Source organism: Balaenoptera acutorostrata, chromosome 21 (genome assembly GCF_949987535.1).
Source record: "Balaenoptera acutorostrata chromosome 21, mBalAcu1.1, whole genome shotgun sequence".
Lineage (NCBI taxonomy): Eukaryota > Metazoa > Chordata > Mammalia > Artiodactyla > Balaenopteridae > Balaenoptera > Balaenoptera acutorostrata.
The window spans coordinates 3,245,359-3,317,447 of NC_080084.1; the positions used below are offsets into that span (position 1 = coordinate 3,245,359).

At 41.0% G+C, this 72,089-nt stretch overlaps 1 protein-coding gene across 9 annotated transcripts; it reads left to right on the forward strand.

Moving 5' to 3' along the window:
* The first annotated feature begins 32,468 nt into the window (after positions 1-32,468).
* Positions 32,469-46,703, forward strand: LOC102999256 (arylamine N-acetyltransferase 1). 9 transcript variants are annotated; one of them, XM_057537239.1, is made up of 5 exons: positions 32,493-32,543; positions 35,918-36,103; positions 42,181-42,304; positions 42,747-42,822; positions 45,741-46,703. In XM_057537239.1, the coding sequence occupies exon 5, from the start codon at positions 45,746-45,748 to the stop codon at positions 46,616-46,618; it is 873 nt and encodes a 290-aa protein (XP_057393222.1). In that variant the 5' UTR covers positions 32,493-32,543; positions 35,918-36,103; positions 42,181-42,304; positions 42,747-42,822; positions 45,741-45,745; the 3' UTR covers positions 46,619-46,703. The 9 variants fall into 9 exon arrangements, 5 of the variants coding, with proteins under 5 accessions (XP_057393224.1, XP_057393220.1, XP_057393222.1 ...); XR_009006499.1 differs by lacking the exons at positions 42,181-42,304; positions 45,741-46,703 and adding an exon at positions 44,691-45,194; XM_057537240.1 differs by lacking the exon at positions 42,181-42,304.
* Positions 46,704-72,089: the final 25,386 nt, after the last annotated feature.

Here is a 72,089-nt window from a genome sequence, read left to right on the forward strand (position 1 = left end):
GAAGCGAAAGCGTGTAGCAGTTTCCATTAGGTCGTGTTCGCTGTTCTGCTTTACTTTAACGTTTCTTCACTTTTCCAGGCACTAGGCACCCGCTTGTAGGCACCTTTTTCCTACAAATACAGTGAGAACCAGCAGTCTCCTTTGCCTTTCTAAGAAACATCCAGACCTAGAAGCCTTTCCCAGTCACTCTATGTATTCAGAGTGTAGGGCAACTCGCTGCACCCTCCCTTAGGAAACTAGGTGGACTCAGCTGTTCAACAGCTCCAGGGATTCTGTTCTCTCACGTCCTACATGCCATGGAAGTCTGCCTCATTGCCCTCATTGGAGCTACACTAAGAAACACAATCTGCTTCGCCTTCCTTCTAGGAACTCTTACCCAAGGACCCCATACCTAGAGGAGAAAGGAAGCTTGCATTCCTACTGGAACCAAAGCAACGTTTTTCCTGTTACACTGCAGGACTTTAGAATAGGCTTAGGCCCGAAAGGATACATAGAGCGTTTCAGGGATGAGGGAGTTCGCTCCATGCAGAACACCCTGTGAAGATAAGTGATTCAGCAAGGGACTTGGGTGCAGCTAGAGTCATTTGTGACTTGGTAGAAATCAGAAGGCTTTCGGCTGCATGTTCACCGGAAAAGAAGACCTGATGGCACAAGCCTTGCTTTCCCATTTTAAATCTCTATCCATGCTGCCCTGAAGATACATAAATAACACATTTTTCGATTGGCCATATTCACTGTAGGCAGCCCTCTGGAAAGAAAAGGAGTTTTCTCTACGGAAACACGGTGCTTCCATGGCATGTGTGGGAGCTCCTCCTGTCATGCTCTAGAGCTACAGGGAAACTTGGCGGGAGTGCTTGCCTCAAGCTAAGGCCTGAAAAACCCTGCTGAAGGGAAAGCGCTTAGCAGTTTCCATTAGGTCGTATTCGCAGTTCTCCTTTACTTTAACGTTTCTTCACTTTTGTAGACAGGTAACACCCTCGTGTAGGCACACTTATGCCTACAAATATAGTGAGAACCAGGAGGCTCCTCTGCCTTTCTAAGAAACATCCAGGCTCAGTAGCCTTTCCCAGTCACTCTATGTATTCAGAGTGTAGGGCAACACGCTGCACCCTTCCTTGGGAAAGCTAGATGTCCTCAGCGCTCCAACAGCTCCAGGGATTCTCTTTTTCACGTCCTACATGCCATGGAAGTCTGCCTCATTGCCCTCATTGGAGCTACACTAAGAAACACAAGCTGCTTCGCCTTCCTCTAGGAACTCTTACCCAAGGACCCCATACCTACAGGAGAAAGGTGGCATGCATTCCTACTGGAACCAAAGCCCAGTTTTTCCTGTTACACTGCAGGAGTTTAGAATAGGCTTAGGCCCAAAGGCATACATAGAACGTTCCAAGGATGGGGGAGTTCGATACATGCAGAACACCCTGAAGAGAAAAGTTGATTCAGCAAGGACCAGGGCGTAGCTAGAGTCTCTTTTGACTTGTTTGATATCAGAAGGTATTCGGCTGCATGTTCACCGGAAAAGAACACCTGATGGCACAAACTCTGCTTTCCTGTTTTAAAAGCTCTATCCATGCCGCACTGAAGATACCTAAATAACATTGTTTTTGACTGGCCTCTAGTCACTGTAGGCAGCCCTCTGGAAAGAAAAGGAGTTTTCTCTAAAGAAACACGGTGCTTCCATAGCATGGGTGGGAGCTCCTCCTGTCATGCTCTAGAGCTACAGGGAAACGACGTGAGTACTTGCCTCAAGCTAAGGCCTGAAAAGCCCTGCTGAAGCGAAAGCGTGTAGCAGTTTCCATTAGGTCGTGTTCGCTGTTCTGCTTTACTTTAACGTTTCTTCACTTTTCCAGGCACTAGCTACCCCCTTGTAGGCACCCTTTTTCCTCAAATACAGTGAGTATCATCAGGCTCCTCTGCCCTCTAAGAACATCCAGGCTCAGTAGCCTTTCCCAGTCACTGTATGTATTCAGAGTGTAAGGCAACTCGCTGCACCCTTCCTTGGGAAAGCTAGATATCCTCAGCGCTCCAACAGCTCCAGGGTTTCTGTTCTCTCATGTCCTACATGCCATGGAAGTCTGCCTCATTGCCCTCATTGGAGCTACACTAAGAAAAACAAGCTGCTTCGCCTTCCTCTAGGAACTCCTACCCAAGGACCCCAAACCTACAGGAGAAAGGTGGCTTGCATTCCTCCTGGAACCAAAGCCCAGTTTTTCCTGTTACACTGCAGGAGTTTAGAATAGGCTTAGGCCCGATAGCATACCTAGAACGTTCCAAGGATGAGGGAGTTCGCTGCATGCAGAACACCCTGTGAAGAAAAGTTAATTCACCAAGGGACCAAGGTGTAGCTAGAGCCTCTTTTGACTTGTGAGAAATCAGAAGGTATTCGGCTGCATGTTCACCGGAAAAGAACACCTGAGGGCACATACCTTGCTCTCCCATTTTAAAAGCTCTTTCCATGCCGCACTGAAGATACCTAAATAACACTGTTTTTGACTGGCCTCTAGTCACTGTAGGCAGCCCTCTGGAAAGAAAAGGCGTTTTCTCTAAGGAAACACGGTGCTTCCATGGCATGTGTGGGAGCTCCTCCTGTCATGCTCTAGAGCTACAGGGAAACTTGACGTGAGTACTTGCCTCAAGCTAAGGCCTGAAAAGCCCTGCTGAAGCGAAAGCGTGTAGCAGTTACTATTAGGTCGTATTCGCAGTTCTGATTTTTTTTAATCATTTCTTCACTTTTACAAACACTTAGCACCCTCGTGTAGGCACCCTTTTGCCTACAAGTACAGTGTGAACCAGCAGGCTCCTCTGCCCTCTAAGAACATCCAGGCTCAGTAGCCTTTTCCAGTCAACCTATGTATTCAGAGGGTAGGGCAACACACTGCACCCTTCTTTGGGAAAGCTAGAGTCCTCAGCACTCCAACAGATACAGGCATTCAGTTCTCTCACGTCCTTCATGCCATGGAAGTCTGCCTCATTGCCCTCATTGGAGCTACACTAAGAAATACAAGCTGCTTCGCCTTCCTCTAGGAACTCCTACCCAAGGACCCCATACCTACAGGACAAAGGAGGCTTGCATTCCTACTGGAACCAAAGCACAGTTTTTCCTGTTACATTGCAGGAGTTTAGAATAGGCTTAGGCCCGATAGCATACATAGAACCTTCCAAGGATGAGGGAGTTCGATACATGCAGAATACCCTGTGAAGAAAAGTTAATTCAGCAAGGGACCAAGGTGTAGCTAGAGTCTTTTTTGACTTGTGAGAAATCAGAAGGTATTCGGCTACATGTTCACCGGAAAAGAACACCTGAGGGCACATACCTTGCTCTCCCATTTTAAAAGCTCTTTCCATGCCGCACTGAAGATACCTAAATAACACTGTTTTTGACTGGCCTCTAGTCACTGTAGGCAGCCCTCTGGAAAGAAAAGGCGTTTTCTCTAAGGAAACACGGTGCTTCCATGGCATGTGTGGGAGCTCCTCCTGTCATGCTCTAGAGCTACAGGGAAACTTGACTTGAGTACTTGCCTCAAGCTAAGGCCTGAAAAGCCCTGCTGAAGCGAAAGCGTGTAGCAGTTTCCATTAGGTCGTGTTCGCTGTTCTGCTTTACTTTAACGTTTCTTCACTTTTCCAGGCACTAGGCACCCGCTTGTAGGCACCTTTTTCCTACAAATACAGTGAGAACCAGCAGTCTCCTTTGCCTTTCTAAGAAACATCCAGACCTAGAAGCCTTTCCCAGTCACTCTATGTATTCAGAGTGTAGGGCAACTCGCTGCACCCTCCCTTAGGAAACTAGGTGGACTCAGCTGTTCAACAGCTCCAGGGATTCTGTTCTCTCACGTCCTACATGCCATGGAAGTCTGCCCCATTGCCCTCATTGGAGCTACACTAAGAAACACAATCTGCTTCGCCTTCCTTCTAGGAACTCTTACCCAAGGACCCCATACCTAGAGGAGAAAGGAAGCTTGCATTCCTACTGGAACCAAAGCAACGTTTTTCCTGTTACACTGCAGGACTTTAGAATAGGCTTAGGCCCGAAAGGATACATAGAGCGTTTCAGGGATGAGGGAGTTCGCTCCATGCAGAACACCCTGTGAAGATAAGTGATTCAGCAAGGGACTTGGGTGCAGCTAGAGTCTCTTGTGACTTGGTAGAAATCAGAAGGCTTTCGGCTGCATGTTCACCGGAAAAGAAGACCTGATGGCACAAGCCTTGCTTTCCCATTTTAAATCTCTATCCATGCTGCCCTGAAGATACATAAATAACACATTTTTCGATTGGCCATATTCACTGTAGGCAGCCCTCTGGAAAGAAAAGGAGTTTTCTCTAAGGAAACACGGTGCTTCCATGGCATGTGTGGGAGCTCCTCCTGTCATGCTCTAGAGCTACAGGGAAACTTGGCGGGAGTGCTTGCCTCAAGCTAAGGCCTGAAAAACCCTGCTGAAGGGAAAGCGCTTAGCAGTTTCCATTAGGTCGTATTCGCAGTTCTCCTTTACTTTAACGTTTCTTCACTTTTCTAGACAGGTAACACCCTCGTGTAGGCACACTTATGCCTACAAATATAGTGAGAACCAGGAGGCTCCTCTGCCTTTCTAAGAAACATCCAGGCTCAGTAGCCTTTCCCAGTCACTCTATGTATTCAGAGTGTAGGGCAACACGCTGCACCCTTCCTTGGGAAAGCTAGATGTCCTCAGCGCTCCAACAGCTCCAGGGATTCTCTTTTTCACGTCCTACATGCCATGGAAGTCTGCCTCATTGCCCTCATTGGAGCTACACTAAGAAACACAAGCTGCTTCGCCTTCCTCTAGGAACTCCTACCCAAGGACCCCATACTTACAGGAGAAAGGTGGCATGCATTCCTACTGGAACCAAAGCCCAGTTTTTCCTGTTACACTGCAGGAGTTTAGAATAGGCTTAGGCCCAAAGGCATACATAGAACGTTCCAAGGATGGGGGAGTTCGATACATGCAGAACACCCTGAAGAGAAAAGTTGATTCAGCAAGGACCAGGGCGTAGCTAGAGTCTCTTTTGACTTGTTTGATATCAGAAGGTATTCGGCTGCATGTTCACCGGAAAAGAACACCTGATGGCACAAACTCTGCTTTCCCGTTTTAAAAGCTCTATCCATGCCGCACTGAAGATACCTAAATAACATTGTTTTGGACTGGCCTCTAGTCACTGTAGGCAGCCCTCTGGAAAGAAAAGGAGTTTTCTCTAAAGAAACACGGTGCTTCCATAGCATGGGTGGGAGCTCCTCCTGTCATGCTCTAGAGCTACAGGGAAACGACGTGAGTACTTGCCTCAAGCTAAGGCCTGAAAAGCCCTGCTGAAGCGAAAGCGTGTAGCAGTTTCCATTAGGTCGTGTTCGCTGTTCTGCTTTACTTTAACGTTTCTTCACTTTTCCAGGCACTAGCTACCCCCTTGTAGGCACCCTTTTTCCTCAAATACAGTGAGTATCATCAGGCTCCTCTGCCCTCTAAGAACATCCAGGCTCAGTAGCCTTTCCCAGTCACTGTATGTATTCAGAGTGTAAGGCAACTCGCTGCACCCTTCCTTGGGAAAGCTAGATATCCTCAGCGCTCCAACAGCTCCAGGGTTTCTGTTCTCTCATGTCCTACATGCCATGGAAGTCTGCCTCATTGCCCTCATTGGAGCTACACTAAGAAAAACAAGCTGCTTCGCCTTCCTCTAGGAACTCCTACCCAAGGACCCCAAACCTACAGGAGAAAGGTGGCTTGCATTCCTCCTGGAACCAAAGCCCAGTTTTTCCTGTTACACTGCAGGAGTTTAGAATAGGCTTAGGCCCGATAGCATACATAGAACGTTCCAAGGATGAGGGAGTTCGCTGCATGCAGAACACCCTGTGAAGAAAAGTTAATTCAGCAAGGGACCAAGGTGTAGCTAGAGCCTCTTTTGACTTGTGAGAAATCAGAAGGTATTCGGCTGCATGTTCACCGGAAAAGAACACCTGAGGGCACATACCTTGCTCTCCCATTTTAAAAGCTCTTTCCATGCCGCACTGAAGATACCTAAATAACACTGTTTTTGACTGGCCTCTAGTCACTGTAGGCAGCCCTCTGGAAAGAAAAGGCGTTTTCTCTAAGGAAACACGGTGCTTCCATGGCATGTGTGGGAGCTCCTCCTGTCATGCTCTAGAGCTACAGGGAAACTTGACGTGAGTACTTGCCTCAAGCTAAGGCCTGAAAAGCCCTGCTGAAGCGAAAGCGTGTAGCAGTTTCCATTATGTCGTACTCACTGTTCTGCTTTACTTTAACGTTTCTTCACTTTTCCAGGCACTAGGCACCCGCTTGTAGGCACCCTTTTGCCTACAAGTAGAGTGTGAACCAGCAGGCTCCTCTGCCATCTAAGAACATCCAGGCTCAGTAGCCTTTCCCAGTCACTCTATGTATTCAGAGGGTAGGGCAACACACTGCACCCTTCCTTGGGAAAGCTAGAGTCCTCAGCACTCCAACAGCTCCAGGGATTCTGTTCTCTCACGTCCTACATGCCATGGAAGTCTGCCTCATTGCCCTTATTGGAGCTACACTAAGTAATACAAGCTGCTTCGCCTTCCTCTAGGAACTCCTACCTAAGGACCCCATACCTACAGGAGAAATGTGGCTTGCATTCCTACTGGAACCAAAGCACAGTGTTTCCTGTTACACTGCAGGACTTTACAATAGGCTTAGGCCCGATAGCATACATAGAACGTTCCAAGGATGAGGGAGTTCGCTACATGCAGAACACCCTGTGAAGAAAAGTTAATTCAGCAAGGGACCAAGGTGTAGCTAGAGTCTCTTTTGACTTGTGAGAAATCAGAAGGTATTCGGCTGCATGTTCACCGGAAAAGAACACCTGAGGGCACATACCTTGCTCTCCCATTTTAAAAGCTCTTTCCATGCCGCACTGAATATACCTAAATAACACTGTTTTTGACTGGCCTCTAGTCACTGTAGGCAGCCCTCTGGAAAGAAAAGGAGTTTTCTCTAAGGAAACACGGTGCTTCCATAGCATGGGTGGAGCTCCTCCTATCATGCTCTAGAGCTACAGAGAAACTTGACGTGAGTACTTGCCTCAAGCTAAGGCCTGAAAAGCCCTGCTGAAGCGAAAGCGTGTAGCAGTTACTATTAGGTCGTATTCGCAGTTCTGATTTTTTTAAATCATTTCTTCACTTTTACAAACACTTAGCACCCTCGTGTAGGCACCCTTTTGCCTACAAGTACAGTGTGAACCAGCAGGCTCCTCTGCCCTCTAAGAACATCCAGGCTCAGTAGCCTTTTCCAGTCAACCTATGTATTCAGAGGGTAGGGCAACACACTGCACCCTTCTTTGGTAAAGCTAGAGTCCTCAGCACTCCAACAGATACAGGCATTCAGTTCTCTCACGTCCTTCATGCCATGGAAGTCTGCCTCATTGCCCTCATTGGAGGTACACTAAGAAATACAAGCTGCTTCGACTTCCTCTAGGAACTCCTACCCAAGGACCCCATACCTACAGGACAAAGGACGCTTGCATTCCTACTGGAACCAAAGCACAGTTTTTCCTGTTACATTGCAGGAGTTTAGAATAGGCTTAGGCCCGATAGCACACGTAGAACCTTCCAAAGTTGAGGGAGATCGATACATGCAGAATACCCTGTGAAGAAAAGTTAATTCAGCAAGGGACCAAGGTGTAGCTAGAGTCTTTTTTGACTTGTGAGAAATCAGAAGGTATTCGGCTGCATGTTCACCGGAAAAGAACACCTGAGGGCACATACCTTGCCCTCCCATTTTAAAAGCTCTTTCCATGCCGCACTGAAGATACCTAAATAACACTGTTTTTGACTGGCCTCTAGTCACTGTAGGCAGCCCTCTGGAAAGAAAAGGCGTTTTCTCTAAGGAAACACGGTGCTTCCATGGCATGTGTGGGAGCTCCTCCTGTCATGCTCTAGAGCTACAGGGAAACTTGACGTGAGTACTTGCCTCAAGCTAAGGCCTGAGAAGCCCTGCTGAAGCGAAAGCGTGTAGCAGTTTCCATTAGGTCGTGTTCGCTGTTCTGCTTTACTTTAACGTTTCTTCACTTTTCCAGGCACTAGGCACCCGCTTGTAGGCACCTTTTTCCTACTAATACAGTGAGAACCAGCAGTCTCCTTTGCCTTTCTAAGAAACATCCAGACCTAGAAGCCTTTCCCAGTCACTCTATGTATTCAGAGTGTAGGGCAACTCGCTGCACCCTCCCTTAGGAAACTAGGTGGACTCAGCTGTTCAACAGCTCCAGGGATTCTGTTCTCTCACGTCCTACATGCCATGGAAGTCTGCCTCATTGCCCTCATTGGAGCTACACTAAGAAACACAATCTGCTTCGCCTTCCTTCTAGGAACTCTTACCCAAGGACCCCATACCTAGAGGAGAAAGGAAGCTTGCATTCTACTGGAACCAAAGCAACGTTTTTCCTGTTACACTGCAGGACTTTAGAATAGGCTTAGGCCCGAAAGGATACATAGAGCGTTTCAGGGATGAGGGAGTTCGCTCCATGCAGAACACCCTGTGAAGATAAGTGATTCAGCAAGGGACTTGGGTGCAGCTAGAGTCTCTTGTGACTTGGTAGAAATCAGAAGGCTTTCGGCTGCATGTTCACCGGAAAAGAAGACCTGATGGCACAAGCCTTGCTTTCCCATTTTAAATCTCTATCCATGCTGCCCTGAAGATACATAAATAACACATTTTTCGATTGGCCATATTCACTGTAGGCAGCCCTCTGGAAAGAAAAGGAGTTTTCTCTACGGAAACACGGTGCTTCCATGGCATGTGTGGGAGCTCCTCCTGTCATGCTCTAGAGCTACAGGGAAACTTGGCGGGAGTGCTTGCCTCAAGCTAAGGCCTGGAAAACCCTGCTGAAGGGAAAGCGCTTAGCAGTTTCCATTAGGTCGTATTCGCAGTTCTCCTTTACTTTAACGTTTCTTCACTTTTCTAGACAGGTAACACCCTCGTGTAGGCACACTTATGCCTACAAATATAGTGAGAACCAGGAGGCTCCTCTGCCTTTCTAAGAAACATCCAGGCTCAGTAGCCTTTCCCAGTCACTCTATGTATTCAGAGTGTAGGGCAACACGCTGCACCCTTCCTTGGGAAAGCTAGATGTCCTCAGCGCTCCAACAGCTCCAGGGATTCTCTTTTTCACGTCCTACATGCCATGGAAGTCTGCCTCATTGCCCTCATTGGAGCTACACTAAGAAACACAAGCTGCTTCGCCTTCCTCTAGGAACTCCTACCCAAGGACCCCATACCTACAGGAGAAAGGTGGCATGCATTCCTACTGGAACCAAAGCCCAGTTTTTCCTGTTACACTGCAGGAGTTTAGAATAGGCTTAGGCCCAAAGGCATACATAGAACGTTCCAAGGATGGGGAAGTTCGATACATGCAGAACACCCTAAAGAGAAAAGTTGATTCAGCAAGGACCAGGGCGTAGCTAGAGTCTCTTTTGACTTGTTTGATATCAGAAGGTATTCGGCTGCATGTTCACCGGAAAAGAACACCTGATGGCACAAACTCTGCTTTCCTGTTTTAAAAGCTCTATCCATGCCGCACTGAAGATACCTAAATAACATTGTTTTTGACTGGCCTCTAGTCACTGTAGGCAGCCCTCTGGAAAGAAAAGGAGTTTTCTCTAAAGAAACACGGTGCTTCCATAGCATGGGTGGGAGCTCCTCCTGTCATGCTCTAGAGCTACAGGGAAACGACGTGAGTACTTGCCTCAAGCTAAGGCCTGAAAAGCCCTGCTGAAGCGAAAGCGTGTAGCAGTTTCCATTAGGTCGTGTTCGCTGTTCTGCTTTACTTTAACGTTTCTTCACTTTTCCAGGCACTAGCTACCCCCTTGTAGGCACCCTTTTTCCTCAAATACAGTGAGTATCATCAGGCTCCTCTGCCCTCTAAGAACATCCAGGCTCAGTAGCCTTTCCCAGTCACTGTATGTATTCAGAGTGTAAGGCAACTCGCTGCACCCTTCCTTGGGAAAGCTAGATATCCTCAGCGCTCCAACAGCTCCAGGGTTTCTGTTCTCTCATGTCCTACATGCCATGGAAGTCTGCCTCATTGCCCTCATTGGAGCTACACTAAGAAAAACAAGCTGCTTCGCCTTCCTCTAGGAACTCCTACCCAAGGACCCCAAACCTACAGGAGAAAGGTGGCTTGCATTCCTCCTGGAACCAAAGCCCAGTTTTTCCTGTTACACTGCAGGAGTTTAGAATAGGCTTAGGCCCGATAGCATACATAGAACGTTCCAAGGATGAGGGAGTTCGCTGCATGCAGAACACCCTGGGAAGAAAAGTTAATTCACCAAGGGACCAAGGTGTAGCTAGAGCCTCTTTTGACTTGTGAGAAATCAGAAGGTATTCGGCTGCATGTTCACCGGAAAAGAACACCTGAGGGCACATACCTTGCTCTCCCATTTTAAAAGCTCTTTCCATGCCGCACTGAAGATACCTAAATAACACTGTTTTTGACTGGCCTCTAGTCACTGTAGGCAGCCCTCTGGAAAGAAAAGGAGTTTTCTCTAAGGAAACACGGTGCTTCCATAGCATGGGTGGAGCTCCTCCTATCATGCTCTAGAGCTACAGAGAAACTTGACGTGAGTACTTGCCTCAAGCTAAGGCCTGAAAAGCCCTGCTGAAGCGAAAGCGTGTAGCAGTTACTATTAGGTCGTATTCGCAGTTCTGATTTTTTTTAATCATTTCTTCACTTTTACAAACACTTAGCACCCTCGTGTAGGCACCCTTTTGCCTACAAGTACAGTGTGAACCAGCAGGCTCCTCTGCCCTCTAAGAACATCCAGGCTCAGTAGCCTTTTCCAGTCAACCTATGTATTCAGAGGGTAGGGCAACACACTGCACCCTTCTTTGGTAAAGCTAGAGTCCTCAGCACTCCAACAGATACAGGCATTCAGTTCTCTCACGTCCTTCATGCCATGGAAGTCTGCCTCATTGCCCTCATTGGAGGTACACTAAGAAATACAAGCTGCTTCGACTTCCTCTAGGAACTCCTACCCAAGGACCCCATACCTACAGGACAAAGGACGCTTGCATTCCTACTGGAACCAAAGCACAGTTTTTCCTGTTACATTGCAGGAGTTTAGAATAGGCTTAGGCCCGATAGCACACGTAGAACCTTCCAAAGTTGAGGGAGATCGATACATGCAGAATACCCTGTGAAGAAAAGTTAATTCAGCAAGGGACCAAGGTGTAGCTAGAGTCTTTTTTGACTTGTGAGAAATCAGAAGGTATTCGGCTGCATGTTCACCGGAAAAGAACACCTGAGGGCACATACCTTGCCCTCCCATTTTAAAAGCTCTTTCCATGCCGCACTGAAGATACCTAAATAACACTGTTTTTGACTGGCCTCTAGTCACTGTAGGCAGCCCTCTGGAAAGAAAAGGCGTTTTCTCTAAGGAAACACGGTGCTTCCATGGCATGTGTGGGAGCTCCTCCTGTCATGCTCTAGAGCTACAGGGAAACTTGACGTGAGTACTTGCCTCAAGCTAAGGCCTGAGAAGCCCTGCTGAAGCGAAAGCGTGTAGCAGTTTCCATTAGGTCGTGTTCGCTGTTCTGCTTTACTTTAACGTTTCTTCACTTTTCCAGGCACTAGGCACCCGCTTGTAGGCACCTTTTTCCTACTAATACAGTGAGAACCAGCAGTCTCCTTTGCCTTTCTAAGAAACATCCAGACCTAGAAGCCTTTCCCAGTCACTCTATGTATTCAGAGTGTAGGGCAACTCGCTGCACCCTCCCTTAGGAAACTAGGTGGACTCAGCTGTTCAACAGCTCCAGGGATTCTGTTCTCTCACGTCCTACATGCCATGGAAGTCTGCCTCATTGCCCTCATTGGAGCTACACTAAGAAACACAATCTGCTTCGCCTTCCTTCTAGGAACTCTTACCCAAGGACCCCATACCTAGAGGAGAAAGGAAGCTTGCATTCTACTGGAACCAAAGCAACGTTTTTCCTGTTACACTGCAGGACTTTAGAATAGGCTTAGGCCCGAAAGGATACATAGAGCGTTTCAGGGATGAGGGAGTTCGCTCCATGCAGAACACCCTGTGAAGATAAGTGATTCAGCAAGGGACTTGGGTGCAGCTAGAGTCTCTTGTGACTTGGTAGAAATCAGAAGGCTTTCGGCTGCATGTTCACCGGAAAAGAAGACCTGATGGCACAAGCCTTGCTTTCCCATTTTAAATCTCTATCCATGCTGCCCTGAAGATACATAAATAACACATTTTTCGATTGGCCATATTCACTGTAGGCAGCCCTCTGGAAAGAAAAGGAGTTTTCTCTACGGAAACACGGTGCTTCCATGGCATGTGTGGGAGCTCCTCCTGTCATGCTCTAGAGCTACAGGGAAACTTGGCGGGAGTGCTTGCCTCAAGCTAAGGCCTGGAAAACCCTGCTGAAGGGAAAGCGCTTAGCAGTTTCCATTAGGTCGTATTCGCAGTTCTCCTTTACTTTAACGTTTCTTCACTTTTCTAGACAGGTAACACCCTCGTGTAGGCACACTTATGCCTACAAATATAGTGAGAACCAGGAGGCTCCTCTGCCTTTCTAAGAAACATCCAGGCTCAGTAGCCTTTCCCAGTCACTCTATGTATTCAGAGTGTAGGGCAACACGCTGCACCCTTCCTTGGGAAAGCTAGATGTCCTCAGCGCTCCAACAGCTCCAGGGATTCTCTTTTTCACGTCCTACATGCCATGGAAGTCTGCCTCATTGCCCTCATTGGAGCTACACTAAGAAACACAAGCTGCTTCGCCTTCCTCTAGGAACTCCTACCCAAGGACCCCATACCTACAGGAGAAAGGTGGCATGCATTCCTACTGGAACCAAAGCCCAGTTTTTCCTGTTACACTGCAGGAGTTTAGAATAGGCTTAGGCCCAAAGGCATACATAGAACGTTCCAAGGATGGGGAAGTTCGATACATGCAGAACACCCTAAAGAGAAAAGTTGATTCAGCAAGGACCAGGGCGTAGCTAGAGTCTCTTTTGACTTGTTTGATATCAGAAGGTATTCGGCTGCATGTTCACCGGAAAAGAACACCTGATGGCACAAACTCTGCTTTCCTGTTTTAAAAGCTCTATCCATGCCGCACTGAAGATACCTAAATAACATTGTTTTTGACTGGCCTCTAGTCACTGTAGGCAGCCCTCTGGAAAGAAAAGGAGTTTTCTCTAAAGAAACACGGTGCTTCCATAGCATGGGTGGGAGCTCCTCCTGTCATGCTCTAGAGCTACAGGGAAACGACGTGAGTACTTGCCTCAAGCTAAGGCCTGAAAAGCCCTGCTGAAGCGAAAGCGTGTAGCAGTTTCCATTAGGTCGTGTTCGCTGTTCTGCTTTACTTTAACGTTTCTTCACTTTTCCAGGCACTAGCTACCCCCTTGTAGGCACCCTTTTTCCTCAAATACAGTGAGTATCATCAGGCTCCTCTGCCCTCTAAGAACATCCAGGCTCAGTAGCCTTTCCCAGTCACTGTATGTATTCAGAGTGTAAGGCAACTCGCTGCACCCTTCCTTGGGAAAGCTAGATATCCTCAGCGCTCCAACAGCTCCAGGGTTTCTGTTCTCTCATGTCCTACATGCCATGGAAGTCTGCCTCATTGCCCTCATTGGAGCTACACTAAGAAAAACAAGCTGCTTCGCCTTCCTCTAGGAACTCCTACCCAAGGACCCCAAACCTACAGGAGAAAGGTGGCTTGCATTCCTCCTGGAACCAAAGCCCAGTTTTTCCTGTTACACTGCAGGAGTTTAGAATAGGCTTAGGCCCGATAGCATACATAGAACGTTCCAAGGATGAGGGAGTTCGCTGCATGCAGAACACCCTGGGAAGAAAAGTTAATTCACCAAGGGACCAAGGTGTAGCTAGAGCCTCTTTTGACTTGTGAGAAATCAGAAGGTATTCGGCTGCATGTTCACCGGAAAAGAACACCTGAGGGCACATACCTTGCTCTCCCATTTTAAAAGCTCTTTCCATGCCGCACTGAAGATACCTAAATAACACTGTTTTTGACTGGCCTCTAGTCACTGTAGGCAGCCCTCTGGAAAGAAAAGGCGTTTTCTCTAAGGAAACACGGTGCTTCCATGGCATGTGTGGGAGCTCCTCCTGTCATGCTCTAGAGCTACAGGGAAACTTGACGTGAGTACTTGCCTCAAGCTAAGGCCTGAAAAGCCCTGCTGAAGCGAAAGCGTGTAGCAGTTACTATTAGGTCGTATTCGCAGTTCTGATTTTTTTAAATCATTTCTTCACTTTTACAAACACTTAGCACCCTCGTGTAGGCACCCTTTTGCCTACAAGTACAGTGTGAACCAGCAGGCTCCTCTGCCCTCTAAGAACATCCAGGCTCAGTAGCCTTTTCCAGTCAACCTATGTATTCAGAGGGTAGGGCAACACACTGCACCCTTCTTTGGGAAAGCTAGAGTCCTCAGCACTCCAACAGATACAGGCATTCAGTTCTCTCACGTCCTTCATGCCATGGAAGTCTGCCTCATTGCCCTCATTGGAGCTACACTAAGAAACACAAGCTGCTTCGCCTTCCTCTAGGAACTCCTACCCAAGGACCCCATACCTACAGGACAAAGGAGGCTTGCATTCCTACTGGAACCAAAGCACAGTTTTTCCTGTTACATTGCAGGAGTTTAGAATAGGCTTAGGCCCGATAGCATACATAGAACCTTCCAAGGATGAGGGAGTTCGATACATGCAGAACATCCTGTGAAGAAAAGTTAATTCAGCAAGGGACCAAGGTGTAGCTAGAGTCTTTTTTGACTTGCGAGAAATCAGAAGGTATTCGGCTTCATGTGCACCGGAAAAGAACACCTGATGGCACAAACTCTGCTTTCCCGTTTTAAAAGCTCTATCCATGCCGCACTGAAGATACCTAAATAACATTGTTTTTGACTGGCCTCTAGTCACTGTAGGCAGCCCTCTGGAAAGAAAAGGAGTTTTCTCTAAAGAAACACGGTGCTTCCATAGCATGGGTGGGAGCTCCTCCTGTCATGCTCTAGAGCTACAGGGAAACGTTACGTGAGTACTTGCCTCAAGCTAAGGCCTGAAAAGCCCTGCTGAAGCGAAAGCGTGTAGCAGTTTCCATTAGGTCGTGTTCGCTGTGCTGCTTTACTTTAACGTTTCTTCACTTTTCCAGGCACTAGCTACCCCCTTGTAGGCACCCTTTTTCCTCAAATACAGTGAGTATCATCAGGCTCCTCTGCCCTCTAAGAACATCCAGGCTCAGTAGCCTTTCCCAGTCACTGTATGTATTCAGAGTGTAAGGCAACTCGCTGCACCCTTCCTTGGGAAAGCTAGATATCCTCAGCGCTCCAACAGCTCCAGGGTTTCTGTTCTCTCATGTCCTACATGCCATGGAAGTCTGCCTCATTGCCCTCATTGGAGCTACACTAAGAAAAACAAGCTGCTTCGCTTTCCTCTAGGAACTCCTACCCAAGGACCCCAAACCTACAGGAGAAAGGTGGCTTGCATTCCTCCTGGAACCAAAGCCCAGTTTTTCCTGTTACACTGCAGGAGTTTAGAATAGGCTTAGGCCCGATAGCATACATAGAACGTTCCAAGGATGAGGGAGTTCGCTGCATGCAGAACACCCTGTGAAGAAAAGTTAATTCACCAAGGGACCAAGGCGTAGCTAGAGCCTCTTTTGACTTGTGAGAAATCAGAAGGTATTCGGCTGCATGTTCACCGGAAAAGAACACCTGAGGGCACATACCTTGCTCTCCCATTTTAAAAGCTCTTTCCATGCCGCACTGAAGATACCTAAATAACACTGTTTTTGACTGGCCTCTAGTCACTGTAGGCAGCCCTCTGGAAAGAAAAGGCGTTTTCTCTAAGGAAACACGGTGCTTCCATGGCATGTGTGGGAGCTCCTCCTGTCATGCTCTAGAGCTACAGGGAAACTTGACGTGACTACTTGCCTCAAGCTAAGGCCTGAAAAGCCCTGCTGAAGCGAAAGCGTGTAGCAGTTTCCATTATGTCGTACTCACTGTTCTGCTTTACTTTAACGTTTCTTCACTTTTCCAGGCACTAGGCACCCGCTTGTAGGCACCCTTTTGCCTACCAGTAGAGTGTGAACCAGCAGGCTCCTCTGCCTTCTAAGAACATCCAGGCTCAGTAGCCTTTCCCAGTCACTCTATGTATTCAGAGGGTAGGGCAACACACTGCACCCTTCCTTGGGAAAGCTAGAGTCCTCAGCACTCCAACAGCTCCAGGGATTCTGTTCTCTCACGTCCTACATGCCATGGAAGTCTGCCTCATTGCCCTTATTGGAGCTACACTAAGTAATACAAGCTGCTTCGCCTTCCTCTAGGAACTCCTACCTAAGGACCCCATACCTACAGGAGAAATGTGGCTTGCATTCCTACTGGAACCAAAGCACAGTGTTTCCTGTTACACTGCAGGACTTTACAATAGGCTTAGGCCCGATAGCATACATAGAACGTTCCAAGGATGAGGGAGTTCGCTACATGCAGAACACCCTGTGAAGAAAAGTTAATTCAGCAAGGGACCAAGGTGTAGCTAGAGTCTCTTTTGACTTGTGAGAAATCAGAAGGTATTCGGCTGCATGTTCACCGGAAAAGAACACCTGAGGGCACATACCTTGCTCTCCCATTTTAAAAGCTCTTTCCATGCCGCACTGAATATACCTAAATAACACTGTTTTTGACTGGCCTCTAGTCACTGTAGGCAGCCCTCTGGAAAGAAAAGGAGTTTTCTCTAAGTAAACACGGTGCTTCCATAGCATGGGTGGAGCTCCTCCTCTCATGCTCTAGAGCTACAGAGAAACTTGACGTGAGTACTTGCCTCAAGCTAAGGCCTGAAAAGCCCTGCTGAAGCGAAAGCGTGTAGCAGTTACTATTAGGTCGTATTGGCAGTTCTGATTTTTTTTAATCATTTCTTCACTTTTACAAACACTTAGCACCCTCGTGTAGGCACCCTTTTGCCTACAAGTACAGTGTGAACCAGCAGGCTCCTCTGCCCTCTAAGAACATCCAGGCTCAGTAGCCTTTTCCAGTCAACCTATGTATTCAGAGGGTAGGGCAACACACTGCACCCTTCTTTGGGAAAGCTAGAGTCCTCAGCACTCCAACAGATACAGGCATTCAGTTCTCTCACGTCCTTCATGCCATGGAAGTCTGCCTCATTGCCCTCATTGGAGCTACACTAAGAAATACAAGCTGCTTCGCCTTCCTCTAGGAACTCCTACCCAAGGACCCCATACCTACAGGACAAAGGAGGCTTGCATTCCTACTGGAACCAAAGCACAGTTTTTCCTGTTACATTGCAGGAGTTTAGAATAGGCTTAGGCCCGATAGCACACGTAGAACCTTCCAAAGTTGAGGGAGTTCGATACATGCAGAATACCCTGTGAAGAAAAGTTAATTCAGCAAGGGACCAAGGTGTAGCTAGAGTCTTTTTGACTTGTGAGAAATCAGAAGGTATTCGGCTGCATGTTCACCGGAAAAGAACACCTGAGGGCACATACCTGCTCTCCCATTTTAAAAGCTCTTTCCATGCCGCACTGAAGATACCTAAATAACACTGTTTTTGACTGGCCTCTAGTCACTGTAGGCAGCCCTCTGGAAAGAAAAGGCGTTTTCTCTAAGGGAACACGGTGCTTCCATGGCATGTGTGGGAGCTCCTCCTGTCATGCTCTAGAGCTACAGGGAACCTTGACGTGAGTACTTGCCTCAAGCTAAGGCCTGAGAAGCCCTGCTGAAGCGAAAGCGTGTAGCAGTTTCCATTAGGTCGTGTTCGCTGTTCTGCTTTACTTTAACGTTTCTTCACTTTTCCAGGCACTAGGCACCCGCTTGTAGGCACCTTTTTCCTACAAATACAGTGAGAACCAGCAGTCTCCTTTGCCTTTCTAAGAAACATCCAGACCTAGAAGCCTTTCCCAGTCACTCTATGTATTCAGAGTGTAGGGCAACTCGCTGCACCCTCCCTTAGGAAACTAGGTGGACTCAGCTGTTCAACAGCTCCAGGGATTCTGTTCTCTCACGTCCTACATGCCATGGAAGTCTGCCTCATTGCCCTCATTGGAGCTACACTAAGAAACACAATCTGCTTCGCCTTCCTTCTAGGAACTCTTACCCAAGGACCCCATACCTAGAGGAGAAAGGAAGCTTGCATTCCTACTGGAACCAAAGCAACGTTTTTCCTGTTACACTGCAGGACTTTAGAATAGGCTTAGGCCCGAAAGGATACATAGAGCGTTTCAGGGATGAGGGAGTTCGCTCCATGCAGAACACCCTGTGAAGATAAGTGATTCAGCAAGGGACTTGGGTGCAGCTAGAGTCTCTTGTGACTTGGTAGAAATCAGAAGGCTTTCGGCTGCATGTTCACCGGAAAAGAAGACCTGATGGCACAAGCCTTGCTTTCCCATTTTAAATCTCTATCCATGCTGCCCTGAAGATACATAAATAACACATTTTTCGATTGGCCATATTCACTGTAGGCAGCCCTCTGGAAAGAAAAGGAGTTTTCTCTACGGAAACACGGTGCTTCCATGGCATGTGTGGGAGCTCCTCCTGTCATGCTCTAGAGCTACAGGGAAACTTGGCGGGAGTGCTTGCCTCAAGCTAAGGCCTGAAAAACCCTGCTGAAGGGAAAGCGCTTAGCAGTTTCCATTAGGTCGTATTCGCAGTTCTCCTTTACTTTAACGTTTCTTCACTTTTCTAGACAGGTAACACCCTCGTGTAGGCACACTTATGCCTACAAATATAGTGAGAACCAGGAGGCTCCTCTGCCTTTCTAAGAAACATCCAGGCTCAGTAGCCTTTCCCAGTCACTCTATGTATTCAGAGTGTAGGGCAACACGCTGCACCCTTCCTTGGGAAAGCTAGATGTCCTCAGCGCTCCAACAGCTCCAGGGATTCTCTTTTTCACGTCCTACATGCCATGGAAGTCTGCCTCATTGCCCTCATTGGAGCTACACTAAGAAACACAAGCTGCTTCGCCTTCCTCTAGGAACTCCTACCCAAGGACCCCATACCTACAGGAGAAAGGTGGCATGCATTCCTACTGGAACCAAAGCCCAGTTTTTCCTGTTACACTGCAGGAGTTTAGAATAGGCTTAGGCCCAAAGGCATACATAGAACGTTCCAAGGATGGGGGAGTTCGATACATGCAGAACACCCTGAAGAGAAAAGTTGATTCAGCAAGGACCAGGGCGTAGCTAGAGTCTCTTTTGACTTGTTTGATATCAGAAGGTATTCGGCTGCATGTTCACCGGAAAAGAACACCTGATGGCACAAACTCTGCTTTCCCGTTTTAAAAGCTCTATCCATGCCGCACTGAAGATACCTAAATAACATTGTTTTTGACTGGCCTCTAGTCACTGTAGGCAGCCCTCTGGAAAGAAAAGGAGTTTTCTCTAAAGAAACACGGTGCTTCCATAGCATGGGTGGGAGCTCCTCCTGTCATGCTCTAGAGCTACAGGGAAACGACGTGAGTACTTGCCTCAAGCTAAGGCCTGAAAAGCCCTGCTGAAGCGAAAGCGTGTAGCAGTTTCCATTATGTCGTACTCACTGTTCTGCTTTACTTTAACGTTTCTTCACTTTTCCAGGCACTAGGCACCCGCTTGTAGGCACCCTTTTGCCTACAAGTAGAGTGTGAACCAGCAGGCTCCTCTGCCATCTAAGAACATCCAGGCTCAGTAGCCTTTCCCAGTCACTCTATGTATTCAGAGGGTAGGGCAACACACTGCACCCTTCCTTGGGAAAGCTAGAGTCCTCAGCACTCCAACAGCTCCAGGGATTCTGTTCTCTCACGTCCTACATGCCATGGAAGTCTGCCTCATTGCCCTTATTGGAGCTACACTAAGTAATACAAGCTGCTTCGCCTTCCTCTAGGAACTCCTACCTAAGGACCCCATACCTACAGGAGAAATGTGGCTTGCATTCCTACTGGAACCAAAGCACAGTGTTTCCTGTTACACTGCAGGACTTTACAATAGGCTTAGGCCCGATAGCATACATAGAACGTTCCAAGGATGAGGGAGTTCGCTACATGCAGAACACCCTGTGAAGAAAAGTTAATTCAGCAAGTGACCAAGGTGTAGCTAGAGTCTCTTTTGACTTGTGAGAAATCAGAAGGTATTCGGCTGCATGTTCACCGGAAAAGAACACCTGAGGGCACATACCTTGCTCTCCCATTTTAAAAGCTCTTTCCATGCCGCACTGAATATACCTAAATAACACTGTTTTTGACTGGCCTCTAGTCACTGTAGGCAGCCCTCTGGAAAGAAAAGGAGTTTTCTCTAAGGAAACACGGTGCTTCCATGGCATGTGTGGGAGCTCCTCCTGTCATGCTCTAGAGCTACAGAGAAACTTGACGTGAGTACTTGCCTCAAGCTAAGGCCTGAAAAGCCCTGCTGAAGCGAAAGCGTGTAGCAGTTACTATTAGGTCGTATTCGCAGTTCTGATTTTTTTTAATCATTTCTTCACTTTTACAAACACTTAGCACCCTCGTGTAGGCACCCTTTTGCCTACAAGTACAGTGTGAACCAGCAGGCTCCTCTGCCCTCTAAGAACATCCAGGCTCAGTAGCCTTTTCCAGTCAACCTATGTATTCAGAGGGTAGGGCAACACACTGCACCCTTCTTTGGGAAAGCTAGAGTCCTCAGCACTCCAACAGATACAGGCATTCAGTTCTCTCACGTCCTTCATGCCATGGAAGTCTGCCTCATTGCCCTCATTGGAGCTACACTAAGAAATACAAGCTGCTTCGCCTTCCTCTAGGAACTCCTACCCAAGGACCCCATACCTACAGGACAAAGGAGGCTTGCATTCCTACTGGAACCAAAGCACAGTTTTTCCTGTTACATTGCAGGAGTTTAGAATAGGCTTAGGCCCGATAGCATACATAGAACCTTCCAAGGATGAGGGAGTTCGATACATGCAGAACATCCTGTGAAGAAAAGTTAATTCAGCAAGGGACCAAGGTGTAGCTAGAGTCTTTTTTGACTTGTGAGAAATCAGAAGGTATTCGGCTGCATGTTCACCGGAAAAGAACACCTGAGGGCCCATACCTTGCTCTCCCATTTTAAAAGCTCTTTCCATGCCGCACTGAAGATACCTAAATAACACTGTTTTTGACTGGCCTCTAGTCACTGTAGGCAGCCCTCTGGAAAGAAAAGGAGTTTTCTCTAAGGAAACACGGTGCTTCCATGGCATGTGTGGGAGCTCCTCCTGTCATGCTCTAGAGCTACAGGGAAACTTGACGTGAGTACTTGCCTCAAGCTAAGGCCTGAGAAGCCCTGCTGAAGCGAAAGCGTGTAGCAGTTTCCATTAGGTCGTGTTCGCTGTTCTGCTTTACTTTAACGTTTCTTCACTTTTCCAAGCACTAGGCACCCGCTTGTAGGCACCTTTTTCCTACAAATACAGTGAGAACTAGCAGTCTCCTTTGCCTTTCTAAGAAACATCCAGACCTAGAAACCTTTCCCAGTCACTCTATGTATTCAGAGTGTAGGGCAACTCGCTGCACCCTCCCTTAGGAAACTAGGTGGACTCAGCTGTTCAACAGCTCCAGGGATTCTGTTCCCTCACGTCCTACATGCCATGGAAGTCTGCCTCATTGCCCTCATTGGAGCTACACTAAGAAACACAATCTGCTTCGCCTTCCTTCTAGGAACTCTTACCCAAGGACCCCATACCTAGAGGAGAAAGGAGGCTTGCATTCCTACTGGAACCAAAGCAACGTTTTTCCTGTTACAGTGCAGGACTTTAGAATAGGCTTAGGCCCGATAGCATACATAGAATGTTCCAAGGATGAGGGAGTTCGCTACATTCAGAACACCCTGTGAAGAAAAGTTAATTCAGCAAGGGACCAAGGTGTAGCTAGAGTCTCTTTTGACTTGTTAGACATCAGAAGGGTTTCGGCTGCGTGTTCACTGGTAAGCAGACCTAATGGCACAAGCTTTGTTTTCCCATTTTAAAAGCTCTATTCATGCTGCCCTGAAGATACCTAAATAACACTGTTTTTAACGGGCCTCTAGTCACTGTAGGCAGCCCTATCGAACGAAAAGGAATTTTCTCTAAAGAAACACGGTGCTTCCATAGCTTGTCTGGGAGCTCACGCTGTCATGCTGTAGAGCTAAACGGAAACTCGTCCTGAGTACTTGCCTCAGGCTAAGGCCTGAATTGGCCTGCTGAAACAAAAGCGTGTAGCTATTTCCATTACGTCTTAGTCGGAGTTCTGCTTTACTTTACCGTTTCTACACATTTCCAGACATTTAGGACCCTCCTGTGGGCACCCTTTTGCCTACAAATACAGTGAGTACCAGCAGGCTCCTCTGCCCTTCTAAGAAACATGCAGGCCCGGAAGCCTTTCCAAGTGACTCTTTGTATTTAGAGAGTAAGGTAACACACTGCACCCTTCCTTGGGAAAGCTAGATGTCCTCAGCACTCCAACAGCTCCAGGGATTATGTTTTCTCATGTCCTACATTCCTTGGAAGTCTGCCTCATTGCCCTCTTTGGATCTGCACTTAGAAACACAATCGGCTTCGCCTTCCTTCTAGGAACTCATACCCAAGGACCCCATACCTACAGGAGAAAGGAGGCTTGCATTCCTCCTGCAACTAAAGCACAGGTCTTCCTGTTACACTGTAGGATTTTAGAAGAGGCTAAGGCCCGATAGCCTACTTAGAGCCTTCCTTGGGTGAAGGTGTTCAGTACCTGCAGAACACCCTGTGAAGAAACGATGATTCAGGGAAGGGACCTGTGTGTAGCTAGATTCTCTTTTGACTTGTTAGAAATCACAAGGATATATATAGGCTGCGTGTTCACTGCAAATGGGGGCCTGACAGCACCAGCCTTGCTTTCCCATTTTGAAAGCTCCGTTCATGCTGCCTTGAAGCTACCTAAATATCATTCTTTTTGAAGGGCCTCTAGTAACTATAGTCAGGGCTCGAGGAAGAAATGGAGTTTTTGCTTAATAAACAGGGTGCTTCCTAAGCATGGATGGGAGCTCATCCTGTCACGCTCTAGAGCTAAATGGAAACTCGACATGTGTACTTGCCTCAAGGTAAGACTATGAGTCTAGATATCAATTAGAGCAAAAACTCTGAAAAATATACAAATACATGGAGGCTAAACAATACACTACTTAATAACCAAGGTATCACTGAAGAAATCAAAGTGGAAATCAAAAAATACCCAGAAACAAATGACAATGAAAACACGATGACCCAAAACCTATGGGATGCAGCAAAAGCAGTTCTAAGAAGGAAGTTTATACCAATTCAATCCTACCTCCAGAAACAAGAAACATCTCAAATAAACACCCTAACCTTACACCTAAAGCAATTAGAGGAAGAAGAACAAAAAACCTCAACGTTAGCAGAAGGAAAGAAATCATAAAGATCAGATCAGAAATAAATGAAATAGAAACAAAGAAAACAATAACAAAGATCAATAAAACTAAAAGCTGGTTCTTTGAGAAGATAAACAGAATTGATAAACCATTAGTCAGACTCATCACAAACAAAAGTGAGAAGACTCAAATCAATAGAATTAGAAATGAAAAAGGAGAAGTAACAACTGACACTGCAGAAATACAAGGGATCATGAGAGATCACTACAAGCAACTATATGCCAATAAAATGGACAACCTGGAAGAAATGGACAGATTCTTAGAAAAGCACAACCTTCTGAGACTGAACCACGAAGAAACAGAAAATATAAACAGACCAATCACAAGCACTGAAATTGAGACTCTGATTAAAAATCTTCCAACAAACAAAAGCCTAGAACCAGATGGCTTCACAGGCGAATTCTATCAAACATTTAGAGAAGAGCTAACACTTATCCTTCTCAAACTCTTCCAAAATATAGTAGAGTGAAGAACACTCCCAAACTCATTCAACGAGGCCACCATCACCCTGATACCAAAACCAGACAAAGATGTCACAAAGAAAGAAAACTACAGGCCAGTATCACTGATGAACATAGATGCAAAACTCCTCAACAAAATACTAGAATCCAAAAAAACAGAATCCAACAGCACATTAAAAGGATCATACACCATGATCAAGTGGGGTTTATCCCAGGAATGCAAAAATTCTTCAATATATGCAAATCAGTCAATGTGATAAACCATATTAAAAAAATTGAAGTATAAAAACCATATGATCGGGCTTCCCTGGTGGCGCAGTGGTTGAGAATCTGCCTGCTAATGCAGGAGACACGGGTTCGAGCCCTGGTCTGGGAAGATCCCACATGCCACGGAGCAGCTGGGCCCGTGAGCCACAGCTGCTGAGCCTGCGCGTCTGGAGCCTGTGCCCCGCAACGGGAGGGGCCGCGATAGTGAAAGGCCCGCGCACCGCGATGAAGAGCGGTCCCCGCACCGCGATGAAGAGTGGCCCCCACTTGCCGCAACTAGAGAAAGCCCTCGCACGAACCGAAGACCCAGCACAGCCAAAAAAAATAAATAAATAAATAAATAATAAATAAAATTTAAAAAAAATACCATATGATCATCTAAATAGATGGATAAAAAGTTTTCAAAAATATTTAACACCCATTTATGATAAAAACTCTCCAGAAAGTAGGCATGGAGGGAACTTACCTCAACATAATAAAGGCCATATATGACAAACCCACAGCCAACATTGTCCTCAATGGTGAAAAACTGAAATCATTTCCACTAAGATCAGGAATAAGACAACGTTGTCCACTCTCACCACTATTATTCAACATAATTTTGGAAGTTTTAGCCACAGAAATCAGAAAAGAAAAAGAAATAAAAGGAATCCAAATCGGAAAAGAAGAAGTAAAGTTGACACTGTTTGCAGATAACATGATACTATACATAAAGAATCCTAAAGACGCTACCAGAAAACTACTAGAGCTAATCAATGAATTTGGTAAAATAGCAGGATACAAAATTAATGCACAGAAATCTCTTGCATTTCTATACACTAATGATGAAAAATCTGAAAGAGAAATTAAGGAAACACTCCCATTTATCATTGCAACCAAAAGAATAAAATACCTAGGAATAAACCTAACTAAGGAGACAAAAGACCTGTATACAGAAAACTATAAGACACTGATGAAAGAAATTAAAGATGATATAAATAGATGGAGAGATATACCATGTTTTTGGATTGGAAGAATCAACATTGTGAAAATGACTATACTACTTAATACTTGTTTTTAACACTTTGCCCCAGGTTCTGATTTCTGGAGAAACCTAGATAGTGTTTGAGTGGCATGTAATGTCATGGTAATGAATGAGATCATCCAAGAAAAAATGTGTACATTGAGAAGAGAAAGTGTCCCAAGACTAAGGCACCACAACCTTTCTTTAAAAGTGAAAGAGAGAAGGCAATTTTGGGTAAGGAGACAAAGAAGAAATAGCTAACGATTTAGGAGGGAAATCAGGAGATGATGGGCTAAGGAAGACAAACAAAAAAGTGTGTTTCAAGAAGGAAATGATAGATAATGTTGATAGCTGCAGAGATATAAAGAACTATAAATAAAATAAGTGCTAATTTTTATCGAAGAGCTAGTTTTTGGTTTTGTTATTTTCTCTATTGTTTTTCTGTTTTCAATTTCATTGATTTCTGCCCTGACTTTTATTATGCTTTTTCTTCTGCTTTCTGTAGGTTTGTATTGCTATTCTTTTTCTAGTTTCCCAAGGTTAAAACTTAAGTTATTGTTTTAGATCTTTATTCTTTTCTACATTTAATGTTATAAATTTCTCTCTAAGCACTGTGCATTCCACAAATTTTGATAGATTGTATTTTCCATTTCATTTCCCACTTTTCTTAAGATTTCTTGTTTAGTTCTCATGCTATTAAATGTGTGTCATTTATGATACAAATAAACTTATTTACAAAACAGAAACAGACTCATGGACTTAGAGAATGAATTTATGGTTATATGCGGGAGGAGTGTAGGGGGGAGGGATAGATTGGGAGTTTGGGATTGACATATACACGCTGCTATATTTAAAGTAGATAACCAACAAGGACCTACTGTATAGCACAGGAAACTCTGCTCAATATTCTGTAATAACCTAAATGGGGAAAGAACTTGAAAAAGAATAGATACATGTAGAATACCTACATGTATTCAGTATAACTGAATCACTTTGCTGTACACCTGACACAAACACAACATTGTTAATCAACTATACTCCAATATGAAACAAAAATTTAACAAAATAATCTAAATGTGCGTCATTTAATCTCCAAAGGCTTTGAGATTTTCCAGCTGTCTTTCTGTTATTAATTTCTAATTTAATTCATTATGGTTTGAGAACATACATTGATTCCTTTTTTTTTTAATTAATGAAGAACATTTTATGGCCCAGAATGTGGTCTTTCTTGGTGGATGATTCCATGTGAGCTTCAGAACAATGCATATTGTGCTATTATTGGATATAGTCTATTAATGGCAATTAGATCCAATTGATTGTGTGGCTCAGTTCAACTGGTTTTTTGTCTACTGGATCTGTCAATTATTGATAGAAAGGAGTTGATGTCTCCAACTATAAGTAGATTCTCTATTTCTTCTTGCAGTTTGATCAGTTTTTCCTTCATATATATTGATGATTTGTTGTTAGGCACATGCACAACTTTACTTAAAGAATTGACTCCTGTATCATTATGTTCTTTTGTATTCCTGGTAATTTTCCTTATTCTGAGCAGGCTTTGTCTAATACTAATATTACCACTTCAGCTTTCTTTTGATTTATGTTAGCATGATTTATGTTAAGAAAGGGATATTTCTTCATCCCTTTACTTTTTTTTTTCTTGGTCTTAGCTATTCTAGGGCCCATTAATTTACATATAAATTTTAGAATAAGCTTGTCTGTATCTACATAAAATAAAAGTAAAATAAGAACAACAAAAAATACTTCCTGAAATATTGATAGGAATTGCATTACACTTATATATCAATCTGGGAAGAATTGACACTATGTTGAGTCTTCCAATCCACAAACACAGTATGTCTCTGCAGGCCAGGTCTACTGGTGACAAATACTCTTAGTTTTTGTCTTTCTGGGCACGTCTTTAATCTCCTTCACTTTTCATGGATATATTTGCTGGATACAGAATTCTAGATTTGTGGGTTTATTCTTTCAAACCATTAAATATTTTTCTTTACTTTTTGCATGGTTTCTGAAAAGAAGTCCACTATAATTCTTGTTTATCTTTAGTGTGTAAGGTGTTTTTTTTTTCCCCCTCTACCTTCTTTCAAGATTTTCTCTTTGTCTCTGTTTTTTCTGCAGGTGTCCATTTTTGGATATTTATTATGTGTGTTATTCTCTGAGATTTCTGGATCTGTGTTTTAGTGTCTGTCATTAATTTTGGAAAATACATATTCAGCCATTATTACTTCAAATATTTCTTCTGCTTCTTTCTTTCTTTCTTTCTTTCTTTCTTTCCTTCTTCTTCTGGTATTCTGATTACATTTATGCTGTATCTTTTACAATTGCCCTGCAGTTCATGAATGTTCTCTATTATTTCTTGGTTTTCTTTTTGCATTTTGGGAAGTTTCTATTGACATATCTTCAAGCACACTGAATCTTTAATTGGCCATGTTCAGTCTACTGGTAAGCCCATCAAAGACATTCTTCATTTCTGTTATAAATTTTTATTTCTAACATTTCCTTTTTTTATAAATTTATTTATTTAATTTATTTATTTTTGGCTGTGTTGGGTCTTCATTTTTACACGTGAGCTTTCTCTAGTTGTGGTGAGCCGGGGCTACTCTTTGTTGTGGTGCACAGGTTTCTCATTGTGGTGGTTTCTCTTCTTGTGGAGCATGGGCTCTAGGCACGTGGCCTTCAGTAGTTGCAGCACAAGGACTCAGTAGTTGTAGTGCATGGGCTTAGTTGCTCTGTGGCATGTGGGATCTTCCCAGACCAGGGACCGAACCTGTGTTCCCTTCAATGGCAGGCAGATTCTTAACCACTGTGCCACCAGGGAAGTCCCTCTAGCATTTCCTTTGATTCTTCCTTAGAGTTTTAATTTCTATGCTTACAATGACCATCTAATCTTGCATGTTGTCTGCTTTTCCATTAGAAAGTTTAGCATATTAATCATAGTTATTTTAAATCCCTGGTCTGATAACTCCAAAATCCTTGCCATATCTGAATCTTACTCTGATGCTTGCCTTATTTCTTCATACTGTGTTTTTTCATATGTTAGCATGCCTTGCAATTTTATGTTGGAAGCTAAACATGATGTATTGCGTAATAAGAACTGAGGTATGCAGGCCTTTAGTGTGAGGGTTTATGTTTATTTCACTAGGAATTATGCTGTGTTTACTGTTTTCTGTAGCTATAGATGTCCAAGTCTTCAATTTCCTTTACTATGCTAGTTTTGGTCTCTTTCTTGTCTCAGGATTGCCTGGAAATCCCTCATTAAATAGTGTCTGAAACTTGTAGCTTTTCATCTGTAATTCTCTGTTATATACAGTAGAATTATTGATATGGTTATAAGGGATGGTGAGGAGATAAGTATATTTATAGTCCTATCATTAGTCTCAAGTTTTAAGTAAGCCTGGGTTTTGCCCCAAAGTGTGACCTTCAAAAGTGCATCTCAACTTTTCCTCCCCTTAGGTGAGGCAGAAATGCTGGAGATGATTGGAGTTTGGTATTTTCCTTACCTTACTTTGACTAGGCTGTTATAAAGTAATTTCCCTGGAGGGAAGGGAGAGAACAGAATTCTGTGACCTGATTTCAAAATGATTACATTTTCCTCCTTCTATCAGAAGTGCATAGAGATTATTCTGTTGTCTTTACAATGAGAACTTGGGTGGGGATCCTGGTGGTAAAATCCACAAAAGTGTGGAGGACTCCATGAGACTGAGACAGCCCATAGTTTGTAACTTTCAAGCTCATCTACACTGAGTCTCCAGGAGTTCATTGAAGTTTTTAAGTGTTCTTAATAATACTGGTTTCAGCTAGGGCTTCTAATCTTGAACTTCAGTTCACAGTAATCTCCGATTCTATGTATGCACCTGTCTGTCTCTCTACTTTTTAGCAGCGTTGCTGAAATTTGGCCTCTGTACACTGATGCCAGATTAAATCTTGGAGACAGAGTTTTGGGTGAAGTAGAAAGAAATAGCTTTATTTCTCTGCCAAGCAAAGGTGGCCACAGTGGGTAATGCCCTCAAGACTGTGTGCCCCACTCTCGAGGGGGTAGCAAGGAGTCTTATAGTGTTCAAGACACAGGGTGTGATCAGGTCATGGAATTTCTTCTGATTGGTTGGTGGTGAGGTAAGTGGGAATCAGCATCATCAGCCTTCTGGTTCCAACCGTTCTGGGGTCTACATGCTTGTGGGCAGCATACAGTTAACTTCTTCCACTTGGTGGGAGTTTCAGTATCTACAAAACAACTGAAAGGACATGGCTGAGGATATTATCTATAGTCCTTGAGGAAGAACTAAAGATCCTTGACATTGTTTAATGGCTAAAGTATTATTATTTTGTCTTGCTTGACTGTTTTCCTTTCGTTCTGCATTTTCTCACTTCTCTGATTAAATTTATTCTCTGACTAAAGTTTTTCTACAGACAAAAGGCAGGAAGAGAACATGGGTGGGGGTCTATTCTGGGAAGGCCTCATAGAGTCTTGCTCGGTTAAAGCAGCATTTTTCCTCATGATGTTGATACACTAATGGATCTGTTTGATTTTTCAGGACTTGTTGATTTTGCAATAAGAATGAGAGGATTGGGGCTTCCCTGGTGGTCCAGTGGTTAAGAATCCACACTTCCAATGCAGGGGGTGGGGGTTCAATCCCTGGTCAGGGAACTAATATCCCACATGAGGCACGGCAAAAAAAAGAGAGAGAGAGAGAGAGAGAGAGAGAGAAAGAGAATTGATAACTTTTACCTGTTGGAGCAGAAACCAGAAGTCTTGGCAAGCAAATTTTAAAACAGATTTATTCAACAACAAAAGATCTTAAATTAGAGGTCATTGTCTTCCATAGATTCCATCATTAAGAGGGGGAGTTTTAGTTCAAACTTCCTATCTTTGCAAAAATGTAGGTCTGTTTGTTTTTCTTTAGCAATGAAATAAGAAATTCTTTACATGCTTTAATATTTGAAAGAAAACACTTTAGAACAAGTTAGAATACTTACCATATACAAATTAATTCTACAGTATTAAGTATATTTATTTTTTTAAAAGCAGAATGCTTAAACTTTTCCAACTTGTACATACTGGAATAAAGAGGGAGTTTATTACTACACCTAACTCACCTCTTTATGGTGAGGAGAAAGCTCAGTGACAGTTCCAGTATTTCTCACTTCTGCTCTCCTTCCACATGGAAAGTCTAGGAAGTAGTCAGAATTTGGCTTGGCAGTTCAGATGGCCACCCTGATCCCAGGCCTACATCCTCTGGTGTCCCTGCCCTCAGACCCCAGGATCCATGACTCTGGTCTTACTCTCCCTTAGCCACAAGCCTCCTGACTTCAGGTTTCTGAAACAATTCTTGCTGGAGATCCTCAAGGGCCTCTGTTACTTTGGCTAGAATGATGGAAGCAATCTCAGAATTACAAACTTGCCATCTGGATCTTAATTCCAGGTGTCACATTTCCCAGGATCAGGGGACAATAGCCCTACTCCATTGAATGAAGCCTTTCCACAATTTCTGTCAAAATGACCCAGGCCCAGACCTGCATTCTGAGATTATATCCTTCTCCAGCAATATTTTTCTAGCAAGATATCCTCTGCTATCCATCCTTCATCTCTGCTGTGCCCTGGCTACTATGGCAGAAGAGTGCTTCCTCGACACCTTGCCATTTAATTCACCACCAGTAAATGTGATGGGTCAATAGGAATATGAAGTGATGCTCAAACTCACTAAGAATCAGAGAAGTGCAGATGAGAATTACACTGAGCTATCACCTTAGACACATGAGATTGGCAGACATTTGAAGGTTGCTAACCGAAAGTATCAACCAAGATATGAGGAAAGCAGGAAACTTTCTACACAAGAGGACAGAAATGCTCAATGAAATTAAGTACACTGATGCCCTGTCCTCTAGCACATTCCATTCCTGATGTCTATCCAAGCAAAGTCCTCATGTCCATCTACAAGGCACAAGTAGGAAAGTGCTGATTACAGTGGTGTCTGTAGTAACCAGGAGTTGGCAGCAACCTAAGTGTCCTTCACCAGTGGTACCAGTAGGTTAAATGGTTTTAGGTTGGTTTCCTCCAAAACCAGACCCTGAGATGAAGATTTGCATTCAAGTAGCTTACTTGGGAGGTGATTTAAGGAAGTACCACCATGGGAGTAGGAAAGTGAGACAGCGGCTCTCTGAGACTCAATGAAGGGTACATGATCGGCAGGTTACCTCAGAGGACAATGGAAGCTTCCTCTCACTGGAGAACATAGGGAGGCAGTGCTGGCCATGACCCCAGAGTAACCCCACCTGAGTAGGTGGAACACAGGGGCATTTATGCTCCCACTCACATTTTCCGGGCTGAGTGGTGTTCCAGGGCCATTAGTTGCAGGTCCATCTGTATGGCCAAAGCACAGGCCAAGAGAAAGCCTTCAGGTAGAGAATCCCAAGTTCGTGCAGCATAATACAGGAGGCATGGACTAGAACTGTTAGTGCCAAAGAGAGAGCACAAGGCAACACTTGTGTCACGAAGATGGTTTTAGAAATGGGGGCGGGTGTTGTGGGATGAATTAGGAGATAGGAATTGACATATATACACTATTGATACTATGTGTAAAATAGATAACTAATGAGAACCTACTGTATAGCACAGGGAACTCTACTCAGTGTTCTGTGGTGACCTAAATGAGAAGGAAATCCAAAAAACAGGGGATATATGTATATGTATAACTGATTCACTTTGCTGTATTGTATAAACGAAAACAATATTATAAAACAACTATACTCCAATAAAAATTTTTTTAATTATAAAAAGAAATAAAGTATAGAGGGAAGTGCATTAGAAACAGGAAGAGTGATAGACCTATATCATTAACATAAATTAAAAATACATGCAGAAACAAAAGCACATTATATATGTCACACTCATAACTTATATGTGGACAAATTTAGGACACATTATACAGTGCCTCAGGGTGGAGTGGTGAATGGGACTGAAGATGGGGAAGAAAAATAGGAATTTAGGGGCCACATGGAAATTCATGAGGAAATGCTGTCATAACCTGGGGGAGTGATTTAAAATATCCATCTCCTTCTGCTCCTCTAGGTTAATGAACCTGCTTTTCCTGGATCCCCTTCAAACCCTAACCTCCCACGTTACACTTAGGATATCTGGATTCAGCCTCCCTAAGAGTAGGAACTGTATGGATTACAAGGTCACTCCACTCTCAGCCTGGTGCCAGGTCTCACCAGAGTACATTTGAACAAGAGGTGCACAAGGACAACCCAAGTTCCCACGACTACATTTCCCAGAGCTCCCTGGTGATTCTAACTAGATTCAAGGGGTGGAGCAGTTTGCAAACGAGTGAGGTTTCTTCCTGGGCTTGTCCAGGAAGTGGGAGGATGGCAGTCAGCCCGGTTCCTGGTTGTGGGCCCCAGGGGAGCTCGGTAAGTGACACGTTGTGCTTTGAAATCGGGGCTTAATCCTATTTCAAATGTGAGTCCAGGAGACTAGATACTACACAGACCCGAATGTCAGGTCCTAAGCCAGTTCAGAAAGTTTGGTTGACATATAACTTGGGTCCTTATGCTGTAATTACTGTACAGGATAATGGAGGAGATAACACACCCCAATTCAAACTGTCGGGGTTGATGCCGAAAGCTCAGCTTCTCTGTACGCCGGTGCCAAATCAGATCTTGGAGACAGAGTTTTGGGTGAAGTAGAAAAGGAGAGCTTTATTACTTTGTCAGGCAAAGGGGGACACAACAGCTCTGCCTCGAAAAACTATGTGTCCCAACCCAAGAAGATTTGATAAGGAGTTTTATAGCAATACTTCCCAAGGGTGGGGTTGTGGACAAGATAAGGATGTGTGCAGGGTCTCAGGTGGTCAGTTCCCTAATTTTGATGAGCTTCTCTGGTCCCTTTAATCTTGCTTCGGGTGGTTTCTTGGCTGCTCCTCCTTTGATTAGCAACTGTTCGAATCTGCCCTCTGGAACTCAGGGAAGGTCAAAGAGGCTGGAGTCTTGCCGACAAGAAATGGGGGACAAAAATAAGAGGCCAAGCCTCCACACCTGGGTGCCTCACAAGGCCCTGCTCAGTTTCAGGGTTAGAGTAACAGCCGTGTGACATCCCAGGTGTGAGGACTTGAGCAGGTCATTTAAGCATCTCTAAAAGTCAGTTTATCCCTCAGAAAATTGGAGCTAATAAGAGAGCTTACTTTAAAAGTTTGTTGCGAGGATTAAAGTATATAAAATATAGCTAATGTGTACAACACGTGATTCAGGGGACAGGATTTCCCTCTTGGATAATTGAAACAGCAATGTCCACCTTCTCTATCCCCACCTGGGTGTGTCCCAAAGGGCCCAGTTAGTCCTGCAGTCAGCAAATTCATGGTCACTCCTGCTCCTCCTGCATTAGCTGATCAGAAATTCTCTAATGATCATCCCCAAACTCCAGGGAGGCTGTGTTGCGTTGTCTGCACAGTTTAAGGGAATTCTTGAGGACGTTTTATCTTGATGGAAGGCAGACCCTAAGGGAAGGTCTCCAGGAGCCATAAATGACAAGAACCAGCTCTTTCACTGTCAGGCAGGCTGAGGACACCACTCCCTGAGCACAAATGTGCAGAATTCCACAGGAGAGAGGAGCCTGTGGCGGCTGACAGCCCCAGAGCAAGGGGTCTGTGGGCTCTCCCCTCTGGACTTTGCTCCCTTGCCCTGGCCCGACGCCCACAACAACAACACGCCTGTTGGCTCTTCTTTGATGAACTGACCTTTCCCTTCCCCCAAGTCACAGTTTAGTTCCTCAGCCACAAAATGGCTGACCCCGCCCCCTCTCACTCAGAAGGAAGTTGTTAACTGCCAACTATGTATATAGCTGCATCCTGCCCATAGGCTTATCTTGTTTGCCCTTTATAGGTTTAAATAGTTCAGAGCCAACTTTAAAAATAGGCAGATTTCACCCACAACTCTGAGCTTCTGCTCCTCAAGAGGGGGGGAAAAAGAGAAACAGAAACATTCAGAACTTCCTGCTGCCTGGGTGTAACTTTTTTTTTTTTTGGCTATTTTCCATTGGCCTTCTGTGCACTAAGCACTGTGAAGGACGGTCTGTGGGCACGGCTTGCCTGGCAACTTCTCTTGTTTTCATCCAGAAGATCACTGGGCTGGCCACTTGCCCCTGGGGGTGGGTTGGGTTGTGGTGTCCTTGCAGTGAGCCTCGGCACCAAAAAAAGGTAAGTAAAGGGAAGGGATGGGAAGGGAAGGGAAAGGGAAGGAGAGGAAAAGAAAATCACAGCATATGGAATGAAAAGCCACTTAGAAGCACCTCTTAAAATTCTACTATTCATTTGTCCAGTTCTATTGCTAGGCATATACCCAATGAATTGAAAACAGATACAGAAAAAAGTACTTGACCACAAATGTTCTCAGCAGCACTGTTCACAACAGCCGAAGGTGGAGCGGAACACAGAGACAGGATGTAGAATGGTGGTTGCCAGAGGCTGGAGGAAATGGGGAATAACTGCTTCATGAGTCTGGGGTTTTACCAGGGGTAGTGAGATATTTTGGAACTAGATAGAAGTCGTGGTTGCACAAAGTTGTGAATGTACCAAATGACACCGAATTGTTCACTTTAAATGGTTTATTTAGGTCACGTGAATTTCACATCAATTTTTAAAAATCTGTTCAGTCATGACAGATATGCTGGCGGTAGGTACAGAAGGTTCCACCTCTGTCCAAACGTATATTTATGCTGCTTGTAGCCCTGAGTGTGACATCAGCATTTCACTCCCTTCCCCTGGGCCCTCATTTTAGTTCCTGAAGCATAAAACAGAGGACTCCATTCCTTCCCTCAAAAGGAGGTTTTTGTTTTTGTTTTTTAACTATCAACTTCCTAGTACTTCTGTCCCAGAAACTTATTTTGTTTGGCTTTTCTATCTTCAGCTGAGCAGCTGTGTTCCTTTAGATTGTCTCTCTGGGCCTGCTCGGTAGTCCTCACAATACCTGCCTGACTCTGCAAGCTTTAGCTCAGAGCCCTGGCTGAGCTGCAGGCCTTCAGTACATAAAGCCCTGTTGTCCAATGGCCTCTGAGCAGGGCTAGCCTAACAGCTCCCTTTCCATCCAGAAATCAAGCAGATGCCCACCTGCCCTGGTGTCAGGGTGGGTTGTAGTGTCAATCCAATGTGATGCCATGTCCTTCACTGAGACAAAGAAAAGGAAAAAGAAGGAAAAGGATAGGAAATAAAACACAAACACACCACACACACACAAAGAAAAGCCACTCACTAGCACTCCTTAAGGCTCTTTTATTCAGTCATGCCAGAAGTGCAGGAAGTAGGTATAGAAGATTTCGTCTCAGTCCATAACTGTACTTGTGGTGGCAGCATCTCAGGGGTGAACTACCTCTGGATCAACCTGTTTTTAATTCTTCTATTTTAGGCTTTTGCTTACAACTTTATTTGGGGAACGAATAAGTGTTTCTTTAGTTGAAAAATAAAAAATAAAATAATAAAAATGAAATAAAATAAGATAAAATAAAATAAAATAGGAAAACACTGTTGTTCATGAAAGAGGTAGAGACTCTAGACTGGGAGCTGGACAATGAGTTCTTCATATTGACCTGCTCTCCAGCGCTACATCAAAAAGGTAATTTGTAACTGAAGTACCATGTCACTTAGGGGTAAATCACAGCAGCCAGTTGACTATTGAACATTGACCATTCAACAAAATAACAAGCATTCATTTGGTGACAGAAGTCTCTTTTGCCTGACTTTCAAGGCCCTCTGGAAGTTGCCTCATCTTGTACATCTTACCTTTCTTTCACACAGCTCTCCAAAATGACCACTGATACGACTTGTCACGTTCCCTAGATTTAGAAGCTGAGGCCAGGACCATGTGCAAGTGGCTTATGATGTGCTCCTGGGAGAACTCCAGTGTCAGCCTGAATGTGAATTATAACTCAAAGTCTTTCCAGACTCAAGGCAAGGCAGCTGGGTTTTCAGAACATCTCACTAGTAAGTCACTGATACAGGGCTGCCCTGGCAGGACATGAAGTCCCTGGCACTTCCAATTTTCACATAGGAAGGCAAAGCAGCTCCAGGAACCCCCAAGAAGTCTTCCAAAGAGTCCACAATGCAGCTCCTTAAGCACAAGGACACAGAAGCCATGCTAGTCAGAGGCACAGAAAAAGCGGTCAAAGACATCTAAAGGCTTCTGGGTGGCTTACAGACAGCATTCTACCCACATTAGCCTCAGTCCTGAATCCTCACCAATGCCATGTGCCCTCTCAAGGTACCCTGAGCATGCTCTGTTCTTTACCCTCTGTACCTGAGGCAGAAGTCTATAGGTCTGATGGCTTCCATTACAACACATTTTAAAAATGTTTTTAAACTACTTTAGCCAAATTCTCATACTCTTTGTTCTATATTAAAAGGAAACTATTCCTTATATATAGTTCTGTCTCCACCTTTGATTTCTTTCTTGATTATAGTTTAGGTGAGATGTCTGGCTGGAGTGGAGCTTGGACTCCTCAATCTTTCCAGTGAATACGAGGGAAGATGACTGATGACAGGAGATACTTTAATGGCTGATCTTCTGTATATCGGTGGTTCTTCTTCCTTTCCAGTGACACCATACATTAAGAACACTGCCTTATTTTTCTACCCCAATATCCCCAATTATACTTTACACATAAAGGAAGACCGTGTGCTACCATTACATATTGGTCTTTGCTATGTTTGGTAATTCTTGTAGTAGCAATCAGGGGCATAGAACATGATTCACCCCTCCTAACTGATCCTATGGCAACTAATCATCTGATTGGTTCCTTCTGAGCCCCTTGCGTTGGCTTCCACAACCTCCAGGCTCAGAACCCATCAGTGTTGCTGTCATTTTCTGTGGTTGCACTTGCTACACCTTCCCCTATGCAACTCAGATGCCCCCTTTACTCTTCAGTCCTTTCCCTTCTCTTTTGTGATTTTTAGGTACTTTTCACAACTCATGTAACACTAAACTATCTTTCTGTTTTCAAAGGAAGTCACAATATACATTTTACTATCTCTTCTATTATTTCTAGAGTTTGGTCCAGGAGAAAGGAATTTCTGAGACTTCTGAATTAAAACTGAACATCAACTTGCTTCCATTTGCTTAGAAATGTTTTAAGTGCCTTTCTGGGAGTTCTCAGTAGATGCTCTAAGTGTGTTCTTTATATATCCCTTGAGTCTTCTCTAATATTAATCATGAAGCTGAAAGGAAAGGACATATCTGCACAGAAATGCTATATATCAAGAAATAAGGCTAGTTGTGTTTTCAGTTAGCTATTTTCCTGGCAACTGTTTTCTAAGTTTTGCCAGTATTTCACTGTGAATCACAACTTTAGTCATAGCAATTTCTTCTGTTTAATCGCAGAATACTCAGGTAATATTTGGTTACTCTTTCTGATTTACTTCACTCTGTATGACAGACTCTAGGTCCATCCACATCTCTACAAATGACCCAATTTTGTTCCTTTCTATGGCTGAGTAATACTCCATTGTATATATGTACCACATCTTTATCCCTTCATCTGTCGATGGACATTTAGGTTAATTCCATCTCCTGGCTATGGTAAATAAAGCTGCAATGAACATTGAGGTGCCTGTGTCTTTTGAAGTATGGTTTTCTCAGGGTATATGCCCAGTAGTGGGACTGTGGGGTCATATGGTAGTTATATTTTTAGTTTTTTAAGGAACCTCGATACTGTTCTCCATAGTGGCTGTATCAATTTACATTCACACCAACAGTGCAAGAGTGTCCCTTTTCTCCACACCCTCTCCAGCATTTATTGTTTATAGATTCTTTTGATGATGGCCATTCTGACCACTGTGAGGTGATACCTCATTGTAGTTTTGATCTGCATTTCTCTAAAAATTAGTGATGTTGAGCATCTTTTCATGTGCCTCTTGGCCATCTGTATGTCTTATTTGGAGAAATGTCTACTTAGGTCTTCTGCCCATTTTTTGACTGGGTTGTTTCTTGTTTGGATATTGAGGTACATGCGCTCTTTGTATATTTTGGAGATTAATCCCATGTCAGTTGCTTCATTTGCAAATATTTTCTCCCATTCTGAGGGTTGTCTTTTTATCTCATTTATGGTTTTCTTTGCTGTGCAAAAGTTTTTAAGTTTAATTAGGTCCCATTTGTTTATTTTTGATTTTATTTCCATTACTCTAGGAGGTGTGTCAAAAAGGATCTTGCTGTGATTTATGTCATGGAGTGTTCTGCCTATGTTTTCCTCTAAGAGTTTTATACTTTCTGACCTTATATATACGTCTTTAATCCATTTTGAGTTTATTTCGGTGTATGGTGTTAGGGAGTGTTCTAATTTCATTCTTCTACATGTAGCTGTCCAGTTTTCCCAGTACCACTTATTGAAGATACTGTCTTTTCTCCATTGTATACTCTTGTCTCCTTTGTCATAGATTAGGTGACCATAGGTGCATGAGTTTATCTCTGGGCTTGCTATCCTGTTCCATTGCTCTATATTTCTGTTTGTGTGTCAGTACCATACTGTATTGATTACTGTAGCTTTGTAGTATAGTCTGAAGTCCAGGAGCCTGATTCCTCTAGCTCCGTTTTTCTCTCTCAAGATTGCTTTGACTATTCAGAGTCCTTTTTGTTTCCATACAAATTGTAAAATAGTTTGTTCTAATTCTGTGAAAAATGCCATTGGTAATTTGATAGGGATTGCATTGAATCTGTAGATTGCTATGGGTAGTATAGTCATTTTCACAATATTGATTCCTTCAATCCAAGAACATGGTATATCTCTCCATCTGTTTGTGTCATCTTTAATTTCTTTCATCAGTATCTTATAGTTTTCTGAGTACAGGTTTTTGCCTCCTTAGGTATGTTTATTCCTAGGTATTTTATTCTTTTGGTTACAATGATAAATGGGATTGTTTCCTTAATTTCTCTTTCTGATCTTTCATTGTTAGTGTATAGGTATGCAAGATAGTTCTGTGTATTAATTTTGTATCCTGCAACTTTACTAAATTCATTGATTAGCTCTAGAAGCTTTCTGGTGGCATCTTTAGGATTTTCTATGTATAGTAGAATGTCATCTGAAAACAGTAAGCATTTTACTTCTTTTCCAATTTGTATTCCTTTTATTTCTTTTTCTTCTCTGATTGTCATGGCTAGGACTTCCAAAACTATGTTGAATAATAGTGGTGAGAGTGGACACCCTTGTCTTGTCCCTGATCTTAGAGGAAATGCTTTCAGTTTTTCACCATTGAGAATAATGTTTGCTGTGGGTTTGTCATATATGACCTTTATTATGTTGAGGTAGTTTCCCTGTATGCTCACTTTCTGGAGAGTTTTTATCATAAATGAGTGCTGAATTTTGTCAAAAGCTTTTTCAGCATCTATTGAAATGGTCATATGTTTTTTATTCTTCAAGTTGTTAATATGGTGTGATTTGTGTATATTGAAGAATCCTTGCATCCCTTGGATAAATCCCACTTGATCATGGTGTATGATGCTTTTAATGTGTTGTTAGATTTGGTTTGCTAATATTGAGGATTTTTGTGTCTATATTCATCAGTGATATTGGTCTGTAGCTTTTTTGTGATATCTTTGTCTGGTATTGGTGTCAGGGTGATGGTGGCCTCGTAGAATGAGTTTGGAAGTCTTCCACCCTCTGCAATTTTTTTGGAAGAGTTTGAGAAGGATGGGTGTTAGCTCTTCTCTAAATGTTTGATAGAATTCTCCTGTGAAGCCTTCTGGTTCTGGACCTTTGTTTGTTGGAAGATTTTTAGTCACAGTTTCAGTTTCTTTACTTGTGATTGGTCTGTTCATATTTTCTATTTCTTCTGGTTCAGTCTCGGAAGGTTGTACTTTTCTAAGAATTTGTCCATTTCTTCCAGGTTGTCCATTTTATTGGCATATAATTGCTTGTAGTAGCCTCTTCCAATCCTTTGTATTTCTGTGGTGTCAGTTGTAACTTCTCATTTTTCATTCTTAATTTTGTTGATTTGAGTCTTCTCCCTTTTTTTCTTGAGTCTGGCTAAAGGTTTATCAATTTTGTTTATCTTCTCAAAGAACCAGATTTTAATTTTATTGACCATTGCTATTGTTTTCTTCATGACATTAAGAAAGAATTAGGTTTTTAATTCTTACAAAACACCTTTCAGCATGCTTAACTTTCTGATAACACCCTCACCTGCACCAGTTTTGTTTTGGGGGTTTGTTGTTGTTGTTGCTTGTTTTTAGATCCACAGAACATGAATATCCTTTTTTTGACAAGGCTTAGAAAGCTGACACTATCTCTTTTTTCCTCCCTCTATATGAAGAATATATTTAAATGAATGTTGGTCAGTAGGACATTTGTCAGCTATGGGTATTGGGTGCTCAACTGTCTAATATTACCATTTGAATGTTGTATACGATTGTAAGGCTTATGTCACTAAAGATTTTTATTCTGATTTTTCATGATCAAAATTCATGTGATATTGTATAGACACGCTTTGTAGTGAACTATAGTAGCAATAATTTCTGTACATGATCTAGGGTTTATTCCAGCATTTCTTTTCCTTTTTTTTTAAACAAAATATTTTTTTTAAAAATTAACAAATGATGGAAATAGAAAAGTCTACATAAAGATTTTAGAAGGAGAACTTACAGGACACAAATTTGTGATTCATTAGATGAGACACTTGGATGTGATTCCAAAAGCTTTTATTGAGCATTGTCAAATTTGTAAGCTTCATAGGGATGGACATCATACTTATAAATGCCCTTCTATAAGGGCTACCATAGATGTGAAATTCTTGACCTTAATATCATCTTTGAAAATATTAAATTGAAAATTCTGTTAACTTATATTTTAAGAATCGGCATATTGTATTACTGCAAGAGATTTGATTTTCAGCAGAGTGCAAAGTTATTTCAAATGCACATGCCTTTTTTTCTAATTTCATTTTGTTTTAAAGCACTTTTTAAGTGTAGTTTTCTCATTTAGTAAATGTTGTCTAATTGAACAAAAAAGAAAGACAATAGAAATACATAGCTTATCACCATTAACCTATGGGTGGGATTCTTTGTACCATGTCACCTCAGGCCATGTCATCTTACCAATAGTAATGCACCACTGTTACAATTAGTGCCCATACTAGATTAGAACTCTGGTAACAGGGGACAGAAATTTTTTTCTACATGGGATTTTACAAAATACAGACTTTTGGGGGAGGGGGTGCTCACCTTACCAGAAAGTCAAGAGATAGCCTAATCCTCACCAGTGTCATGTGTCCTCTCAAGGTACACTGAACATGCTCTGTTCTTTACCCTCTGTACCTGAGGCAGAGGTCAATAGGTCTAATGGCTTTCACTTAAGTCACACTTTTTAAATGTTTTAAAATTACTTCAACCATAATTCTCATAACTTTTCTACTCTATCTTATAATAAAAGGAGTCAAATCTGCCTTTCTCTTCCTTAGTTTTTCATTTTGATTTACATCTTCACGACTGATGGAGAGGTAACACTATTAGAATATATACATTTTTTTTTCTATTATCCTTTTTGAGTTTTATTTTTTCCTTCAGAAATACCAATTATCTTTATATTGGATTGTCTGGTTTTATGTCTATTAGCTTCTCTCTAACTCTTTAATGGCTTTATCTCTTCATTAAAACCATTGAGTATTAAGTTTTTCTTCTACATAAGTCATTTGATATTATGCTATATATATATTCCCCTTTTGTTCATAATTACTTATATATTATCTTTGCTGTTATTCTTAATTAGTTTCCTAAGTTATAAATAGTTCTTTTGATAACACTGTGTTATTTTATCACCTCATTTTTTGGCTTTTTGATATGAGTCCATTTTAAATGTTTTATCTCTTCAAGTACCTGTGAAGAATATCTTTCCGTTGTTCAGTTTATGTTTCTTCTTGAGCTGGTTGTCTTTTTCCTCTATCTTTTGTGTATTATGTCCTTTTCTTCTGATCCCAGTCTCATAGTATATTTGCATTCTGTTTTTTTATCATATTTATGCATGTATAGTTCTGTCTCCATCTTTTATTTGTTTTTTGAATGAAATGTGACTGGTGAGGTGTCTGGCTGGAGTGGACCTTGGACTCTGCAATCTTTCCAGTGGAGATGAGGGAAGATGACTGAAGACAAGAGATATTTTGATGGCTGGTCTTCTGCATACGAATGGTTCTTCCTCCTTTCTGGTGACACCATACATTAAGAACATTGCCTTATTTTTCTGCCCCAATATCCCCAATTATACTTTACACCTAAAGGAAGACAGGTGCTACCATTACATACTTGTCTTTTCTGTGTTTGGTAAATCTTGTAGTAACAATCAGGGACCTGAGAAAGGGTTCACCCATCCTTGCTGATTGTATGACAAATATTCATCTGGTCTGTTGTGTCTGAGCCCCCTGCTGGTGACTTCCACAGTCTCCAGGTTTAGAACCCACCAGTTTTGCTCCCATGTCCCATCATTGTACATTCAGCTCTCTTCTCTATGCAACCCAAAAGGCCATTTTACTCCTTCTGTTTTGTGATTTTAAAATATTCTTCATAATCATGTCCCAATGAGACCTACTGTCCTTGTTTTCAAGGAAGAATATGATATATTTAAAACTATTTTTTCTTTTATTTCTACAGTGTGAACTAGGAAGAACTATCCTAAGTCTTCTGAATTAAAACTGAGACTCAATCTATATTGAACTTCCTCAGAAAGGTATCTTTTCTGAGACATCTCAGCTGGCTCCCTAAGTGTGTTCATGCTCCCTCCTTTTATTCTTTTCTTATATTTATGATCAAGCAAAATGAAATGGTATATCAGTGCACATCTAAATTACAAGTCAATATATAAACTTTGCAGTGTTTTCACCCAGTTTTATCCTGACAACTACTTTCTAGTGCCTCCATATTTCACCTTCTATCATAACTTCAGTAGTACAAAATCTCTTATATTTAGTCATGGAATATGCAGGTATAATTTGGTTATAACATGTTGCTTGCATCCAGACCCCTATACTGTCTTCTTCTCAATGAACTTGAAGTTACTAAATTCTAAATTAACATAATATCTTTTTTTAACATCTTTATTGGCGTATAATTGCCTTACATTGTTGTGTTAGTTTCTGCTGTATAACAAAGTGAATCAACTATATGTACACATGTATCCCCATATCCCCTCCAGAAGTAACAAAGAAAAATCTTTAAAATCAAAAGATAGCTTTACAAAATATACATTAATTTCCAAATCAAAAGATGTTGGTTAACCCAGAAATGAAATGGCCAGGCAGGTCCAAATCATATTTCTTTTATTCCACATCACCTGCCCTCCTTACTTACCCAGCACTGATTCTGGATACAGAAGTAGAAGAGGGTCTGTGGTGGTCTGGCTAAGTTGTTCTCTCGGTGTCTGAGTGGTATAGTTTTTGGCTTGTGCAGATGTTGAAAAAGGATACTGATGCATGTAAAGATGAGAAGAAATGAAATAAGCTTAAGAGATTTGGAAGAGATCAGATTGCAGACATCAAGAATAGAAAAAGTTGAAACACTAGCAAAATGGGAAGAATAACTGATCAAAAAAGAGAATTAGGTGAATCTGAAAGAAATGACATTAAGAAGGACAACAGGAATACATAACTTATCACCATTAACCTAGGGGCAGGTAGGGGCAGGTAGCCCCTTTTGTAGCCTCTCACCTCAGGCCATGTCATCTTACCAATGGTAATACACCACTGTTACAATCAGTGTCCACACTGGATTATGAGTCTGGTATCAGGGGACAGAAACATTTCCTACATGAGATTTTACAAAATAATGGCTTCTTTTTTTTTTTTTTTTTCTGGTTTACCTTACCAGAAAGTCTAGATATAGCTTAAGACTTGATTTTTGTCTTTTCTTGTCTTTTCTCATCTTTCCTTTTCCTGCTTTTCATCCCTCAACTCAATACATTCTTTGTTGATATTATTCTTCAGCAAGTTCTCCTAGTAGATTTGAGCAAATATCGTACCAGGTTCTGGCCCTGCAGTAGAAGCATCTGCTTAGGTTTCAGCAAAAGTTCCTCAACAGAATCTTACTGAACTGACTTGGACCACATGCCATCCATGAGCAAAACACTGGTCCTAGAGCAAATGTACTTTGAATTATGCCTACCTGGGTCACATGTCTATTCATTCAGCTCAGTATGTACCGCTCACTCTCCATACAAGCCAGACATAACAATTTGATGATGGTGCATTTTGTCCAAACTGCAGCCTTCCCCTACTGCCCTTCTCACAGTGATTTCTCATCTCAGAGTAAAAGACAAAAGGTCAGATCTCATCTCAATCCATGCTTCCACTTACTCCCTCTGCTCCCTTCATCCTGTCTTCCTTGAGTGTTCTTTGGAGACTCTAGGCAGGTTCCAGTTTAGGGTTGTTTTTTTTTTTAACTCTCTGGTCCTTCTTCCTAAATCATCCTCCCACACTTGTGGACATGGCTCATTCTCTCACATCCTTAAAGTCATAGTGAAGCTTCCTCTGCCCACCTTATTGGAAACTGAAGATCTCTCTGTGCACATCTTATCTACCTTCTTTGCTTTATTTTCCCCAGAACACTTATCACTATCTAAGAAATTGCATGTTTTTCGGCTTCCCTGGTGGCGCAGTGGTTGAGAATCTGCCTGCCAATGCAGGGGACACGGGTTCGAGCCCTGGTCTGGGAAGATCCCACATATCACAGAGCAACTGGGCCCGTGAGCCACAATTACTGAGCCTGCGCGTCTGGAGCCTGTGCTCCGCAACAAGAGAGGCCGCGATGGTGAGAGGCCCACACACCACAATGAAGAGTGGTCCCCACTTGCCGCAACTAGAGAAAGCCTTCGCACAGAAACGAAGACTCAATACAGTCATAAATAAATAAATAAATAAATAAATAAATAAATAAATAAATAAAAGAACGTGAATTTCTTTAAAAAAAAAAAGCAAACTGGGCTATTCATTTAAAAAAAAAAGAAATTGCATGTTTTTTAAATTCATTTAATTCACTATCTGTGTCATACCAGACCCCACTAAAATGTAAGATTCTTTAAGATAAGCAACCACTAGGTCAGTAACATATACATAATAGATTTTCAGTAAACTATTTATTGAATAAATCAATAAATCAGTTTGTGAATGAATATGAGTCTTTGAGTGGGGAAATTTGTGTAAGGTTCAGCTGAAGAGGATATTGAGTTGGTCAACTACCATGAATGAAAGTACTATATTATATAATTCTCCTGTTTGTATTAGAAACTGTTTGTAAACTCTATTTTAATTGATAGCAACTTGTACCTCTCCTTATTCATCACCAAGAAAACCACATGTAAGCTGTTTATCATTTTACTCATCACTTCATCTGGATTTCCAACTTCTCATGCTCAAAACATGGAAGAAGTCATAATATTTTTCTTTCAGGGTTACTCGCACCATTAAGTGAACTTATGCATGTGAAAGCCATTAATACACCAAAGCACACACAAAAAAAGACTTATAATTACAGATATTTATAACCATTGTTTGTGTTTACATGTTTAAAATACATTTGTTATCATTAGGCTAATCAAAGAAATCCAAGTACAAAAGTAATTATTTGTTTTTGTTTTGTTTTCCTTGCCTTAAGGAATCATGAACATTGAAGCATATTTTGAAAGAATTGGTTATAAGCACTGTAGGAACAAATTGGACTTAGAAACATTAACTGACATTCTTCAGCACCAGATCCGAGCCATTCCCTTTGAGAACCTTAACATCCATTGTGGGGAAGCCATGGAATTGGGCTTAGAGGCCACTTTTGATCAAATTGTGAGGAGGAACCGAGGTGGGTGGTGTCTCCAAGTCAATCATCTTCTGTACTGGGCTCTGACCACAATTGGTTTTGAGACCACGATATTGGGAGGGTATGTATACAACACTTCAGCAAACAAATACAGCAATGCCATGATTCACCTCCTGCTGAAGGTGACCATTGATGGCAGGAACTACATAGCTGATGCTGGATTTGGACGCTCTTACCAGATGTGGCAGCCTCTAGAGTTAATTTCTGGGAAGGATCAGCCCCAAGTGCCTTGCATCTTCTGCTTGACAGAAGAGAGAGGAATCTGGTACCTGGATCAAATCAGAAGAGAGCAGTATATCCCAAACCAAGAATTTCTTAATTCTGAGCTCCTGGAAAAGAATAAATATCGCAAAATCTACTCTTTTACTCTTGAACCTCGAACAATTGAAGACTTTGAGTCTGTGAATATATACCTTCAGGAATCTCCAGCATCTGTCTTTACAAGCAAGTCATTTTGTTCCTTGCAGACTCCAGAAGGTGTTCACTGTTTAGTGGGCTTCACCCTCACCTACAGGAGATTCAATTATAAGGACAATACAGATTTGGTAGAGTTTAACACACTGAATGAAGAAGAAGTAAAAGAAAATCTTAAAAATATATTTAATATTTCCTTGGAGAAAAAGCTTGTCCCCAAACATGGTGATAAATTTTTTACCATATAGAGTAAGCAGTAAAAATGGTCTCAGTATTACTTATGGTGCTGTAACTTTTTATTATAAAAAATTTTTAACTTCTATAAAAGTAGAGAGAATGAAATAATAAACTTCCATTTGTTTATCACTCAGTTTATCAGCTATAAACTAGAGGCCTATCTATCATATTTTCTCAATGCTCCCACATTATATTGAAGAAAATGCTAGACATCAAATCATTTCACCTTTAAAAATGTCAGCATATATAATTAGATAACATTTAAAAAAACATAACCATATACCTTTTCAAAAATAATAATAGCAAAGATGTTTTAATGATGGCCTATGGTTTTCTTGAGGAAAAAGTGATTTATACTAGAAAACTTTCCACACTGGTTGAATGTTGAATTCATAGAACATGTTTACCTATCATTCAGTAACTAGAACCTTGAGGAAAACTTTTTTATTAAATTCTACCAGTGTATATCCAATGTCATATTTGTGCAGAAATACCACATGTATAATGGGATTATAATTCAACCAAAAAGAAAGAGACATGACATTGCTTCCAAATAACCTAATATTTCTCAAAACAAGGTGTAAACCAATACTTGTTAGCATGTGATCAAGTACCAAGAGAGGGACACAACTAATAATTTCTTACATGGCTCCTTTTGCAACCACAGTTCTTCAAGTACCATTTTTCTTAATATGGGAACACTACTATTTATAACTTTCAAATTTTGGAACTCAGTATTTTTGCTTAAAAGTAATAAGTACTGCAAATTTAAAAATATTTATTATCTAAAAACTTGATGTTGGAAAAGTATGTTAAAACATTGTTGGCCAATACAATATCAGTCATAAAATTTTTGTTTGGCAGAGTTAGGTTATTATGGGGTTTCTTTTTTTTTTTTTTTTTTCTTGCAGTAGAGTCTTCCTTGAATCCTCTTTCTTGTCTCCCAGTTCTATTCTTTTACTTCCTTTTACACTTTGTTGTAAGAGAAAGAGTATGTGCTTCACAGTATACAGTTCTGAGTTCAAATCCTGTGGACACCAGGTGAATTAATTGATGAATCTGTGGCTCCCATTCCTCAGGGATAAAATGGGGACAATACCTATATGAATAAGTGACAAACCTAGAGTACCATCTTCCTTCCCTCACGTTGGCCTTGTTCAGCTCTGCTGTTATCTTGCAGCACAGTCAGGTCCTGTATGGTACTGTTGGACAGAAAGGATTTTCTCACATTCTGAAAAGACAATGCCAAGGGAGGAGATGTCGGCAAGAGATACATTCCAGATCAAAATGTGGCTCAAGAGAGGACCTTTAAGATGGCGGAGGACTCAAATATGGTGGTCACCTCCCCACAAATACATCAAAAATATATCTATATGTGGAACAACTCCTACAGAACACTTACTGAACACTGGCAGAAGACCTCAGACTTCCCAAAAGGCAAGGAAATCCCCACGTACCTGGCCGTGTGGCTGACAGGGACTTGGTGCTCTGGCAGGATGTCAGGCCTGAGCCTCTGAGGTGGGAGAGCTGAGTTCAGGACATTGGACCAGCAGAGACATCCTGGCCATATGTAATATCAATCACCGAGAGTTCCCCAAAGATCTCCGTCTCAACACTAAGAAACAACTCCACTCAATGACCAGCAAGCTCCAGTGCTGGACACCCCATGTCAAACAACCAGCAAGGAACACCAACACACCCATTAGCAGAGAGACTGGCTAAAATCATAATAAGTTAACACACGCCCCAAAACACACCACCAGACATAGTCCTCCCACCAGAAAGACAAGATCCAGCCTCATCCACCAGAACACAGGCACCAGTCCCCTCCAATAGGAAGCCTACACAACCCAGTAAACCAACCTTACCCACTGCGGGCAGACAAAAAACAACAGGAACTACAAACCTGCAGTCTGTGCAAAGGAATACACAATAAGTTAAGCAAAATGAGAAGACAGAGAAATACACAGCAGACGAAAGAGCAAGGTAAAAACCCACCAAACTAAACAAATGGAGAGGAAATAGGAAGTCTACCTGAAAAAGAATTCAGAGTAATGATAGTAAAGATGATCCAAAATCTTGGAAATAGAATACAGAAAACACAAGAAACGTTTAACAAGGACCTAGAAGAACTAAAGAGCAAACAAACAATGATGAACAACACAATAAATGAAATTAAAAATCCTCTAGAAGGAATCAATAGCAGGATAAATGAGGCAGAAGAACGGATAAGTGACTTGGAAGATAAAATAGTGGAAATAACTAACAAAGAGCAGAATAAGGAAAAACAAATGAAAAGAATTGAGGACAGTCTCAGAGACCTCTGGAACAACATTAAACGCCCCAACATTCGAATTATAGGGGTCCCAGAAGAAGAAGAGTAAAAGAAAGGGACTGAGAAAATATTTGAAGAGATTATAGTTGAAAACTTCCCTAATGTGGGAAAGGAAATAGTTAATCAAGTCCAGGAAGCACAGAGAGTCCCATACAGGATAAACCCAAGGAGAAACACGCCAAGACACATACTAATCAAAGAATCAAAAATTAAATACAAAGAAAAAATATTAAAAGCAGCAAGGGAAAAGCAACAAATAACATAAAAGGGAATCCCCATAAGGTTAACAGCTGATCTTTCAGCAGAAACTCTGCAAGCCAGAAGGGAGTGGCAGAACATATTTAAAATGATGAAAGGGGAAAACCTACAACCTAGATTACTCTACACAGCAAGGATCTCATTCAGATTTGATGGATAAATTAAAACCTTTACAGACAAGCAAAAGCTAAGAGAATTCAGCACCACAAAACCAGTTTTACAACAAATGCTAAAGGAAATTCTCTAGACAGGAAACAGAAAAGAAGGAAAAGACCTACAATAACAAACTGAAAACAATTAAGAAAATGTAATAGGAACATACATATTGATAATTACCTTAAATGTAAATGGATTAGATGCTCCCACCAAAAGACATGGACTGGCTGAATGGATACAAAAACAAGACCCGTATATATGCTTTCTACAAGAGACCCACTTTAGACCTAGGGACACATACAGACTGAAAGTGAGGGGATGGAAAAAAGATATTCCATGCAAATGGAGATCAAAAGAAAGCTGGAGTAGCAATTCTCATATCAGACAAAATAGACTTTAAAACAAAGACTATTACAAGAGACAAAGAAGGACACTACATAATGATCAAGGGATCAATCCAAGAAGAAGATATAACAATTGTAAATATTTATGCACCCAACATAGGAACACATCAATACATAAGGCAAATACTAACAGCCATAAAAGGGGAAATCGACAGTAACACAATCATAGTAAGGGAGTTTAACAACCCACTTTCACCAATGGACAGATCATCCAAAATGAAAATAAGTAAGGAAACACAAGCTTTAAATGATACATTAAACAAGATGGACTTAATTGATATTTATAGGACATTCCATCCAAAAACAACAGAATACACATTCTTCTCAAGTGCTCATAGAACATTCTCCAGGATAGATCATACTTTGGGTCACAAATCAATACTTGGTAAATTTAAGAAATTTGAAATTGTATCAAGTATTTTTTCCAACCACAACGCTAGGAGACTAGATATCAATTACAGGAAAAAATCTGTAAAAAAACAAACAAACAAACAAAATATGGAGACTAAACAATACACTACTAAATAACCAAGAGATCACTGAAGAAATCAAAGAGGAAACCAAAAATTACCTAGAAACAAATGACAATGAAAACACGACGACCCAAAACCTATGGGATGCAGCAAAAGCAGTTGCAAGAGTGAAGTTTATAGCAATACAATACTAACTTAAGAAACAAGAAACATCTCAAATAAACAACCTAAACTTACACCTAAAGCAATTAGAGGAAGAAGAACAAAAAAACCCCAAAGTTAGCAGGAGGAAATAAATCATAAACATCAGATCAGAAATAAATGAAAAAGAAATGAAGGAAATGATAGCAAAGATCAATAAAACTAAAAGCTGGTTCTTTGAGAAGATAAACAAAATTGAAAAACCATTAGCCATATGCATCAAGAAAAAAGGGAGAAGACTCAAATTAATAAAAATAGAAATGAAAAAGGAGAAGTAACAACTGACACTGCAGAAATACAAAGGATCATGAGAGATTACTACAAGCTACAATATGCCAATAAAATGGCCAACTGGGAAGAAATGGACAAATCCTTAGAAAAGCACAACCTTCTGAGACTGAACCAGGAAGAAAAAGAAAATATGAACAGACCAATCACAAGCACTGAAATTGAAACTGTGATTAAAAATCTTCCAACAAACAAAAGCCCAGGACCAGATGGCTTCACAGGTGAATTCTATCAAACATTTAGAGAAGAGCTAACACCTATCCTTCTCAAACTCTTCCTAAATATAGCAGAGGGAGGAACACTCCCCAACTCATTCTACGAGGAAACTATCACCCTGATACCAAAACCAGACAAAGATGTCACAAAGAAAGAAAACTACAGGCCAATATCACTGATGAACATAGATGCAAAAATCCTCAACAAAATACTAGCAAACAGAATCCAACAGCACATTAAAAGGATCATACTCCATGATCAAGTGGGGTTTATTCCAGGAATGCAAGGACTCTTCAATATACACAAATCAATCAATGTGAAACACCACATTAACAAATTGAAGGAGAAAAACCATATGATCATCTCAATAGATGCAGAGAAAGCGTTTGACAAAATTCAACACCCATTTATGATAAAAACCCTGCAGAAAGTAGGCATAGAGGGAACTTTCCTCAACATAATAAAGGCCATATATGACAAACCCACAGCCAACATTGTCCTCAATGGTGAAAAACTGAAACCATTTCCACTAAGATCAGGAACAAGACAAGGTTGCCCACTCTCACCACTATTACTCCACATACTTTTGGAAGTTTTAGCCACAGCAATCAGAGAAGAAAAAGAAATAAAAGGAATACAAATCAGAAAAGAATAAGTAAAGCTGTCACTGTTTGCAGATGACATGATACTATACATAGAGAATCCTAAAGATGCCTCCAGAAATCTACTAGAGCTAATCAATGAATTTGGTAAAGTAGCAGGATACAAAATTAATGCACAGAAATCTTTGGCATTCCTATACACTAATGATGAAAAATCTGAAAGAGAAATTATGGAAACACTCCCATTTACCACTGCAACAAAAAGAATAAAATACCTAGGATTAAACCTACCTAAGGAGACAAAAGACCTGTATGCAGAAAACTATAAGACACTGATGAAAGAAATTAAAGATGATACAAATAGATGGAGAGATATACCATGTTCTTAGATTGGAAGAATCAACATTGTGATAATGACTATAATACCCAAAGCAATCTACTGATTCAATGCAATCCCTATCAAACTACCACTGGCATTTTTCACAGAACTAGGACAAAAAATTTCACAATTTGTAAGGAAACAGAAAAGACCCCGAATAGCCAAAGCAATCTTGAGAGAGAAAAACGGAGCTGGAGGAATCAGGCTCCCTAGCTTCAGACTATACTACAAAGCTACAGTAAACAAGACAGTATGGTACTGGCACAGAAACAGAAATATGGATCAATGGAACAGGATAGAAAGCCCAGAGATAAACTCACGCACATATGGTCACCTTATCTTTGATAAAGGAGGCAAGCATATACAGTGGAGAAAAGACAGCCTCTTCAATAAGTGGTGATGGGAAAACTGGACAACTACATGTAAAAGAATGAAATTAGAACACTCCCTAACACCCTACACAGAAATAAACTCAAAATGGATAAAAGACCTAAATGTAAGGCCAAACACTATCAAACTCTTACAGGAAAACATGGGCAGATCACCCTATGACATAAATCACAGCAAGATCCTTTTTGACCCACCTCCTAGAGAAATGGGAATAAAAACAAAAATAAACAAATGGGACTTAATGAAACTTAAAAGCTTTTGCACAGCAAAGGAAACCATAAACAAGACCAAAAGACAACCCTCAGAATGGGAGAAAATATTCGCAAATGCAGAAACAGGCAAAGGATTAATCTCCAAAATTTACAAGCAGCTCATGCAGCTCAATATCAAAAAAACAAACAACCCAATCCAAAAATGGGGAGAAGACCTAAATAGACATTTCTCCAAAGAAGATATACAGACTGCCAACAGACACATGAAAGAACACTCAACATCATTAATCATTAGAGAAATGCAAATCAAAACTACAATGAGATATCATCTCACACCGGTCAGAATGGCCATCATCAAAAAATCTACAAACAATAAATGCTGGAGAGGGTGTGGAGGAAAGGGAACACTCTTGCACTGTTGGTGGGAATGTAAATTGATACAGCCATTATGGAGAACAGTATGGAGGTTCCTTAAAAAACTAAAAATTGAACTACCATACAACCCAGCAATCCCACTACTGGGCATATACCCTGAGAAAACCATAGTTCAAAAAGAGTCATGTACCAAAATGTTCATTGCAGCTCTATTTACAATAGCCTGGACATGGAAGCAACCTAAGTGTCCATCAACACATGAACGGATAAAGAAGATGTGGCACATATATACAATGGAATATTACTTAGTCATAAAAAGAAACTAAATTTATTTGTAGTGAGGTGTATGGACCTAGAGTCTGTCATACAGAGTGAAATAAGTCAGAAAGAGAAAAACTAATACCGTATCCTAACACATATATATGGCTAACACATATATATGGAATCTAAAAAAAAAGAAAAGTAAAAAATGGTCATGAGGAACCTAGGGGCAAGACGGGAATAAAGACACAGACCTAGAGAATGGACTTGAGGACACGGGGAGGGGGATGTGTAAGCTGGGACAAAGTGAGAGAGTGACATGGACATATATACACTACCAAACATAAAATAGATAGCTAGTGGGAAGCAGCCACATAGCACAGGGAGATCAGCTCTGTGCTTAGTGACCACCTAGAGGGGTGGGATAGGGAGGGTGGGAAGGAGGGAGACGCAAGAGGGAAGAGATATGGGGATATATGTATATGTATAACAGATTCACTTTGTTATAAAGCAGAAACTAACACACCATTGTAAAGCAATTATACTCCAATAAAGATGTTAAAAATAAATAAAATTTTAAAAAAGGAAGTAATCAACCAAAGAAATAAACCAACCCAAAAATTAAAATAAACACAATAAAAACAGAAGAAGAAAACAAAAGGAAAAGACAGAAAACAATAAAAAAAAATAAAGTCAAAAAATAGAAAATATAGTTTAAAAAAGATAAAAGCAAAGGAAAAAAACAGAAACAAGGAAAAAGCACAATATATTAAAAAATAAAGTAGAAATGGAAAAAATATATATTAAAAATAAAAGCATCAAAAGAGAAGAAAAGAAAAAATAAATAAAAAATTAAAAGAATAATTTATTAAAAGAACAACAGCAGGCCGAAATGAAACAAAAAAATAATAGCAATAATAAAAATAGTTTCCTGGGCCCTCAGCTGTCAGTGTCCTTGCCCCCACGGTGAGCCACCCCCAATCCCTGCCTACCCAGGAAGTCCTCCTATACCTCTAGGTAGGTCTCTAGACCTGCTCTGGGCACTGTGGGACAGCTCAGACTCTGACCTGGCCTTACTTCCATGTGTACTTGCCCCCAGAGTCCACAGTTGCCCCCCAAATCCACAGCCTCAATTGTAGGAACACTCATTTTCTACTCAGATACTCCACAGATGCAGAGTTTACTAAGCCAATTGCGGGGATTTAATCCGCTGCTCCAGCAGCTACACAGAGAGATTTCCCTTCCTCTTCTTTGGTTGCACCTTCCCTGGAGTCCAGCTTTGGCTTTGGCCCCGCCTCTGCGTGTGAGCCACCCTCAGGCATCTCGTCCCCACTCAGGCAAGAGTGGCTGAAAGCAGCGGCTGTTTAGGGTTCACTTGCTCCCTCAGGCCGGGGAGAGGGAGGGAAAAGGCAGTCACAATTGGGATGTGCGGGGAGTGCCTGTGGCGGCAGAGGCCAGCTGGAAGTTGCAACAGCCTGGGGTGTGCCGTGCACGCTGCTGGGGAAGTTGGCCCCAGATCGCGGGACCCTTGGGAGTGGCTGGCTGCACAGGCTCCTGGGAAGGTGTGGGCAGTGACCTGCGCTTGCTCACAAGACCCTTGGTGGCAGCGGCAGGAGTGGTAAAGCAGCCACCTCTGGGGTCCGAGATAGCAGCCGTGGCTCATGCTCACCCCTGGAGCTCATGAAGGTTGTACTCTGCTGTCTGTGAGCACATGGAGAAAGAAGCTCCTATGTGGGCCTACCCCTCTCCTGCGACACCCCCCAACAATGGTCCCTTGCCTCTCTGACAGGCCAAGGCTTCTTCCCGGACTCCCTCAGCTGTGACACATTAGCCCCCTCAGGCTGTCTTCACCCAGTCAAACCCAGTCCTCTACCTGGGGTCTGACCTCCAAAGCCTGAGCCTCAGCACCCAGCCCGCATCCAACCCAGTGGGCAGACTAGTGTCTCAGGCTGGGGAGTGCTGGTTGGCACCAATCCTCTTTGCAGGATTCTCTCTGTTTTGCCTTCCACATCCCTGTTGCTGCACTCTCCTCTGAGGTTCTGAAGCTCCCCCCACCCTTCTCCACCAGTGAGGGGGGTTCCTAGTGTGCAGAAACTTTTCCTCCTTCACAGCTCCCTCTCAGCGGTGCAGGTTCCCCCCCCCCCCCATTCCTTTGTCCTTTTTTTTTTCCGTTTTCTTTTGTCCTACCCAGTTACATGGAGATTTTCTTGCCTTTTGGGAAGTCTGAGGTCTTCTGCCAGCGTTCAGTAGGTGTTCTGTAGGAGTTGTTCCACATGTAGGTGTATTTTTGATGTATCTGTGGGGAGAAGGTGATCTCCACATCTTACTCCTCTGCCATCTTGAAGGTTCCCCCCCTTTGTGTTCTGATTATAACTAGTATGCATGGCTGTTTTGAGATCTATCATGATGAATTATTTATTTGCTTGCTTCAGTTAATCTCTGACTAGTTTGTGAATGCTTTTAGTTGATCCACACTTGTGTTTAGCCTTTGCTTGATAAAAGGATATAGAGATGAATACATTTTTGTAAAATTAGTGCACAATTGGATGTGCTTAAGCTATAAAAACAACACTGTACTCAGACATGCAGATAATAAGGAAGATGGGGTGCTTCAGAAAATGGTTACTTTAGTGTGGCTAGTGCATAGCATCATGATGGGAGATGGAGCTGGAAAGAATATCTGGAAAAGGACTGTATATTATGTTAAATTCCTGAGTTTGAACTTTTTAATCTGCTATAAATCTGGGTGTTTTTTTTTTTTTGAAATCCTATTAAACATTTTCCAGACCATCATGAAAATAATTAGTTAGCATTCAAAGTTCCCTAGTCAATAATAATCAAGATGTCAGAGAGAGCTTTGCAAAGACTTGATATATCATTATCAAAATCTACCCAAGAGTGTTTTGTAACTAGCATGGTAGATGTTAAAAATATGCAATGCTTCATCATGGGTAAAATGAGTGGTGCTCAGGTATGTTGTTAGGTAGAAATATCATACAGATACCATCACCATTGTTTTGTGGACAAGTTATGGGCAACTGGAGACCCAGAAGCCTCACCCACAGAGGAGGGCTGGAAGCCTGGAGCTCTGCATGGCCTGTGTCTCCTCTGACCACAGGACAGGGTCTGCTTTCTGATCTGAATAGAAAAGGCCTGGTCCTGACATAATAATTTTGCTATATTCTCCTCAAAATGAACTTCTCATTCAAGGTACTTGTTAGAGATTCCTCAAACTCATAACAATAAGTTGTATGACAGTTTTTGTTCTTGATAATAAATATTACAATTTGACAGAATTTGATCTAAGACTTGCTTTCATTCTCATATACCACCAGTTAGGGGAGAAGACAGATATAGTTCAACTTCTTCTAATCATTGGATTCTACCGATATTTACCAGAAGTCTACCACTTCGTACCTAATAGAATGGCTATAAATAAATAAATAATAAGTGTTAGTGAGGTTGTGGAGAAACTGGAATCCTCATACATTATTAGTGGGAATGTAAAATGGTGCAGCTGCTTTGGAAAATAGGTTGGCAGTTTCTTTAAAAGTTCAACGTAAATTTACCATATGAACTAGCAATTTTACTCCTAGGCATCTTCCCAAAAGAAATGAAAACCTATGTCGACAAAAAACTTGTATATGGGGTCATAGCAGAGTTACTCATTATAGACAAAAACTCGAAAAAATTTAAACATTCATCAATTAGTGAATAGATAAACAAAATGTGTCATATTCTCACAACAGTCTATTTGTCAATAAAAAGGAATGGAGAGTATCCTTGCTACCACATGGATGAACTTCAAAATATTATGCTAAGTGAAATAAACTAGACACAAAGCCACATATTGTATGGTGCCATTTACATGAAATGTCTAAAAAAGCTAAATCTATAGAGACCTAAAATAGATTAGTGGTTGCATGCGGCTGGGAATGGGAATGGAAACTATCTCTTGGGGAGTTGGAAATGTACTAAAATTGGATTGTGACAATGGTGGTACAACTCTGTAATTAATTTACTAAAAATCATTGAATTGTACACTTAAAACGAGTGATAAATTATATGCCATATAAGCTATTTTTAAATTTTAAATTATATGTCTATATAAGCTATTTTTAAATGTTCTAAAATATATATGTATGTATAAATAATAGATGCTATATAGATGATAGATAGATAGATAGATAGATAGATGATAGATAGATAGATAGATGATAGATAGATAGATAGGTAGGGATAGGTGGTTGGCCACATTAGATCAGTTTGCAACATCTGACAATGGATGCACTTGTGAAGGGTTTACCTTGTCAACTGAAAAAAATGCGCAACCTAAAAGTTGAGAATTATGTTTTACTTGGTGGACTCTCTGAGGACTTCAAGCCCGGGAGGCAGCCTCTCAGATAGCCCTGAGGAACTGCTCCAAATAGACAGGGCAGGAGCCAGGGGTCTTTGCAACAGTGACCAGGTAATTGGAACATCAAATGATTACTGTTGAGCATCTATTCATGTGCTTTTTGGCCATTTGTATGTCTTTGTTGGAGAAATGTCTATTTAGAACTTCGTTCCTTTTTTTTTTTTTTTACTTCAGTAGTAACAAAAAACCAAACCAACCAACCAGAAAAACAACTAACACTAAACTTTCTTTGGGTTATTTGTATGGAAATATGTTAATATAAATGTTTCAGACATTACATGAAATTTCTAAAAATCTTATATGTTCTGGTATAATGTTATAAGTCATAATTCTAGTTATTACTTTAAAATGTATATCTCAGAAATAACTAAATTTCCTTGTCAATTGCATTATTATGAACTTTCATCAAGTCGTTAACCATGGTCATTAAAAAAAATGTATTTAATCATTGAAATCATAGATTAGGTAAAGAACATATGACTTGATTTACACTTTGCTTGAAAATATTTTCTGTTTACTGAGGAGGCACAAATTTTGCACTACCAATATAATTAGTTAACATAATTTACATATTCCAAATTTCTTCATTTCAGTTTAAAATACATGTTCCATGTAAATCTTTTTTTTTTCAGTGGATGACCACAACAAAAGCAACAATGACTGCAATTACCAAACATGAAACACACTCATACTATGTTATAATATTGACATTCAGTCCAGTAATCCTCCACTGTAGCAACTCCTTTACTTTGCAGTGAAAATTGATTTGTATATTTTTTGCCTCTGAGTCCTTGTGGAATTTTTTTTTTCTTATTCAAACAGAAACTCACAAAAATTATAATCATCCTCATCAGTTCACTCAGTCCCATGTAATTAATTTTTTTTTCATCTTGATCTTAGCACTTTTATGAATTCATCAGTTTTCCATTAGAGTTCTGAAAATGCTTATTCATTCAGTTCAGCAGTATACTCAGTTACCAGAAACCTGTAATTGCCAGAGTCTTTTCCATGAATTCCTTAAAGATGAAACCCTTTTATAGGAACATATTTGCAAAAGCATCAGAGTACACCCAGAACTGTCTGTAAATGACAAAAGACTTAAAAATGACCACGGTTAAAGATTTGATGAAAGTTCATAATAATGCAATTGACAAGGAAATTTAGTTATTTCTGAGATATACATTTTAAAGTAATAACTAGAATTATGACTTTTTTAAAGTAATAACTAGAATTATGACTTATAACATTATACCAGAACATATAAGATTTTTAGAAATTTCATGTAATATCTGAAACAATTATATTAAAATATGTCCATACAAATAACCCAAAGAGAGTTTAGTATTAGTTGTTTTTTTGTTTGTTTGTTTGTTTATACTGCAGGTTCTTATTAATCAACAATTTTATACACTTCAGTGTATACATGTCAATCCCAATGGCCAATTCAGCACACCACCATCCCCACCGCACCACAGTTTTCCCCCTTGGTGTCCATACCTTTGTTCTCTACATCTGTGTCTCAACTTCTGCCCTCCAAACCAGTTCATCTGTACCATTTTTCTAGGTTCCACATACATGCGTTAATATACGATATTTGTTTTTCTCTTTCTGACTTACTTCACTCTGTATGACAGTCTCTAGATCCATCCACGTCTCAACATATGACTCAATTTCGTTCCTTTTTATGGCTGAGTAATATTCCATTGTATATATGAACCACATCTTCTTTATCCATTCATCTGTCGATGGGCATTTAGGTTGCTTCCATGACCTGGCTATTGTAAATAGTGATGCAATGAACATTGGGGTGCATGCCTCTTTTTGAATTATGGTTTTCCTGGATATATGCCCAGTACTGGGATTGCTGGGTCATATGGTAATCCTATTTTTAGTTTTTTAAGGAACCTCCATACTGTTCTCCATAGTGGCTGTATCCATTTACATTCCCACCAACAGTGCAAGAGGGTTCCCTTTTCTCCACACCATCTCCAATATTGGTTGCTTGTAGATTTTCTGATGATGCCCATTCTAACTAGTGTGAGGTGATACTTCATTGTAGTTTTGATTTGCATTTCTCTAATAATTAGTGATATTGAACAGCATTTCATGTGCTTCTTGGCCATCTGTATGTCTTCTTTGGAGAAATGTCTATTTAGGTATTCTGCCCATTTTTTTTTTTTTTTTTTTTTTAAGTGGGTAGTCGCCATTTGGGGATTTTATTTATTTATTTATTTATTTATTTTTTGGCTGTGTTGGGTCTTCGGTTCGTGCGAGGGCTTTCTCCAGTTGCGGCAAGCGGGGGCCACTCTTCATCGCGGTGCGGGGACCGCTCTTCATCGCGGTGCGCGGGCCTTTCTCTATCGCGGCCCCTCCCGTCACGGGGCACAGGCTCCAGACGCGCAGGCTCAGCAATTGTGGCTCACGGGCCCAGCTGCTCCGTGGCATGTGGGATCTTCCCAGACCAGGGCTCGAACCCGTGTCCCCTGCATTAGCAGGCAGATTCTCAACCACTGCGCCACCAGGGAAGCCCCTGCCCATTTTTTGATTGGGTTGGTTTTTTTAATGTTGAGCTGCATGAGCTGTTTATATATTTTGGAAATTAATCCTTTGTCCGTTGATTCGTTTGCAAATATTTTCTCCCATTCTGAAGGTTGTCTTTTCATCTTGTTTATGGTTTCCTTTGCTGTTCAAAAGCTTTGAAGTTTCATTAGGTCCCATTTGTTTATTTTGTTTTTATTTCCATTACTCTAGGAGGTGGATCAAAAAATATCTTGCTGTGATTTATGTCAAACAGTGTTCTTCTTATGTTTTCCTCTAAGAGTTTTACAGTGTCCAGTCTTACATTTAGGTCTCGAATCCATTTTGAGTTTATTTTTGTGTATGGTGTTAGGGAGTGTTCTAATTTCATTCTTTTACATGTAGCTGTCCAGTTTTCCCAGCACCACTTATTGAAGAGACTGTCTTTTCTCCATTGTCTATCTTTGCCTCCTTTGTCATAGATTAGTTGACCATAGGTGCGTGGGTTAATCTCTGGGCTTTCTATCTTGTTCCATTGATCTATGATTCTGTTTTTGTGCCAGCACCATATTGTCTTGATTACTGTAGCTTTGTAGTATAGTCTGAAGTCAGGGAGTCTGATTCCTCCAGCTCCGTTTTTTTCCCTCAAGACTGCTTTGGCTATTCGGGGTCTTCTGTGTCTCCATACACATTTTAAGATGATTTGTTCTAGTTCTGTAAAAAACGCAACTGGTAATTTGATAGGGATTGCATTGAATCTGTAGGTTGCTTTGGGTAGTATAGTCATTTTCACAATATGGATTCTTCCAATCCAAGATCATGGTATATCTCGCCATCTGTTGGTAACATCTTTAATTTCTTTCATCAGTGTCTTATAGTTTTCTGCATACAGGTCTTTTGTCTCCCTAGGTAGGTTTATTCCTAGGTATTTTATTCTTTTTGTTGCAATGGTAAATGGTAGTGTTTCCATAATTTCTCTTTCAGATTTTTCATCATTAGTGTATAGGAATGCAAGAGATTTCTGTGCATTAATTTTGTATCCTGCAACTTTACCATATTCATTAATTAGCTCTAGCAGTTTTCTGGTGGCAGTTTTAGGATTCTCTATGTATAGTATCATGTCATCCACAAACAGTGACAGTTTTACTTCTTCTTTTCCAATTTGTATTCCTTTTATTTCTTTTTCTTCTCTGATTGCCGTGGCTAGGACTTCCAGAACTATGTTGAATAATAGTGGTGAGAGTGGACATCCTTGTCTCGTTCCTGATCTTAGAGGAAATGCTTTCAGTTTTTCACCATTGAGAATGATGTTTGCTGTGGGTTTGTCATATATGGCCTTTATTATGTTGAGGTAGGTTCCCTCTATGCCCACTTTCTGGAGAGTTTTTATCATAAATGAGTGTTGAATTTCGTCAAAAGCTTTTTCTGCATCTATTGAGATGATCATATGGTGTTTCTTCTTCAATTTGTTAATATGGTGTATCACATTGATTGATTTGTGTATATTGAAGAATCCTTGCATCCCTGGGATAAATCCCACTTGATCATGGTGTATGATCCTTTTAATGTATTGTTGGATTCTGTTTGCTAGTATTTTGTTGAGGATTTTTGCATCTATATTCATCAGTGTTATTGGTCTGTAATTTTCTTTTTTTGTAGTATCTTTGTCTGGTTTGGGGATCAGGGTGATGGTGGCCTCATAGAATGAGTTTGGGAGTGTTCCTTCCTCTGCCGTTTTTTGGAAGAGTTTGAGAAGGATGGGTGTTAGCTCTTCTCTAAATGTTTGATAGAATTCACCTGTGAAGCCATCTGGTCCTGGACTTTTGTTTGTTGGAAGATTTTTAATCACAGTTTCAATTTCATTCCTTGTGATTGATCTCTTCATATTTTCTGTTTCTGTCTTGGAAAGTTATACCTTTCTAAGAATTTGTCCATTTCTTCCAGGTTGTCCATTTTATTGGCATAGAGTTGCTTGTAGTAGTCTCTTAGAATGCTTTGTATTTCTGTGGTGTCTGTTGTAACTTCTCCTTTTTCATTTCTAATTTTATTGACTTGAGTCCTCTCCTTCCTTTTCTTGATGAGTCTGGCTAATGGTTTATCAATTTTGTTTATCTTCTCAAAGAACCAGCTTTTAGTTTTATTGATCTTTGCTATTGTTTTCTTTGTTTCTATTTCAATTATGTCTGCTCTGATCTTTATGATTTCTTACCTTCTGCTAACTTTGGGTTTTGTTTGCTCTTCTTTCTCTAGTTTCTTTAGGTGTAAGGTTAGATTTTTTACCTGAGATGTTTCTTGTTTCTTTAGGTAGGCTTGTAGAGCTATAAACTTCCCTCTTACAACTGCTTTTGCTGCATCCCATAGGTTTTGGATTGTCGTGTTTTCATTGTCATTTGTCTCTAGGTATTTTTTGATTTCCTCTTTGATTTCTTCAGTGGTCTCTTCGTTATTTAGTAACGTATTGTTTAGCCTCCATGTGTTTGTGTTTTTTATGTTTTTTTCCATGTAATTGATTTCTAATCTCATAGCATTGTGGTCAGAAAAGATGCTTGATATGATTTCAATTTTCTTAAATTTACTGAGGCTTGATTTGTGACCCAGTATATGATCTATCCTGGAGAGTGTTCTGTGCGCACTTGAGAAGAAAGTGTAATCTGCAGTTTTTGGATGGAATGTCCTATAAATATCAATTAAATCTATCTGGTCTATTGCCTCATTTAGAGCTTCTGTTTCCTTATTTACTTTCATTTTGGATGATCTGTCCATTGGTGTAAGTGAGGTGTTAAAGTCCCCCACTATTATTGTGTTACTGTCGATTTCCTCTGTTATAGCTGTTAGCAGTTGCCTTATGTATTGAGGTGCTCCTATGTTGGGTGCATATATATTTATAATTGTTTTATCTTCTTCTTGGGTTGGTCCCTTGATCATTATGTAGTGTCCTTCCTTGTCTCTTGTAACACTTTTTTTTTAATTTTTTTAATTATTAGCACCTTTAGTTATTATTTATTTATTTATTTATTTTTGGGGGGCTGTGTTGGGTCTTCGTTTCTGTGCGTGGGCTTCCTCTAGTTGGGGCAAGCAGGGGCCACTCTTCATTGCAATGCATCACTATCGTGGCCTCTCTTGTTGCGGAGCACAGGCTCCAGACGTGGAGGCTCAGTAGTTGTGGCTCACGGACCTAGTTGCTCCGTGGCATGTGTGATCTTCCCAGACCAGGGCTCGAACCCGTGTCCCCTGCATTAGCAGGCAGATTCTCAACCACTGTGCCACAGGGAAGCCCCATTCTTTATTTTAAAGTCTACTTTATGTGATATGGGTATAGCTACTCCAGCTTTCTTTTGATTTCCATTTGCACGGAATATCTTTTTCCATCCCCTCACTCTCAGTCTGTATGTGTCCCTAGGTCTGAAGTGGGTCTCTTGTAGACAGCATATTTGTGTGTCTTGCTTTTGTATCCATTCAGCAAGCCTGTGTCTTTTGGTTGGAGCATTTAATCCATTCACATTTAAGGTAATTATCAATATGTATGTTCCTATGGCCATTTTCTTAATTGTTTTGGTTTTGTTTTTGTAGGTCCTTTTCTTCTCTTGTGTTTCCCACTTAGACAAGTTCCTTTAGCATTTGTTGTAGAGCTGGCTTGGTAGTGCTGAATTCTCTTAGCTTTTGCTTGTCTGTAAAGCTTTTGATTTCTCCATCGAATCTGAATGAGATCCTTGCCAGGTAGAGTAATCTTGGTTGTAGGTTCCTCCCTTTCATCACTTTAAGTATATCATGCCACTCCCTTCTGGCTTGTAGAGTTTCTCCTGAGAAATCAGCTGTTAACCTTATGGGAGTTCCCTTGTGTGTTATTTGTCATTTTTCCCTTGATGTTTTCAGTAATTTTTCTTTGTCTTTAATTTTTGCCAATTTGATTACTATGTGTCTCGGCATGTTTCTCCTTGGGTTTATCCTGTATGGCACTCACTGCACTTCCTGGACTTGGGTAGCTATTTCCTTTCCCACGTTAGGGAAGTTTTCGACTATAATCTCTTCAAATATTTTCTCTGGTCCTTTCTCTCCTTCTTCTCCTTCTGGGACCCCTATAATGCGAATGTTGTTGTGTTTAATGTTGTCCCAGAGGTCTCTTAGGCTGTTTTCATTTCTTTTCATTCTTTTTTCTTTATTCTGTTCCGTAGCAGTGAATTCCACCATTCTGTCTTCCAGGTCACTTATCCTTTCTTCTGCCTCAGTTATTCTGCTATTGATTCCTTCTAGTGTAGTTTTCATTTCCATTATTGTATTGTTCATCTCTGTTTGTTTGTTCTTTAATTCTTCTAAGTCTTTGTTAAACATTTCTTGCATCTTCTCGATCTTTGCCTCCATTCTTATTCCGAGGTCCTGGATCATCTTCACTATCATTATTCTGAATTCTTTTTCTGGAAGGTTGCCTATCTCAACTTCATTGAGTTGTTTTTCTGGGGTTTTAGCTTATTCCTTCATCTGGTACATAGCCCTCTGCCTTTTCATCTTGTCTATCTTTCTGTGAATGTGGTTTTTGTTCCACAGGCTGCAGGATTGTAGTTCTTCATGGTTCCACCTTTTTAAGACTGTTGATACACATTGCCAAATTACCATCCAGAAATGCTATGCCAATTTGTAGTCCACCCCAACAGTGGATGTGAAGCCTGCCTCACACAAACACTGGCTTGTAGCACTTTTAAAAAAGTGTAAAACTACAAAAATGAGTACCTCTCCCTTTTTCATGCAAGTGGGATTACTCCAAATTTCATAACTTTTTTCAGTTAATTTAGCAAGTTTGTAAATTTGTATCTACTGCATCATTTTTTTGTGACTGTTCAGTGTTCCATTATATGAATATGCCACAGTACACATAGCTTATCCATTCTTGTATATAAGCTATGTCCAGTTTTTCAGTTCCAAATAGTACTCTGATATGTATCCTTGCCTATATCTCTGACTATTTCTTTTGGTTAAATACTTAGAAAAAGAGTTGTTGGATCAAAAGCATATACACATTTTAAAGGCTTGGCTCAATCTGATAGGAGAATAACCACATTTTGTTTTATTTTGTATTCCTTTGATTTACTGGTGGGTTTACTGGCTGTTTGTATTAATTTGGCTAGTTGGTTAATTATACCCTGTGTCCATTCTTCTGTAGTGAGAGGTTGTAACGGTTGTATCCTATCCTGTCAGGTCCATATGTCTGACTTTCTGTTTCTGTGTGTCATGGGGTGTTGAAAGACTCCAGCTATTTTAATGTGATGCCCCACACAGCACTTAAAAAAATAACTCACGATAGTTGCCTTTCATGTAATATTTTTTAATACCTGCGCTTTTGTGATGATCCCTTTTGTTTAAGTGAGTAGGTTGTTCAGCTTCAGAACTACTAGAATTCATGATCATTTGTTCTAGTTTTTGTCTGACCTTTTACTGAGAGAGTTCTTGACCATCATACTTTCATGATAGGTTTTTAGTATGTACTGTGTCTTCACACATTCTTTGAATTTGTTATTATTTGTGTCCTCCTAGACTTGTCTTTTTTGCTCTAAAACTAACAGTTATTACATTTCTTCTCTTTCGTTTTCCCCTTTTAACTAGTTTGAAGTGTGATTTGAAGCTCAAGATCATGATCAAAAGAATGCAGTGACTTTCTCAGCTCCACCAGTTTTTGCTTCTGAGGTTTACATGCCACTGCTGCCCTTGCTAATTATGAACTGAGATTCATTTTGTGATGTTTTTTTCTCATAGGTTATATACAGTTATTCTTCAGTTCTGTAATTGTAGAACATGTTGGATGATTTATTGGTACTAAAGGCAGGGTTATCATTGCACATCCAAAAAGTGCTTTTTTGTTTGTTTGTTTCGTTTTTGTTTTTTGCTTTATTGGAGTATAATTGCTTTACAATGGTGTGGTAGTTTCTGCTTTGTAACATAGTGAATCAGCTCTACATTTACATATATCCCCATATCTCCTCCCTCTTGCGTTTCCCTCCCAACCTCCCTATCTCACCCCTCTAGGCAGTCACAAAGCACCGAGCTGATCTCCCTGTGCTGTGCTGCTGCTTCTCACTAGCTGTTTTACATTTGGTAGTGTATATATGTCCATGCCAGTCTCTCACTTCATCCCAGCTTACCCTTCCCCCTCCGCATGTCCTCAAGTCCATTCTCTACACCTGCATCTTTCTTCCTGTCCTGCCCCTAGGTTCTTCATAACCATTTTTTAAAATTCCGTATATATCTGTTAGCATACGGTATTTCTTTTTCTCTTTCTGACTTACTTCACTCTGTATGACAGACTCTAGGTCCATCCACCTGACTACAAATAACTCAGTTTCGTTTCTTTTTACGGCTGAGTAATATTCCATTGTATATATGTGCCACATCTTCTTTATCCATTCGTCTGTCGATGGACACTTACGTTGCTTCCATGTCTGGCTATTGTAAATAGAGCTGCAATGAACATTCCAAGAAGAGATTTTTAAATTGGATTATGCATTATGTGTGTGCGTATATATTTCTGTTTTTTTCCATACCCAAAATTACAAACCTGCCATGGCTGGTCTTGTGCAGGACTCTTCCACATGTGAGAAAATGAGAGTTGTTTATATGTTAAATCTGTATAGACTTCGCAAGTGACCTTTTGTCTTTCATCAAAAGGACTTGACCTGCAGCAGTGTGGCCTCACCAGTGAAGGAGCAAAGGCTTTACTAAAGGCCCTTGAAATCAACAGAACTCTGGTCGCTTTGGATATAAGAAAAAAATCCACTTGTTGGTACGTGGTCTCTTTTTTTTTTTTTTAATTGATTAACACATAGCAAAACAAAAAGAGTTTGTTCACGTATTGACAGTTTTTAAAACTTAATGTGTTTCACTTTCCTCATCGTATACAGTTGGCCCTTGAACAGCTTGGGGGTTAGGGGTGCCACCCCCCACGCAGTTGAAAATCTGGGTATAAGTTTATAGTCAGTGGTTCCGCATCTGTGGATTCAAACAACCTTGGCTCGTGTAGGACGATAGTACATATTTATTGAAAAATATCCGTGTGTCAATGGACCCACGAGGTTCAAACCCATGTTGTTCAAGTGTCAACTGTACTTTTCTAAGGTTGCACTTCCCTTATGTTTTTAGCAGATAATGTACTAATTAAAGTGAGTTATACCTTTAAATTGTTCTTATCTCTACTCTGAATAGAGGTGAACCTAGATACCAAGCCTGCTTCCACCAAGAGCATTATTTCCTTGTTGTGCAACCTCTGAATTCTTGCAAGGAGTACTTTATTCATTTGTCAGTTTCACAAGCAATTGTTTTAATAGCTTCTGTGTGCCAGATATGGGTCAGGCACTAGGGATAAAGCAGTGAACCAGACAGACAAAAGTCTTGCCCTCATGGAGCTTACATTCTAGTGAAGGGGTTCAGATAGAAATGAGTAAACAGATAAGTAATATAATTTTAGATAGTAGGAAGTGCAGAAATATCGTAATGTAAGGAGAGTGAGTGGAGGCAGGTAGGACTCCATTGGATAGGTTTGTTAGGGGACAACTTCACTGGAGAAGTGGCATTTGAATGGAGACTTGAATGAAGAGAGGAGCAAGCCATGGAAGATCTGGGGTAAGCACACTCCAGGACAAGGAGGCAATGAGTATGCAGGCATGTAGGTGGATGGAGTATTTAAGGAAAAGCAAGGAGGCCAACATAGTCAGAGTACTGAGTGAAGAAGAGTGTGGTATGACATGAGGTCAAGGAGCTAGCCAGGGATCTGATCTTGTAAAGTCTTGAAGGCCAGAGTAAAGATGTGGATTATTCTAAATGAGTAGAGGGTTTTGAAGTGGAAAAAGGCATGATCCAAATAGTATCTCAATAAGATGACCTGGTATAGAGAATAGACTTGGGAGGATAAAGAAGACAAACAGGGAGACCAGTTAGTAGACTATCACAGTGGTCCAAATAAGAGATGTTTATGGCCTAGGTTAGGTTGGAAGTTTGCAGCAAGTGAAAAGTGGTTGAATTCAGGTTGTGTTTTAAGGGTGTAGATAACAAGACCTGCAGATAGATTAGATGTGAGGTATGAAGGAAATAGTAACAAGGAGACAAGTCGTTGATGATTATATGTGCAACTGGGTGGTATCACTTAGAAGAAGGGGGCTGATGGGAGGAGCAGCTTTTGAGGGAATATCAGGACTTTGGTTTGATATCTTAGATGCCCTTTAGGTATCTAAGTGTCTGGACAGTGCTCAGACTGTACTTTCTATCCAAAGGTATCCAAAGCCACTTTAGATGCAAAATGTTTAAAGTTGACCTTTGCGCTAATCTTGCAGCCTGTGGAAAAAAAACCATATTCACAGAAAGATAGACAAGATGAAAAGGCAGAGGGCTATATACCAGATGAAGGAACAAGATAAAACCCCAGAAAAACAACTAAATGAAGTGGAGATAGGCAACCTTCCAGAAAAAGAATTCAGAATAATGATAGTGAAGATGATCCAGGACCTCGGAATAAGAATGGAGGCAAAGATCGAGAAGATGCAAGAAATGTTTAACAAAGACTTAGAAGAATTAAAGAACAAACAAACAGAGATGAACAATACAATAATGGAAATGAAAACACTAGAAGGAATCAATAGCAGAATAACTGAGGCAGAAGAAAGGATAAGTGACCTGGAAGACAGAATGGTGGAATTCACTGCTACGGAACAGAATAAAGAAAAAAGAATGAAAAGAAATGAAAACAGCCTAAGAGACCTCTGGGACAACATTAAACACAACAACATTCGCATTATAGGGGTCCCAGAAGGAGAAGAAGGAGAGAAAGGACCAGAGAAAATATTTGAAGAGATAATAGTTGAAAATTTCCCTAACATGGGAAAAGAAATAGCCACCCAAGTCCAGGAAGTGCAGCGAGCCCCATACAGGATAAACCCAAGGAGAAACACACCGAGACACATAGTAATCAAATTGGCAAAAATTAAAGACAAAGAAAACTTACTGAAAGCATCAAGGGAAAAATGACAAAAATCATACAAGGGAACTCCCATAAGGTTAACAGCTTTCTCAGCAGAAACTCTACAAGCCAGAAGGGAGTGGCATGATATATTTCAAGTGATGAAAAGGAAGAACCTACATCCAAGATTACTCTACCCAGCAAGGATCTCATTTTGATTTGATGGAGAAATCAAAAGCTTTACAGACAAGCAAAAGCTAAGAGAATTCAGCACCACCAAGCCAGCTCTACAACAAATGCTAAAGGAACTTGTCTAAGTGGGAAACACAAGAGAAGAAAAGGACCTACAAAAACAAACCCAAAACAATTAAGAAAATGGCCATAGGAACATACATATTGATAATTACCTTAAATGTGAATGGATTAAATGCTCCAACCAAAAAACACAGGCTTGCTGAATGGATACAAAAACAAGACCCATATATATGCTGTCTACAAGAGACCCACTTCAGACCTAGGGACACATACAAACTGAAAGTGAGGGGATGGAAAAAGATATTCCATGCAAATGGAAATCAAAAGAAAGCTGGAGTAGCTATACTCATACAGATAAAATAGACTTTACAATAAAGAATGTTACAAGAGACAAGGAAGGACACTACATAATGATCCAGGGATCAACCCAAGAAGAAGATATAACAATTATAAATATATATGCAGCCAACATAGGAGCACCTCAATACATAAGGCAACTGCTAACAGCTATAACAGAGGAAATCGACAGTAACACAATAATAGTGGGGGACTTTAACACCTCACTTACACCAATGGACAGATCATCCAAAATGAAAATAAATAAGGAAACAGAAGCTCTAAATGAGGCAATAGACCAGATAGATTTAATTGATATTTATAGGACATTCCATCCAAAAACTGCAGATTACACTTTCTTCTCAAGTGCGCACAGAACACTCTCCAGGATAGATCATATATTGGGTCACAAATCAAGCCTCAGTAAATTTAAGAAAATTGAAATCATATCAAGCATCTTTTCTGACCACAATGCTATGAGATTAGAAATCAATTACATGGAAAAAAACATAAAAAACACAAACACATGGAGGCTAAACAATACGTTACTAAATAACGAAGAGACCACTGAAGAAATCAAAGAGGAAATCAAAAAATACCTAGAGACAAATGACAATGAAAACACGATGATCCAAAACCTATGGGATGCAGCAAAAGCAGTTCTAAGAGGAAAGTTTATAGCTCTACAAGCCTACCTAAAGAAACAAGAAAAATCTCAAGTAAACAATCTAACCTTACACCTAAAGGAACTAGAGAAAGAAGAGCAAACAAAACCCAAAGTTAGCAGAAGGAAAGAAATCATAAAGATCAGAGTGAAATAAATAAAGTTGACCTTTGCTGCTGCCAAAATAGTAGCCACTGGGGGCAGTCTGCAAGATGGCATCTTAGGTTTATGAGGAAGAAATTAGAATACACAAAGGGGGAAATAAGTGTATAATTCCATAATGTAGATTTCATATTTAATTTTATGAGAAAAGCAATAATTAGTTGGCTTTTTGTTTTAAATGGAAATAGCCACTCATTGGGAAATAATTACTCTAATTTCAATTTATTTTACTTTAAATCATTCTGTGATGAAAGCAGTTATCAAGAAAGGTCTCCAGAATGGAACGAGTGCCAAGTCAGAGGTATATAACATGTTTTAATTCTCTCGGAAGAATCTCTCTTTAATGGCTTGTTTTTCTTTCCTTCTTAAAAGAAAATTATCAAGGTACTTTCTGCCATCTTAAAACTAAGCTTTTAGTCAAATGAAATGGCTTTTCTGTTTTTGAAAATGTGTGATGCTTTAATTTAGCTTCCCAGAAATGCAGATTGAAGACCTTTTATTAACTTAAAATATCTTAATTTCCAATGAAGATCAAACCCTCCTAAATTACCTGTGACTTAAATGGCATATTTATCATTTCTCTCTCAGTACCAGTGGATAGCTTCTCCATCAATGAAGGAACCATCCAAAGCTGCTAGACAGAAAAAGAGAACTATAATTTTGGGAAGTGGTCGAAAAGGAAAAGATACTGTTAGAATTGGTAACTCTTTCATTTTTTTTAATGCTACTAGAACTTATACCCCTTATATATCCAGTGTGCTAAAATTAAAACAGCCTTAATGGTTATTCCTTAACGGTTAATTATTTCCTTAACAGTTAGCTGTCAGTATTATTTGTGGTTCTTATGGAACGCACCTAGGATGTTCCTGACACATAGTGTTTAATATGTATTAGATATTAATTTTAATATGATAAAGCTCTTGAAGTGACAAAATCCATATCCAGATACGAGGTCACCTTTTCTCCCTTTCATGTGGGGTCCAGGCCTTAGGAAAGAGAGGGAAGCATGTGACGTGTCTAGTGACAACCCCAAAATAAAATAAAGTAGGCAGAGCCCTTGGCGCTTTACAGATATTAATACATTTTATTGTCATCACAGCCCTGTGAACAGACTGTGTTTTACAGCAACGCAGACAGGTTAGGGTCAGGTGCAGCGGGGAAGTGGGATCAGGCAGGATAAGAACATGGTGAGGGTCGGGCGGGCTGGTTCCAGAGCCTTTACTAAGGAAACAACAAAAATCACAGATGATAATGACTGTTTTTTCAAAATGCAGGAATCAGTGGAAAAACTAGAAATGATCATGTTCTGAATTGTGATCAGTTGTGTCTAAATATGTGAAAGTCACTTTCCCATAAGCCAGAAATAACAATAAAAAACAAGGAAAGATCCCATTCGCAATAGTCACAAAAATTAGTAAATATCTAGAAGTCAGTTCAGTGTTCACCTGAAAAAGTTAGTGCAAAAGGATAGATGAAACATTTTAAACATATTTGTTAACATTAATAAAACGTAATGTTAACATATGATCTATTAACATATAAAGCCACTGGCAGAGGGAAAGACAGATCGGTGGAAAAGTCCAGAAACTGGTCCCTGTTTACTTGAGAATTGTATTTTAACTTAGATAATTTTAAAGTCTAACTTG

Excerpts from the sequence above, each read along its gene's own strand:
- LOC102999256 (XM_057537241.1), top strand. The coding sequence starts at position 45,746 with ATGAACATTGAAGCATATTTTGAAAGAATTGGTTATAAGCACTGTAGG.